Here is a 72,089-nt window from a genome sequence, read left to right as displayed (position 1 = left end):
TTTTTTTCTACAGGCCTTCCACCAACCCAGAAACACACTCTGGTACCGAAGTGTAGCAGAACTAGTCATTGTGCAGAGGTTGTGCTACGTTGAGAAACATGTATACATTTTAAGACCATCTTTATTTCGCAAATAAACATAAAAAATTCGCAGTCCAAGGGGGTGTGAAACTAGTTCCAATTATACACACAACTATTGCATAACGAAACCACCCTCTTTACCTAAACGTTAGTAGTAAAGCTATTCATTAAAAATTTCAAATCTCAACAGCCACTTATAAGATTATACGAGCCAAAGTTTCAGTAAATACTCATAAATCAATGTAACGTTTATCCCACTGCGCCAAAGCATGGTCAATCTCCAGCTTCAGTTAGTACTTCAATGACACGTAGGATGCATACCATAAGCAGGTCGGAGTCTCCGTGCGGTTCTAGGCGCTTCAGTCTGGAACCGCGTGACCGCTACGGTCGCAGGTTCGATTCATGCCTAATGGTAAGACAGAGATTTGGGAACCAGGTTTTAAATTGTAAGACATTTCCAGGGGCAGATGTGGACTCTGACCACAATCTATTGGTTATGAACTGTAGATTAAAACTGAAGAAACTGCAAAAAGGTGGGAATTTAAGGAGATGGGACCTGGATAAACTGACTAAACCAGAGGTTGTACAGAGTTTCAGGGAGAGCATAAGGGAACAATTGACAGGAATGGGGGAAAGAAATACAGTAGAATAAGAATGGGTAGCTCTGAGAGATGAAGTAGTGAAGGCAGCAGAGGATCAAGTAGGTGAAAAGACAAGGGCTAGTAGAAATCCTTGCGTAACAGAAGAAATATTGAATTTAATAGATGAAAGGATAAAATATAAAAACGTAGTAAATGAAGCAGGCAAAAGGGAATACAAACGTCTCAAAAATGAGATCGACAAGAAGTGCAAAATGGCTAAGCAGGGATGGCTAGAGGACAAATGTAAGGATGTAGAAGCTTATCTCACTAGGGGTAAGATAGATACTGCCTACAGGAAAATTAAAGAGACCTTTGGAGAAAAGAGAGCCACTTGTATGAATATCAAGAGCTCAGATGGAAACCCAATTCTAAGCAAAGAAGGGAAAGCAGAAAGATGGGAGGAGTATATAGAGGGTCTAAACAAGGGCGATGTATTTGAGGGCAATATTATGGAAATGGAAGAGGATGTAGATGAAGATGAAATGGGAGATACGATACTGCGTGAAGAGTTTGACAGAGCACTGAAAGACCTGAGTCGAAACAAGGCCCCGGGAGTAGACAACATGCCATTGGAACTACTGACGGCCTTGGGACAGCCAGTCCTGACAAAACTCTACCATCTGGTGAGCAAGATGTATGAGACAGGCGAAATACCCTCAGACTTCAAGAAGAATATAATAATTCCAATCCCAAAGAAAGCAGGTGTTGACAGATGTGAAAATTACCGAACTATCAGTTTAATAAGTCACAGCTGCAAAATACTAACGCGAATTCTTTAAAGACGAATGGAAAAACTGGTAGAAGCCGACCTCGGGGAAGATCAGTTTGGATTGCGTAATAAATATGGGAACACGTGAGGCAATACTGACCCTACGACTTATCTTAGAAAATAGATTAAGGAAAGGCAAACCTACATTTCTAGCATTTGTAGACTTAGAGAAAGCTTTTGACAGTGTTGACTGGAATACTATCTTTCAAATTCTGAAGGTGGCAGGGGTAAAATACAGGGAGCGAAAGGCTATTTACAATTTGTACAGAAACCAGATGGCAGTTATAAGAGTCGATGGGCATGAAAGGGAAGCAGCGGTTGGGAAGGGAGTGAGACAGGGTTGTAGCCTGTCGCCGATGTTTTTCAATCTGTATATTGAGCATGCAAGTCCAGGGAGAAGAAATAAAAACTTTGAGGTTCGCCGATGACATTGTAATTCTGTCAGAGACAGCAAAGGACCTGGAAGAGCAGTTGAACGGAATGGATAGTGTCTTGAAAGGAGGGTATGAGATGAACATCAACAAAAGCAAAACGAGGATAATGAATGTAGTGTAATTAAGTCGGGTGATGCTGAGGGAATTAGATTAGGAAATGTGACGCTTAAAGTAGTAAAGGAGTTTTGCTATTTGGGAAGCAAAATAACTGATGATGGTCGAAGTAGAGAGGATACAAAATGTAGACTGGCAATGGCAAGGAAAGCGTTTCTGAAGAAGAGAAATTTGTTAACATCGAGTATAGATTTAAGCGTCAGGAAGTCGTTTCAGAAAGTATTTGTATGGAGTGTAGCCATGTATGGAAGTGAAACATGGACGATAAATAGTTTGGACAAGAAAAATAGAAGCTTTTGAAATGTGGTGCTACAGAACAATGCTGAAGATTAGATGGGTAGATCACATAACTAACGAGGAGGTATTGAATAGAATTGGGGAGAAGAGGAGTTTGTGGCACAACTTACAAGAAGAAGGGACCGGTTGGTAGGACATGTTCTGAGGCATCAAGGGATCACAAATTTAGCATTGGAGGGCAGCGTGGAGGGTAAAAATCGTAGAGGGAGGCCAAGAGATGAATAGACAATGCAGATTCAGAAGGATGTAGGTCACAGTAAGTACTGGGAGATGAAGAAGCTTGCACAGGATAGAGTTGCATGGAGAGCTGCATCAAACCAGTCTCAGGACTAAAGACAACAACAACAACAATTCTCAAGTAAACTGTCAGTTAACTAGAAACCAACACAAGATTTAACCAAATAGCACAAATGCTGGTCGAACGCCAGCTTCACTTACTGTTTAAGTTGAGCCGTGGCGCTCGTTACTGGCGCGCCAGTCTCTTGGATGTCCATTATCGATCCTTCGATGTTTCTTATCTTTGCTTGCCTTGTTGTTTTCCGCATTCGCGGGGCGAGTGGCAGTTGACGTTTGCTCGGGCTACCTGCTGAGACACCGCGAGGTACGATTGAGGAAGCATCCACGTATGTGTGGAGTTGGTTGTACGCGGTCTGCCGGTTCAGCATGGAGGATATGTGCTGGGTGCCTGCCTGTATGCTCTCCTGATTTTGCTCGCCGTGCCTTGCGACTGCCTAGCTTGGGTTGCTGCCTGGAGTATCCTACACGAGCCACACCGGACGTCCAGCAGAAGTTAAGCAGCCTCGTGTTTCTTTAAAGAAAAGGGGCAAATGTATAAGACTTTTGTAACCAATTTTGGTGGCCTCTTAAGTGCGGCCTTAGCATTTACACTGCCTATGGGGAGAGCTAATTCTTTTAAATTTAATAGTTGGGGTTCCCTGTCCTTTATAATCTTTTGGGGGTTTTATTTGAAATTTCTCTTTGGGGTTCCTTCCTTATGCTTGGTTAAATGTTTACTTGTGTAGTGGGAGGTGACTCCTTTTTAAAACTTGGAGAAGGTGTTTGACGTTACTGCCGCCTCCGGCATTTGTCTTTTCAGTTAAGTGTTGTCATCCCTTCGAGCGACTTGGTGTCACTCCTCGTTAATTAATGCTGGTTTATGTGTACTTAATTTTGAATTGGCCATTTGAATTAATATTTTGGAGCGCAGTATAGCTCTAAGGCAACCTCACTGTATATCACCTTGTGCCCCGGTCTAGTACCTCAATTTTCAGTGGCACGAGTTAGCTACACTAGCGGTTTTACTGATGTGCTCCCTTCAAAATCTTGTCTTGTATAAGTTTGCCCCATGTGTGTCTGGGAACACAGAGATGAGCTTTAGTGTGACTTCAGTGCTAGTCAGTTAATGGAATCTTCATTTTGACTTGGCTTCCACTGAAGATTTGCTCTGTTATTCATTTAATTACTGTAAGTTTGTTTATTTAATGGGGAGAAAGACATTTAATGACTGTAGTTGCTGGGTGTTGCTAATTCGTTCCAAATGGCCTACTACTTATTCAACGGCAAGGCTGTTGATCAGTTGGTTACTGTGAGTACAAATTGACGCTATTTATTTGTTGCCGAAATTGTTAAAGTGTCTGTGTCGTGATTCAATCACTAGCTACGTGTTTGAGCTAAATTGATATAAACCTTACATTGCCTCGTTAAAATTTGTTGCCAGCAGAAACCCATAAGAGAACTAAGTTTTGTCACTGCTTATGTTAACCTTTACTGGGAGCAATATTTCATGTAGTTAAATTTTATCTTAAAATGTGTATTTCTCTGATGTAATAAACGAGTGATAAAAGAAAAAAAGCAAAGGGGCCTGATCCTTTCTATTGTGTCCGGTTTGTAACACGTATCATAAGTAAATCAGAAATTTGTGGTAAGCTTCTATGGGGCCAAACTGCTGAGGTCATCAGTCCCTAAGCCTACACACTGCTTAACCTAACTTAAACTGACTTACGCTAAGGACAACACACACACCCACGCCCGAGGGAGGACACTGTTTAAGTGGCACTTATCGTATGTAGCAAAATTATAAAGTAAAGTGCAATCAACTAGAACCAGCCGAAGATTTAATTAACCTCCAGCTGCAGTTATTAATTGAACAACGCTCTAGTCTCACAACACTAGCAACTGGCGCTTCACGCAGCTACTGGTTAGACCCTCATTTCGAAAATAAGTGGGCACGGCGACAAGGTACACAATAAACCACAAATTTATGCAGGCACACACACTGTGCATGTGCCCTTCTGCCGCAAAAAAAAAAAAAAAAAAAAAAAAAAAAAAAAAAAAAATGCTAGTCTCTGCACGCGAGGGGCAAGATCGGCGACCATGTGCCGTAGTACAGCGAGGGCATGACTTCACGCTTAGCGCCGGACATGACAGAGGTTCACGTGAATGCTGCGGCTACAGCCGGCCGGGCCGCTGTTTACAAGCTGGCTGCGACGCCTGTTTGTCTTGTCTGTCTGCAGAACAAACAGGCATTACGTCAAAACTGCCTGTTGCACTTTCACAGCAATCTTCATAGTCAAAAATCTGCACAACTTGGTGCAAGGAAGGGTCTGGGTATTTAAGTATCCGTTCCCGAATTCTAGAGCCGGCAACATTATTTGTGATGGCATTACAAATCACTGCATCATTTTAGTAATTGCCACAGTCATATTTGAATATGTATGTTGTTGTTGTGGTCTTCAGTCCTGAGACTGATTTGATGCAGCTCTCCATGCTACTCTATCCCGTGCAAGGTTCTTCATCTCCCAGTACCTACTGCAGCCTACATCCTTCTGAATCTGCTTAGTGTATTCATCTCTTGGCCTCCCTCTACGATTTTTGCCCTCCACGCTGCCCTCCAATACTAAATTGGTGATCCCTTGATGCCTCAGAACATGTCCTACCAACCGATCCCTTCTTCTGGTCAAGTTGTGCCACAAACTTCTCTTCTCCCCAATCCTCAAATGGTTCAAATGGCTCTGAGCTCTATGGGACTTAACATCTATGGTCATCAGTCCCCTAGAACTTAGAAGTACTTAAACCTAACTAACCTAAGGACAGCACACAACACCCAGCCATCACGAGGCAGAGAAAATCCCTGACCCCGCCGGGAATCGAACCCGGGAACCCGGGCGTGGGAAGCGAGAACGCTACCGCACGACCACGAGATGCGGGCTCTCCCCAATCCTATTCAATACTTCCTCATTAGTTATGTGATCTAGCCATCTAATCTTCAGCATTCTTCTGTAGCACCACATTTCGAAAGCTTCTATTCTCTTCTTGTCCAAACTATTTATCGTCCATGTTTCACTTCCATACATGGCTACACTCCATACAAATACTTTCAGAAACGACTTCCTGACACTTAAATCTATACTCGATGTTAACAAATTTCTCTTCTTCAGAAACGCTTTCCTTGCCATTGCCAGTCTACATTTTATATCCTCTCTTCTTCGACCATCATCAGCTGTTTTGCTCCCCAAATAGCAAAACTCCTTTACTACTTTAAGTGTCTCATTTCCTAATCTAATTCCCTCAGCACCACCCGACTTAATTCTACCACATTCCATTATCCTCGTTTTGATTTTGTTGATGTTCATCTTATATACTCCTCACAAGACACTGCAAGAGACTGTGTTGAATCTACACTGACTATTAAGTACTTGCAGATCAGTCAACCACTGACTGTATGTCCGTTCTTATTGCTTGCGCAACCGAAAGAATTTGTAACGGACAGCCGCCACTTGTACCCTGTCCTCATAATACTTTGTAAACGCCTATAATATTTCCTCATACGTTACGTGTTCTGGGCGCAAAGTAGGAAAGAGTTTGGCTCACAATCTGTAAAGTCACTCCTGTCGTGGCCAAGGAACAAGAACGTTTGTCAGCGGGTTGTGTATAACGCGCTGCGATGCGCGTGTTGAACTGTACGAGGTATTCATTGCCGCCTGCCTTCGTATCGTCAGGTTCACGAAAGGCGCCACAGACGCATGCGGTGTGGGCGGCGGCGTTGCAGTTAGCTCCGGCGTCATTTCCGAAGACATCTGGGCCTTCGTGAGTCGATTCATCACTTCATGCAGTTGCACCATTTGTCGACTCTGAAACTGAATCGCCTGAGTTAGATCAACGGGACGTGACGCAGCACGCGACTGCGGCACGGTAGCCATTCTGAACTAAGCAGTGCACATAGCCACGTAACGCAGTACAAAGCAGCACAGAAAAAACTGAGATGCAAAAGCAGAAACCTCGGATCCTAGGACATAAAAAGCACGAGCAAAGCAAACACAGGAGGCACAGCATACAAACCCACAACAGATATAAGCAACCAAAAAGACGACAGTAAAGTAAGAAGTCAGTGAGACTTGAACGCTACCACACGTGGGATCGAAAACATCTCGTCGCTAGGTTTGCTGCGTACTACATCGCAGACAACGGTACGCAGATGTGGGCCACTGAGCGGAGCAGTAGCTGTCGTCTTGGGAAGCCGGATACGAGCAGAAGTGATTAGCAAGCACGTAAGTGCGGTAAACAGAAGTTTTACTTACCTTGTAGCTTTCTCCGGACGTTGCGAAGATACTTTACAAAATGACAAATACACTTCAGGCCATTAAAATTGCTACACCACGAAGATGACGTGCTACAGACGCGAAATTTAACAGACAGGAAGAAGATGTTGTGATATGCAGATGATTAGCTTTTCAGAGCATTCAAACAAGGTTGGCGCCGGTGGCGAAACCAACAACGTGCTGACATGAGGAAAGTTTCCAACCGATTTCTCATACACAAACAGCAGTTGACTGGCGTTGCCTGGTGAAACGTTGTCATGATGCCTCGTGTAACGAGGCGAAATACGTACCATCACGTTTCCGACTTTGATAAAGGTCCGATTGTAGCCCAACGCGATTGCTATTTACCGTATCGCGACATTGCTGCTCGCGTTGGTCGAGATCCAATGACTGTTACCAGAATATGGAATCGGTGGGTTCGGAAGGGTAATACGGAACGCCGTGCTGGATCCCAATGGCCTCGTATCACTAGCAGTCGAGATGACAGGCATCTTATCCGCATGGCTGTAAAGGATCGTGCAGCCACATCTCGATCCCTGAGTCAACAGATGGGACGTTTGCAAGACAGCAATCATCTGCACGAACAGTTCGACGACGTTTGCAGCAGCATCGACTATCAGCTCGGTGACCGTGGCTGCGGTTACCCTTCACGCTGCATCACAGACAGGAGTGTCAGGGATGGTGTACTCAACGACGAACCTGGGTGCACGAATGGCAAAACGTCATTTTTTCGGGTGACTCCAGGTTCTGTTTACAGCATCATGATGGTCGCGTCCGTGTTTGGCGGCATCGCGGTGAACGCACATTGGAAGCGTGTATTCGTCATCGCCATACTGGTGTATCACCCGGCGTCATGGTATGGGGTGTCGTTGGTTACACGTCTCGGTCACCTCTTGTTCGCATTTACGGCACCTTGAACAGTGGACGTTACATTTCAGATGTGTTACGACCCGTGGCTCTACCCTTCATTCGATCCCTGCAAAACCCTACATTTCAGCAGGATAATGCACGACCGCATGTTGCAGGTCTTGTACGGGCGTTTCTGGATGCAGAAAATGTTCGACTGCTGCCCTGGCCAGCACATTCTCCCGATCTCTGACCAATTGAAAACGTCTGGTCAATGGTGGCCGAGCAACTGGCTCGTCACAATACGCCAGTCACTACTCTTGATGAACTGTGGTATCGTGTTGAAGCTGCATGGGCAGCTGTACCTGTACACGCCATCCAAGCTCTGTTTGGCTCAATGCCCAGGCGTATCAAGGCCGTTATTGCGGCCAGAGGTGGTTGTTCTGGGTACTGATTTCTCAGGATCTATGCATCCAAATTGCGTGAAAATGTAATCACATGTCAGTTCTAGTATAATATATTTGTCCAATGAATACCCGTTTATCATCTGCATTTCTTCTTGGTGTATCAATTGTAATGGCCAGTAGTGTAGAAATAAAGTCCAGTTATTACAAGAAGGAAACTTAACAGTTTTGTGCAGTGTTACGCTTCTGTTACTAATGCACGAGCGAAATATCGAAGGCTGACCAAGATTCAAGACTGTCAAAGACTGCGGTTGAGACTGGGACATTTAGCTGCTGCCGACCATCCTAACCTACAGCGACAGCACAGCACGCTCAGAGTCTGAGCCGCTGAAGGTGTACCTCAGCGGGTGCACATCACTGGATCCACCGAGTCCCGATGCTGCGGCTATCGACATCTGTCTGAAACGCACGTTTCCGTTGCCAACTGTGAGACGCCCGTGGGGGTGGTATCGATCTATCATACCACAGAGAAGAGTGCAAAAGGGAAATTTACCTTTGCTTCTCACGTAATGTCAAAATGACACTGAGTCACTAATATTGCCAATAACCTCACAATCTTGGGTAAAATGGAGAAACGTATCCGCAAGTATATTTTTGAGGAAAATTCGACATGACACTCAGGTGCACCACAATAAGAGCGATATTTTTAGTGAACAAAAAGCCTGAAAAACAGTTTTCTTGGATGCCTTTCAGAATGTGCATTGCTAAACCAAAACAATATGAGCACTGCCCACCGCGACTATGGATGGCACCTGGTGGCGTTGGGGGGAACGTGACAGGGTAAGAAAAGTATGCAGGGGGAGCAGACACGGACAGGGGAAGATATGGCTTCAGATGGGGAAATACATTGAAATAAGCGACTTTGACAAAGGTCGGATTATTATTACGCAGAGCCTGTGAACGAATATCTCAAAAACGGTGAAGCTGGTGGAATGTTCACGTGCTACTGTCGTGAGCATCTACGGAAAGACGAAGGAGGACAGTGAAACTACCACTAAGCGCTAAATGATTGGACGTCAACGACTCTTCACAGAATGTGTGGTTCGGAGGCTTGTCTGCTCTGTAAAGTAGGAAGACGGTGATCTGTGGCATCCCTGCCAAAAGAGCACAACGCTGGTGCACGCACATGTGTTTCAGAGCACACCGTTCATGGTACATTGTTGAACGTGGAGTTCTGCAACAGACCACCCCTACGTGTCCAAATACTGACCCAGCTACATCATCAGTTACGACTGCAGTGGGCATGGAACCATCGGGATTCGACCGTCGACCAATGGAAACGTGTGGGCTCTTTAGGTGAATCACGTTTTCGCTACACTAGGTCTGTTCCAACAACGCCGTCATCGAAGTGAATGGCGGCTCGAAACCTTGCAACGCACCGTGGATGCAGGCTGGTGGCAGCGCTATTATGCTATGGGAGACATTCTCCTGCACTTCCGTCGGACCTGTGGTAGTACTCGGAGTCACGCTAACAGCTGCGAACCACCTGCAGCCCTTCATATAAATGTCTTCACCGACACCGATGTCATCTTTCAGCAACACAGTTGTCTGTATCTCGGAGCGAGAACCATGCTACAGTGCTTTCAGGAGCATTATTGTGAACTCACGCTGATGTACCGGCGACCAAATACGTCTGATGGAAATCCTATAGAACCCATCTTGGTAGCTAGAGGGCACCATCACCGTGTTCACAAATCAGATGCCCGTTATTTACGCGAATTACGAAACCTGTGCGTAGACGTCTAATGCTACACACCTCCACAAAACCAATCAACAAACTGTCGAATTCCTGATACACAGAATCAGTGATGTATTTAGTTTCAGAGAAGGACAAACAAGCTGTGAAGCAGACGCTCGTAACGTTTTGGCTCATCATCATCAGCGTATTACGAGCATAATGAAATTAACATTGATGCAGTTACGTCTCGTTACACGGCACATCAAGGTCATCTATTGTAAACAACAGAATATGCTCAGTTCCTTATCGCTACATGCCATATTAACGTCATTTTGCAGGCAGAGATATCCTTTGCTGATTCTGTTTGTTTACTATCGTTGGTTACCAGATCTACTCTTCGTTCATCGTAGGTTATCGGAGCGTCGTCTGCTACGCTTTCTTGTTTTGTAACAATATTGTTACGTATCTTTTCATTATACATCACTGTCAATCATTTAATTGCAGTTTGTTAAATATTTTATTTTACTTTTAAAGCATTTCATCAGGTTTTATCTCATCACTTGTCTCTGCCTGATTGCCTACCTGTCTCCTAGAGGCCCTGCTTGTTACTTTCCTCTTCCCTATTTAAGTTCCACTCCTAGCACGCCTCAGCAGTCATCCAGGGCCCTCTCTGGACGCCTGACATATAAGTGCAAGAGACACATGCCGATTTTGTAGGTTGGAAAAAGACTTCTCATAATATTTCTGTTATTAGACTGTTTTTGTCATGTTTGTTGACAAGCCGTCTTTCAACATTATTTAATCCACATGGTCCTCAGCTCGTGGTCTCGCGATAGCGTTCTCGGTTCCCGAGCTCGTGGTCCCGGGTTCGATTCCCCAGTGGGGTCAGGGATTTTCCCCTGCCCCGAGATGACTGGATGTTGTTATGTCATCTTCAGCATCCATCATTTATCCCCATTACGGTCGGAGGAAGGCAATGGCAAACCACCTCCACCTCCACTAGGACCCTGCCTACTACGGCGGTGCGGGTCTCCCGCATTGTCCCCTACGCTCTGTCACGGCCTATGGGACTTCATCATCATACATTCACATAACATACAATCAATTTAATAGTAGACGAGTTCAAACGGCATTGTGTTAGTTTATTGCTTTTACGAGACGTGTGGACGAATTGTTTTGAACTTTGTATATTTGAATTGTTGCAGATGATGCTTCTGTTGTACTTCGCTGTTTGATACTATGTAGATACCACCAGGCGGTACCCTAGTGGGCTGAAACCTGCCATGGTTTTAAATAAAAAGGAAAGTGCAACTGGTGTTGCGGACGTTCTAAAAAAAATGGCGAGCTACGAGCACGTGCAGAAAAGTAACGCCTCTTAATTTTTTTATTCTGTTATCAATATCGGGCGAGATATTAATGTCATGAACGTCACCTCGGTCGACTTTCCCGCTTCCCTGCCGCAAAAGGGCTCCGAATTGTAGCGTGTGACGTGGCATTATGTACTGTTACTCTGTCTTTGCGTGAGAGACTCTCAAAAAACGGAAAGAACGATTTCGAAGAGCTCGTCCGCACATGGAGAGTTCCCTGTTCTCCAACATAACAATGTCAGACCACACACGAGCGTTCCGACACCTGCAACAATATGACACCTTGGGTGCACTTTTAACGATCAGCACCCATACAGTCCCTCCTTGGCCCCATCCGATTTTAATCTACTTCCAAACCTTGTTTGTTTTCTTTTATTTGGCCTCTAGAGTTTTCCAGAATTTAATCAACACCTTCGAGGGCTTGACTTTGATGGCGATGAACGGTGCAAGCAGAGACGAGATTGTTGACTCCGTCACTAAAGACAAACAAACAGTCTAAAGTGACGGTATCAACAAACCGGTCTCTCATAAGCAGAAATGTGTTCCTCACCAATTGACTATGTTGAAAAATAAATATGTATACATGAGGGACAAAGACGTAGACTGTTAACGAAATTTGTGTTATTTAAAAAGCTTTAGGAGTTTTCGCATAAAAAATTCGGAGGCATTGCATTTCAGCACTGCCTCATACAATGACACTGGCTTCAGTCGATGGCTGTGTTTGGCAGAGATAACGCCATTTTCGTGTATTTTAAGGTTCTTATGGCCAAATAAGTGCAGGGACCTTGGAAGACGCCACTGTTGCACTCTCTCCGCTGGCGACGAAAAGTGACGTCACCTCGTAACACGGGCGCGCAACTTCCGCTACGCTCACGCAACGTCCGCCGCTTAGGACGTTAGCCACTGCTGTCGACGGACACTCAACGAGCAACATAAGAAAGTTTTCTTTGCCTAAAATTATAGCAGATCTAACAAGGGAGGTACCCCACTTTTCCTCCGCAGCGGTCTTCGCTGATAACATTTTGAACCACGTTGATTTTGAGGAAAAGTGTAACTCAGAAATAAACTTGTGCATTGTTTGACAAATCACCCAGTCTCTATTGCCGGAACAGACATTACTTCCATTTAATTCTAGAATTCCAGGGGAGGAACTTAACGTTTCTTAACACTATTGCCGATAAATTTAATGGTAACAAAGAGATCCAGTACGTTTTCCTTGATGGTGAGTGTTCATCGGAGGTGAGGGTATCATCTGGAGTGCCCCAGGGAAGTGTGGTAGGTCCGCTGTTGTTTTCTATCTACATAAATGATCTTTTGGATAGGGTGGATAACAATGTGCGGCTGTTTGCTGATGATGCTGTGGTGTACGGGAAGGTGTCGTCGTTGACTGACTGTAGGAGGATACAAGATGACTTGGACAGGATTTGTGATTGGTGTAAAGAATGGCAGCTAACTCTACATGTAGATAAATGTAAATTAATGCAGATGAATAGGAAAAAAGAATCCTGGAATGTCTGAATACTCCATTAGTAGTGTAGCGCTTGACACAGTCACATCGATTAAATATTTGGGCGTAACATTGCAGAGCGATATGAAGTGGGACAAGCATGTAATGGCAGTTGTGGGGAAGGCGGATAGTCGTCTTCGGCTCATTGGTAGAATTTTGGGAAGATGTGGTTCATCTGTAAAGGATACCGCTTATAAAACACTAATAAGACCTATTCTTGAGTACTGCTCGAGCGTTTGGGATCCCTATCAGGTCGGATTGAGGGAGGACATAGAAGCAATTCAGAAGTGGGCTGCTAGATTTGTTACTGGTAGGTTTCATCATCACGCGAGTGTTACGGAAATGCTTCAGGAACTCGGGTGGGAGTCTCTAGAGGAAAGGAGGCGTTCTTTTCGTGAATCGCTACTGAGGAAATTTAGAGAACCAGCATTTGAGGCTGACTGCAGTACAATTTTAGTGCCGCCAACTTACATTTCGCGGAAAGACCACAAAGATAATATAAGAGAGATTAGGGCTCGTACAGAGGCATATAGGCAGTCATTTTTCCCTCGTTCTGTCTGGGAGTGGAACAGGGAGAGAAGATGCTAGTTGTGGTACGAGGTACCCTCCGCCACGCACCGTATGGTGGATTGCGGAGTATGTATGTAAATGTAGATGTAGACTGGATTGTCGATGCAAATATTGAACCACTGCTGTGAGTATAACGTTCTTCTGCGATGGAACAAGGTCGGTTGTAGATAAGGTGGACGGTCGACTTCAGTTTATTCCTTTCATGAGAACTGCTCGAGTGTTCGGGATACCTACCAGACCAGAGTAAAGAGAGACACTGAAGCAGTTGTTATGAAAATGCTCCATGAACTCAAGTGAGAATCGCTGAGGGAAGAAGACGTTGTTTTCGCTAAAACTATTGAGAATCGGTATGTATTTGTAGATCAGACTCCGAGCAATCCTGCTACTGACAACATGCAACTTAAGTACGGACCGCGAAGCCACGGTAAGAGAAACCAGGGCTCGCACGGAAGCATATAGTCAGTAGTTCTCCCCTCGCTCCACCTGCGAGTGGAACAGGAAAGGGGGGCCTAGCAGTGATACAGCGTGCCCTCCGCCATGCACCATAATTTATGGTGGTTAGCGTATATGTCGATGGAAATTAGCTCCGATACTGAGCTAACGGACTCATATTTTGTAAACGATGCTTTCTCTCGTCAGATGTTTCGTTCTCGATTATTTGGCGGTCATTTTCTCGCACCTTGGTTAATTTCCGTAGATTTTGTTCGGCAGTTACATGTATTGTAAGTAGGCTGTTTAGGTTTGTATGTTGGTAACCCCACGTAGTGCTCTGTGTGAAAATCGCTGACTGTGCTGTGTGCACTCTGTGGCTGGTTGGCATTGTTGGAGTATTCGCTATTGTAGTGTTCGGCAGTTGGATGGGAACAGCCAGCACCCCCTGTAAAAGAAAGCCTGTCCACGTAGTGCGTGACGTCACAATATGGCTACACATGGAGTCTAGCTAGTCTTCAACAGTTTTATGAGACAGTGCTTGTGAACAGTCGTGCGGCGCGTTTCGCTTCAGTTTACTATTATAGTGAATGGTGTTCCTGCGTTAGTGTACGTTATTTAGTTGTTTGCTTTCTGTTCACTAAACTGGTGATCTGTTTTTCTTGCCTGTGAAAATTTCGTTGCCTGCAAAATACTGTTTCGATGCTCTGCGGCGAGGAAAAAGTAACTGTGTTTAAATTTCCGGAGGAAGAAGCAACGAGGAAGAAACAGTTGTCAAGTATTCGCAGAGGTAACTTTAGTCCTTCTTCAAGTTCAAGAGTCAGTATTTGTTTTATTTGTTTCTTAAAAGAAGTTAAGTGTACTAACAAAGAATAGGCACTTACGCAGTGGGGAAGGTCAGCGACATTTTGACTAATGTATAAGATATTAACTGCATAAGTGCCGAAGAAAACAGTGTTTCGTTTTCTTGTCCTGGCAATTCTACAGTTTAGCTGGTTTAGTTTGTATGTATTCTATATTCTGCAGGTTCAAGCAGTATAGCCTAAGCAAATGGTTCAAATGGCTCTGAGCACTATGGGACTTAATATCTGTGGTCATCAGTCCCCTAGAACTTAGAACTACTTAAATGTAATTAACCTAAGGACATCACACACATCCATGCCCGAGGCAGGATTCGAACCTGCGACCGTAGCGGTCACGCGGTTCCAGACTGAAGGGCCTAGAACCGCACGGCCACAACGGCTGTCTGGCCTAAGCACATTTATACTTAAGTAGTTAAATATCTTAGTATATCTTTATACTTACTGTTTGTTGTTAGGAATAAAAGTCGGTTTATGATTAAGTACATCCACATAAGATACAGACGAGTCGATGTATTCTGGTTCTAGTATTTAGTTCTGTTTTTTCCTGCTATAAAAGTCTGCAGCAAGTTGCCTGTTCAAAAACAAGGAATGTGGTATACCCAAAAATTTAAAATTAAGTAAAAGCAGTGTCTCAGTCGCTCATTTTTAATAAATTAATGATGGGAATTTGAAGTTCAATGCAAGGAATGTTACTATTAGTGGTTATAGTAAGCTTCCGACTTTATAATGCACGAATAAATATTTTGCTTTAAAAGCATAGAAAGGAGAAATGAATGAGTACACGAACGGATCAATACGCTATCAGAAAATGCAAAGGGAGAAACTGTGAAAAAATGCAAAAAATAAAAAAAACTTGTGTATTTTACAAATTCTTACTTTCTGGGTCTTGAATTTCAGATAAATGCCAGTGGCCAACACTGCTGTCTCATAGATACACAACTAAAGTACTTGAAAATAATTGTGTGCTCATGTTTAGCCTAATAGGTAGCACATAACTGGCACTGTATTAGTTTCATTACATTGTCAGTTTTTATGTAAGTGATCAACTGATATATCGGCTAGGGAATAGCAGCTTAAATACAAAAGCAAAACAGTGTCTATCTCATAAAAAGCACTACCGTTAAGTATTTCATAGTTCTACAGGATACGCAGTCTGAGAATTACTTTGAATTATTCTGTTACTCTGTTTCACAGTTGCTACTATGGACCCACACCTGTGTGAGTTTGGTGTCTTCATGCTTTTGTGCATCCGAGGGGTTCTTTACGAATTTTCGTCGTCCGGATCCCTTAACAGTCTATTGCTGTGGCCCAACGGACTGCGAGCACCGGCACCAGACTCTGTGCGTGACGTCACTGTGCGGGCGCGCAGGCTTTCCTCTATAGGGGGTGCTGGAACAGCGCGTAGCGTTGCGCAGTTGGAGGTGAGCCGCCAGCAGTGGTGGTGTGGGGACAGAGATGCCAGAGTTTTTAGAACGGACGATATGGATGTGTGTCCGCCAGAAAGAGGAAATTTGTAAGACTGGATCTCATGAATTACTTTTGAACACTATTAAGGTAAATATATTGTTTGTTCTCTATCGAAATCTTTCATTTGCTAACTGTGCCTATCAGTAGTTAGTGCCTTCAGTAGTTAGAATCTTTTATTTAGCTGGCAGTATTGGCGCTCGCTGTTTTCCAGTATTTCGGGTAACTAAGATTTTTGTGAGGCAAGTGATTCATGAAAGGTATAGGTTATTGTTAGTCAGGGCCATTCTTTTGTAGGGATTACTGAAAGTCAGACTGCGTTGTGCTAAAAATATTGTGTGTTAGGTTAGTGATAATCAAAATAAGTAAAGAGAGAAATGTCTGAGTACGTTCAGTTTTGCTCAGCTGTTTCAAAATCAAATAACGTAGAAGTTTAGCAGCACAGTCACTCATAATTTTTCAAAGGGGACGTTTCAGTATCAATCTCTTACGTACGTAACTGAGCCGCTCAGAACGCTGTCCAGCAGTTCCATTTTAAAAACGTTCACTTACTAAACTCAGTGGATGAGTACATTGCCCAGTGGTCTCATTTGAGGGACGCTTAGGTACGTATTAAATGGAGACGGAGTCTTTTTCAGGCGTAGTTTTTCGACGTAACCTAGAATTTACGTACTCGTAGTACATTTACTTACGTACATTTACTCACGTACAATGTTACTTTCTTTCACTATGTTTCACTGCCTGCCTGTTCTTACCTATTTCATGTCGTACCTTTTTCATTTGTAGTGTTTCTAGCAGACGAATAGGCCGTGATGTCAGCAACTCTTGTAGGCCTTACCACTATACTCAAAAGTATATGAAAGCTTACAAAAAAATGAAAAATTTGAAAAAAAATTATTTTAGAAAAAATTTAAACCTGACTTTAAAAATGGCGTCAAATCAATAAGTAGCAAATAATAATTGTTCTCTAAAATGAAAAAAACAACTTTTTTAAAAAAATTCTACATCATTACTCGCTTAGCGCCCATTACTTCGATCGCGTAGACTTCATGGCCTATAGAGATTTTTTTGTTCTTATTTAATCGAATTTTTATTTTGTTCACTAACTGCAATCCCTTCTAAGCTTTTCGCGCCAATTAAGGCCGTATAAGGATTGTCTTTTCCGAATGCTATAAAGCGATTATGGTAGCTGGAGTCCAAGTTTTGTTAAGCACGCTTTTTGTGTTCTTGTGGAGACATTTCCATAGTAACTTTCATCCTCTAACAAATACTTCTTTATGTCTAACCAAGAAGTGGAATACCAGTTTTCATAAATTTTAAAACGTTTCATCCCCTATTGCACTCACTTAGAGGTTGCATTTCCAGAAACACTGAAACACTTTTTTTTCTTTTTAACTTCTAACCGAGAAGTCAAATACTAATGTTCATGGATGTAGCTTTAAAAATAGTTTAGTAGTTCTTTAACAGTGATATATTTTCTAAAAAGGCTTCCACTCACTATTTCACTTCCATAGCGTTAAATTTCCAAAAGTGCAGAAACGAGTATTTCTTTATTTCTGGCCAAGAAGCGAAATAGGGGCTACCAATTTTCGTAGGCATAGCTTCAAAATTGCCTTAATAACGGTATTTTTTGAAAAAGCCCTTCATCCTATAGCTACTCTATAATATATGTGTCTTTCACTATGCGCTAATGTGAAGACTGCCTTCTCATGCACTCATTGTAATGACTGTTAAAACCACCATCACATAAAGTCATTTCCAACATGTTATATCGACGGAGGACGTTGGTCTTCATCTTTAGCGATCTTTGACATCTCTGTAGACTGCCGCATCAGAATAGGACGCCGCTTCCACGGCAAGTCTCAATGTACCTCCGCTAGCGCCGTCTCACTATCGATATAGCAACTTTTGGTGCATCTTTTACAGAATTGCCGTTAGAGGGCAGCGTACTTTTAGCTGATCTTAAATCTTTAACCCTTATCTCATGACGAATAACGAGACTTATGTGATGTTACGATACAATATAACTAAATTCAATTTCTAGTTATCTCCAACATGTTATATCGACAGAGGCCGTTGGTTCTCGCCTATTGTAATCTCTGACAACACTATAGTCTGCCACATCGGAATAGGACGCCGTTTCCACGGCAACAAAAATGGTTCAAATGGCTCTGAGCACTATGGGACTTAACTTCTGAGGTCATCAGTTCCCTAGAACTTAGAACTACTTAAACCTAACTAAGCTAAGGACATCACACACATCCATGCCCGAGGCAGGATTCGAACCTGCGACCGTAGCGGTCACGCGGTTCCAAACTGAAGCGCCTAGAACCGCACGGCCACACCGTCCGGCTCCGCGGCAACCCTCAATGTATCTTTGCAAGTAGCATCTCCCTGCCGATTTAACAACCTTTGGCGCATCTTCGCAGAATAGACGTTAGAAGGCTGCATACTTTTAGCTGATCTTAAACCAAGTAACCTTTATAGTTTATATTTTATGACGAATAATTATTCATAATGATGTTACGATGTAATTTAACTATAACGCACTTTTTAATCTACTTCTTACCTAATCATAGACGTCTTTGTGATTGGCTAGCAATGATGCCACACTCAGGACGGTGGGCGTGTCCAAGCCTATTTAATAGCCCTTCTCTCCGTGTCCGATCAGCAGTCATTCCAGCGTCGAGGGTCGCCGCAACTTGCGCCACGGAGTCCATCCACCGTTCTGGGTATATTTGTTTGTTAGTTCTTCATTTTGTTATATACTTACTATTATAACGATCCCTCTATCTGCTAATATGTATTTTTAGAGTCTGAAGATGGTTCTTAAATAGAATCGATACCGGTCACTCCTATAAAAATAAAATCTTGTGATCAAGTCTGTTTTTAATCTTTATATACGAGGCTTCAGCTCTTGTGAAGCAGAGTGTATGGTGGACCGGTATCAGAATTAAGTGTTCTTAGTTGCTACATCTTGTCCCGAAATTCATTACCGAACTCAACTTCTCAGAGATACAATCCACTATTCGCGCCTGTAGCAGCGACCTCTTAAGTAAAGAAAGTGTTGCAATAACTGAATTCGAGAGATGGAAGAAGAAATGGGAAAATGTTGATCAGAGTGACAAGCCAAAGAACGCAGTCGAAATATTAGGGACTTACTCGGAGACTTTCTTCCCATAAATTCGATCACTGCCTCACGTATTTGCGGTCCTTCCTTTATCAGCCTACAGTTGTGAGTCAAGTTTTAGCTGTTTTCGAAGACTGAAAACTCACTTGCGTTGGACAATGAAAGAAGAGAGGGTGAATGGACTGGTACACTGTCCATTAACAGGCATATTAATATGAACCGCGACATTATAACTGACATTTTCGCCCGACCCTCTCGACGACCTAACTTTACTTTGTACCCTTCTGTTAGTTTCTTTCAATTTTCCGAGATATTTGCTTTTCTACTGCGGACTATCTGAAACTGACTTCAGTAACACTGCTGAGCTGTTAAACTTTTATGAATCGTTCAAAGCATAAGAAAACGGCAAATCAATTCCTGTCCGCCTTTCTGATCTTTTAAAAGGTTTAATTGAATCCGTATTTATATTATGATATAAAATGTCATTCAAGGAGAAATTGGTTTTCCGATTTGCCTTCTCTCCCCTCCCTGACCTCCGAGAGATCCGTGTCTAGTGAAGCACAGCAGTGTTCAAACCAACCTTCGGGTTAAGGACTTCTTTATACTTACTAATCTTTAACTCTACCGACTAAATTTCAGGGGTTGTTCAGAGGTACCTCGAGTCTCTGGCGACTCGTTACAGAGCAAAAACATAGGTGTGACTTATTCGGTTTGTTAACACATTAACTTAGTTTCTGGTAATACATTCGCAACGCATCGTTGTGCCGCTACTTCCGTGCTGTCAGTGTACCTGTGGATGAGATGCGTGTCGTCCAGCTCCTCAACAGTAAGCCTATCCATTCTGCTTCAGCCTTGCCGGGAAAACCAACCACACACACACAACCCAGAGGCAGTGAATGCAAGCACGAGGGGCCAAGTGTAAAAATAGTCATTACTGTTAACAGCAAGAACCGTGACTCAACAGAAGAAGAAGTGTTTCCAAACAGAACGCACAAGGCATAACGCGCCCACACTCGCCCTTTTTCTGTACAGGGCGGACACGAAATTGAATGGGGAAAGAAATCAAACTAAATGCTGTTGAACTAAGGAAACAAAAAGTGCAAAGGCAGCGAAAACATAAATATTAAGTTAGAAAGTGACGAAGGTATTAGTATTTCTAGGTTATGATATACTTCTAAGAAGACTATTTCTTGAGGAATGCGTTTCTGTGAACACTGACTTCATACCCCACTGAAGCTGGATGTCTGTTGGCTAAGACTCTGTAGTGTTTCCTTCCTGTAGATTTCAGACGACTTTTTTTATGGTGTCAGCGTTATTGTAGGCCGGTTACAAACTGCATCTGAAAATTATTTGGCGATAGCCGGCGACCTGACAGCACTAGCGCGCGCGTGAGCGAGGGAGAGAGAGAGAGAGAGAGAGAGAGAGAGAGAGAGAGTGTGTGCGTCCTGCACACTTGGTTGATAAGCTAAATACACGTTGCTCTGTATCCTCTGTATCCACGTGTGCAAACGAACGTCTGGCAACTAAGTCGGGGGCTCAGATTGTTTACAATGCTCCTGACAATCCAAATCAGCGTTGTAAGCGGGGAGTAATGTATCTCCAACGCCGCAAGCCCTTGCCTCGTGTGAAACTGCTTGCAAGGATGACACGTGGCTCCGGAACGTGGGACATTTTTCTGTCAGCTTTGGTATCAGAGGAAAATGGTGTTCATTCGACAATTTTAGCAAGTGTTATGTAGTTACAGCAAACATTGTTCGTCAAGACTCAGTCTTTCTTCCCAGCCGTCGGCATGTTTTAGATGCCAGTTTTAGTCACTACAGTTTAACGTCTTTCAAGCGAGTAGGGCGACGCCAAAAATGGATACATGAGGTGTCCGAAATGACGTGGATAGTATGTTTCATAGTTAACTTCACCTGGAATCTGGTGGCAGACCACACACGAAACATTTTCTCGACAGTGTTTGAGACATTTACTCACGACGCTGTCAGTGGATAAGCAGCCCATCCGTATTTGCCCCATAAGTAGTGCGAGATTGTTACCTTCTGGATACAAACATGTGTACCGCCTAAGTGTCTGCACTGGAAACAGCGATCTAGCCAGGTTGGTTCCCTTCACGCTCGCAGAGGCGACCCCCTACTTCTTAGTATAGTGGAATTGCATACTTCTTGGAAAGAGGAGTACACTGCTGCATCACATATCAGTGTTTAAGGTGTCACTTCGCCGAACTAGCTGGGAACCAAGTAAATATAATGTTAACGTCTGCTGGCACCGACAAATTTCAATCTGGTTAGAAGGAAACGAAAATGAAAATGTACCTTTCCGCTAGACATACGCTTCATTTAAAATATTTCCACTTTTTTTACGAAAAGCTGCTTCGTGAACAGTGACATGTATACTACTACACTTCATTTAAACTTATTCCGTAGAAAAAGATGCATCTTTTCATTAAATATGATGTTGCTTAGCTATACTTAAGTGTAAAATAATAGTCATACCGCATAAGACTCCCTGCTCTGTGCACAGCTACATGAATTCCTTGTTTCGGTACCCTAAACTTTTTCTCGTCCTATCGAGGGCTCACGATATCCTTTCTACGCACATACTGGATTCTGACATCAGGGGCAGTCTGTTCTACAAACTCCTTCTCCCTCTCCATTGTTCGAATTTTCCCTGTCTACTGCTCACTCACCTACCCCCATGAACCGTGGACCTAGCCATTGGTGGGGAGGCTTGAGTGCCTCAGCGATACAGATGGCCGTACCGTAGGTGCAACCACAACGGAGGGGTACCTGTTGAGAGGCCAGACAAACCTGTGGTTCCAGAAGACGGGCAGCAGCCTTTTCAGTAGTTGCAGGGGCAGCAGTGTGGATGATTGACTGATCTGGCCTTTCAACACTAACCAAAACGGCCTTGCTGTGCTGGTACTATGAACGGCTGAAAGCAAGGGGAAACTACAGCCGTAATTTTTCCCGAGGGCATGCAGCTTTACTGTATGGTTAAATGATGATGGCGTCTTCTTGGGTAAAATATTCCGGAAGTAAAATAGTCCCCCATTCGGATCTCCGGGCGGGGACTACTCAGGAGAAAGAAAACTGGCGTTCTACGGATCGGAGCATGGAATGTCAGATCCCTTAATCGGGCAGGTAGGTTAGAAAATTTAAAAAGGGAAATGGATAGGTTAAAGTTAGATATAGTGGGAATTAGTGAAGTTCGGTGGCAGGAGGAACAAGCCTTTTGCTCAGGTGAATACAGAGTTATAAATACAAAATCAAATAGGGGTAATGCAGGAGTAGGTTTAATAATGAATAAAAAAATAGGAGTGCAGGTTAACTACTACAAACAGCATAGTGAACGCATTATTGTGGCCAAGATAGACACGAAGCCCTTGCCTACTACGGTAGTTCAAGTTTATATGCCAACTAGCTCTGCAGATGACGAAGAAATTGAAGAAATATATGATGAAATAAAAGAAATTATTCAGTTACTGAAGGGAGACGAAAATTTAATAGTCATGGGTGACTGGAATTCGAGAGTAGGAAAAGGGAGAGAAGGAAACATAGTGGGTGAATATGGATTGGGGGAGAGAAATGAAAGAGGAAACCGTCTGGTAGAATTTTGCACAGAGCATAACTTAATCATAGCTAACACTTGGTTCAAGAATCATAAAACAAGGTTGTACACATGGAAGAAGCATGGAGATACTGACAGGTTTCAGATGGATTATAAAATGGTAAGACAGAGATTTAGGAACTAGGTTAAAACTGTAAGACATTTCCAGGGGCAGATGTGGACTCTGACCACAATCTATTGGTTGTGAACTGTAGATTAAAACTGAAGAAACTGCAAAAAGGTGGGAATTTAAGGAGATGGGACCTGGATAAACTGAAAGAACCAGAGGTTGTACAGAGTTTCAGGGAGAGCATAAGGGAACAATTGACAGGAATGGGGGAAAGAAATACAGTAGAAGAATGGGTAGCTTTGAGGGATGGAGTAGTGAAGGCAGCAGAGGATCAAGTAGGTAAAAAGACGAGGGCTAGTAGAAATCCTTGGGTAACAGAAGAAATATTGAATTTAATTGATGAAAGGAGAAAATATAAAAATGCAGTAAATGAAGCAGGCAAAAAGGAATATAAACGTCTCAAAAATGAGATCGATAGGAAGTGCAAAGTGGCTAAGCAGGGATGGATAGAGGACAAATGTAAGGATGTAGAGGCTTATCTCATTAGAGGTAAGATAGATACTGCCTACAGGAAAATTAAATAGACCTTTGGAGAAAAGAGAACCACTTATATGAATATCAGGAGCTCGGATGGAAACACAGTTCTAAGCAAAGAAGGGAAAGCAGAAAGGTGAAAGGAGTATATAGAAGGTCTATACAAGGGCGATGTACTTGAGGACAATATTATGGAAATGGAAGAGGATGTAGATGAAGATGAAATGGGAGATACGATACTGGGTGAAGAGTTTGACAAAGCACTGAAAGACCTGAGTCGAAACAAGGTCCCGGGAGTAGACAACATTCCATTAGAACTACTGACAGCCTTGGGAGAGCCAGTCCTGACAAAACTCCACCATCTGGTGAGCAAGATCTATGAGACAGGCGAAATACCCTCAGACTTCAATAAGAATATAATAATTGCAATCCCAAAGAAAGCAGGTGTTGACAGATGTGAAAATTACCGAACAATCAGTTTAATAAATCACAGCTGCAAAATACTAACGCGAATTCTTTACAGACGAATGGAAAAACTAGTAGAAGCCGACCTCGGGGAAGATCAGTTTGGATTGCGTAGAAATATGGGAACACGTGAGGCCATACTGACTCTACGACTTATCTTAGAACCTAGATGAAGGAAAGGCAAACCTACGTTTCTAGCATTTGTAGACTTAGAGAAAGCTTTCGGCAATGTTGATGGAATACTCTCTTTCAAATTCTAAAGATGGCAGGGGTAAAATACAGGGATCGAAAGGCTATTTACAATTTGTACAGAAACCAGATGGCAGTTATAAGAGTCGAGGGACATGAAAGGGAAGCAGTGGTTGGGAAGGGAGTGAGACAGGGTTGTAGCCTATCCCCGATGTTATTCAATCTGTATATTGAGCGAGCAGTAAAGGAAACAAAAGAAAAATTCAGAGTAGGTATTATAATCCATGGAGAAGAAATAAAAACTATGAGATTCGCCGATGACATTGTAATTCTGTCAGAGACAGCAAAGGACTTGGAAGAGCAGTTGAACGGAATGGACAGTGTCTTGAAAGGAGGGTATAAGATGAACATCAACAAAAGCAAAACGAGGATAATGGAATGTAGTCGAGTTAAGTCGGGTGATGCTGAGGGAATTAGATTAGGAAATGAGACACTTAAAGTAGTAAAGGAGTTTTGCTTTTGGGGAGCAAAATAACTGATAATGGTCGAAGTAGAGAGGATATAAAATGTAGACTGACAATGGCAAGGAAAGCGTTTCAGAAGAAGAGAAATTTGTTAACATCGAGTATAGATTTAAGTGTCAGGAAGTCGTTTCTGAAAGTATTTGTATGGAGTGTAGCCATGTATGGAAGTGAAACATGGCCGATAACTAGTTTGGACAAGAAGAGAATAGAAGCTTTCGAAATGTGGTGCTACAGAAGAATGCTGAAGATTAGATGGGTTGATCACATAACTAATGATGAAGTATTGAATAGAATTGGGGAGAAGAGGAGTATGTGGCACAACTTGAGAAAAAGAAGGGACCGGTTAGTAGGACATGTTCTGAGGCATCAAGGGATCACAAATTTAGCATTGGAGGGCAGCGTGGAGGGTAAAAATCGTAGAGGGAGACCAAGAGATGAATACACTAAGCAGATTCAGATGGAGGTGGGTTGCAATAAGTACTGGGAGATGAAGAAGCTTGCACAGGATAGGGTAGCATGGAGAGCTGCATCAAACCAGTCTCAGGACTGAAGACCACAACAACAACAACAACAACAACATTTTTGGGTATGAAAAGTGCTTATTAACGTGTTATTGAAAACCATATCACGTATAGCGCCCACATACTCTAATGGGCACTGTGTTGGTCAGTAAGTAACCAGTTTTTGTTAGACAGTGTTGTCTCTTATCAAAGTGGACAGCTAGTAAACGTTACAGAGTTCTTTTTCCACTTTTATACACGATGAACGTCAGGGAAAACACAAGAAGGGCTTCAGTCACGAAGGGTGCAGGCTGAACACAGGAAGAATGTAGATACACGAACCGTCGGTAAAACAGTTGTAAATTGGTGTAGCTGTGTTGGGAAAGTACCAGAGCTCCAAGCACTAATAGAAAGCACTGATGCTCAAATCGTAAGCAGTCTCTGAAAGCTGGCTAAAGCCGGATATAAGTTCATCCGAAATTTTTGCGAACAACCTAACGGTGTTCCGAAAAGATAGGCTAAACACGGTTGGCGGTGGCGTGTTTGCTGCTGTTAGAAGAAGTTTATCTTGTCGCGAAATTGAAGTAGATAGTTCTAGTGATTTAGTATGGACAGAGGTCTTTGCTGGCAACCGAAATAAAATAATAATTGGATCCTTTTACCGACCTCCCAATTCAGATGATACAGTTGCTGAAACGTTCAATGAAAACTTGAGTTTGATTTCAAACACGTACCCCACTCATGCAGTAATAGTTCGTGGGGACTTTAATTTAACCTGAATATGTTGGCGAAAATACATGTTTACTCCCGGAGCTACGCTTAAAACACCATCCGAAATTGTGCTAAACGCATTCTCTGAAAATTATTTCGAGCAGTTAGTTCATGAATCCGCGCGAATAAGAAACGGTTGTGAAAACACACTTATCCTCCTAATAACAAATAATCCTGAGTTAATAATGAGCATCAAAATGGATACAGGGAATAGTGAACACCGGGTTGTCGTAGCGAGACTGAATATTGCAATCCCCCAAATCCTCCAAAAATAAACGAAAAATGTACCTATTGAAAAAAGCAGATAAAAATTCACTTGACGGCTTCCTGAGAGACAATCCCCACGCCTTCCTAATTAATAATATAAGTGTAGACCAGATGTGGCTTGAATTCAAAGAAATACTATCGGCAGCAATTGGGAGATTTCTACCAAATAAATTAACAAACGATGGAGCTGATCCTCCTTGGTACCCAAAAAGGGTCAGAACACTGTTGCAGAAAAAACGAAAAAACATGCCAAATTTAAACAGACGCAAAATCCCCCACATTGGCGATCTTTTACGGAAGCTCGAAATTTAGTGCGGACATCAATGCGAGATGCTTATAACAGTTCCACAACGAAACTTTGTCTCGAAACCTGGCAGAAAATCCAAAGGGATTCTGGTCGTATTTGAAGTATGTTAGCGGCAAGAAACAAGCAATGCCTTCTCTGCACGACAGCAATGGAGGTACTATCGAAGACAGTGCTGCCAAAGCAGAGTTACTAAACACCGCCTTCCGAAATGCCTTCAGAAAAGAAGACGAAGTAAATATTCCAGAATTCGAATCAAGAACAGCTGCCAACATGAGTAATGTAGAAGTAAATATCCTCGGAGTAGTGAACCAACTCAAATCGCTTAATAAAAGCAAGTCTTCTGGTCCAGACTCTATACCAATTAGGTTCCTTTCGGAGTATGCTGATGCATTAGCTCCATACTTAACAATCATATACAACCGTTCGCTCGACGAAAGATCCGTACCCAAAGACCGGAAAGTTTCACAGGTCTCACCAATATTCAAGAAAGGTAGTAGGAGTAATCCACTGAATTACAGGACCATATCGTTAACGTCTAATGGAGCAGGATTTTGGAACCTATATTGTGTTCGAACATTATGAATTACCTCGAAGAAAACGGTCTATTGACACAGTCAACATGGGTTTAGAAAACATCGTTCCTGTGAAACACAACTAGCTCTTTATTCACATGATGTGTTGACAAGGGATTTCAGATCGAGTCCGTATTTCTTGGTTCCCAGAAAGCTTTTGACACGATACCACACAAGCGGCTTCTAGTGAAACTGCACGCTTATGGAATATCGTCTCAGTTATGTGACTGGATTTGTGACTTCCCGCATTTGGAAATTTGTGTAATTTCTATGGGACCAAACTGCTGAGGTCATCGGTCCCTAGGCTTACACACCACTTAATATAACTTAAACTAACACGCTAATGACAACACACACGCCCATACCCGAGGGAAGACTCGAACCTCCGACGGGGGGAGCCGTGCGAACCGTGACAAGGCGCCTGAGACCGCTCGGCTACCCCACGCAGCGTCACATCCCGTCGGAGAGGTCACAGTTCGTAGTAACTGATGGAAAGTCAACGAGTGAAACAGAACTGATTTCTGGCGTTCCCCAAGGTAGTGTTATAGGCTCTTTGCTGTTCATTATCTATATAAACTATTTGGGAGACAATCGGAGCAGCCGTCTTCGGTTTTTGCAGATGACGCTGTCGTTTATCGACTAATAAAGTCGTCAGAAGATCAAAACAAACTGCAAAACGATTTAGGAAAGATATCTGAATATTGCGAAAATCGGCAGTTGACCCTAAATAGCGAAAAGTGTGAGGGCATCCACATGAGTGCTAAAAGGAATTCGTTAAACTTCGGTTACACGATAAATCAATCAAATCTAAAGGCCGTAAATTCAACTAAATACCTAGGAATTACAGTTACGAACAACGTAAATTGGAAGGAACACATAGAAAGTGTTGTGGGGAAGGCTAACCAAAGACTGCGTTTTATTGGCAGGACACTTAGAAAATGTAACAGATCTACTAAGGAGACTGCCTACACTATGCTTGTCCGTCCTATTTTAGAATATTGCTGCGCTGTGTGATACGGGCAGCACTTTTTGTACTATCGCGAAATATGGGAGAGAGTGTCACTAAAATGATACAGGATTTGGGCTGGACATCATTAGAAGAAAGGCGTTTTTCGTTACGATGGAATCATCATCATCATCATCATTTAAGACTGATTATGCCTATCAGCGTTCAGTCTGGAGCATAGTCCCCCTTACAAAATTCCTCCATGATCCCCTATTCAGTGCTAACATTGGTGCCTCTTCTGATGCTAAACCTATTACTTCAAAATCATTCTTAATCGAATCCAGGTACCTTCTCCTTGGTCTGCCCCAACTCCTCCTACCCTCTACTGCTGAACCCATGAGTCTCTTGGGTAATCTTGCTTCTCCCATGCGTGTAACATGACCCCACCATCTAAGCCTGTTCGCCCTGACTGCTGCATCTATAGAGTTCATTCCCAGTTTTTCTTTGATTTCCTCATTGTGGACACTCTCCTGCCATTGTTCCCATCTACTAGTACCTGCAATCATCCTAGCTACTTTCATATCCGTAACCTCAACCTTGTTGATAAGGTAACCTGAATCCACCCAGCTTTCACTCCCATACAGCAAACTTGGTCGAAAGATTGAGCGGTGCACAGATAACTTAGTCTTGGTACTGACTTCCTTCTTGCAGAAGAGAGTAGATCGTAGCTGAGCGCTCACTGCATTAGCTTTGCTACACCTCGCCTCCAGTTCTTTCACTATGTTACCATCCTGTGAGAATATGCATCCTAAGTACTTGAAACCGTCCACCTGTTCTAACTTTGTTCCTCCTATTTGGCACTCAATCCGTTTATATTTCTTTCCCACTGACATTACTTTCGTTTTGGAGATGCTAATCTTCATACCATAGTCCTTACATTTCTGATCTAGCTCTGAAATATTACTCTGCAAACTTTCAATCGAATCTGCCATCGCAACTAAGTCATCCGCATATGCGAGACTGCTTATTTTGTGTCCACATATCTTAATCTCACCCAGCCAGTCTATTGTTTTCAACATATGATCCATAAAGAATATTAACAACAGTGGAGACAGGTTGCAGCCTTGTCTTACCCCTGAAACTACTCTGAACCATGAACTCAATTTACCGTCAACTCTAACTGCTGCCTGACTATCCATATAAAGACCTTTAATTGCTTGCAAAAGTTTGCCTCCTATTCCATAATCTCGTAGAACAGACAATAACTTACTCCTAGGAACCCGGTCATATGCCTTTTCTAGATCTATAAAGCATAGATACAATTCCCTGTTTCACTCATAACACTTCTCCATTATTTGCCGTAAGCTAAAGATCTGGTCCTGACAACCTCTAAGAGGCCTAAACCCACACTGATTTTCATCTAATTGGTCCTCAACTAATACTCGCACTTTCCTTTCAACAATACCTGAGAAGATTTTACCCACAACGCTGATTAAAGAGATACCTCTGTAGTTGTTACAATCTTTTCTGTTTCCATGTTTAAAGATTGGTATGATTACTGCTTTTGTCCAGTCTGATGGAACCTGTCCCGACTCCCAGGCCATTTCGATCATCCTGTGTAGCCATTTAAGACCTGACATTCCACTGTATTTGATGAGTTCCATCTTAATTTCATCCACCCCAGCTGCTTTATTGCACTGCAATCAATTGACGATTTTCTCCACTTCCTCAAATGTGATCCTATTTCCATCATCATTCCTATCCCGTTCTACCTCGAAATCTGAAACATTACTGATCGTATTTTCACCTACATTGAGCAACTCTTCAAAATATTCCCTCCATCTGCCCAAGGCATAGACAGGATTCACCAGCAGTTTCCTGACCTGTCCAAAATACTTGTCATTTCCTTCTTACCTCCCTTTCGAAGACTGCTAATTACACTCCAGAATGGTTTTCCAGCAGCTTGACCCATAGTCTCCAACCTGTTTCCAACGTCTTCCCAAGATTTCTTCTTGGATGCTGCAATTATCTGTTTGGCTTTGTATCTTTCTTCAACATAACTCTCTCTGTCTACCTGAGTTCTAGTGTGTAGCCATTTTTGATACACCTTCTTTTTCCTTTTACAGGCTGCCTTAAATGTGTCATTCCACCAAGCTGCTTGCTTCATCCTACTTTTGCACACTACTGTTCCAAGACGTTCTTTAGCCACTTCTAGTACTGTGTCCCTGTACCTTGTCCATTCGTTTTCGAATGACTGTAATTGACTACATTCAACTAACTGGTACCTTTCTGAGATCGCTGATATGTACTTGTGCCTGATTTCCCTATCCTGAAGTTTCTCCACTCTTATCCTCCTACATATGGACCTGACCTCCTGCACTTTCGGCCTCACAATCCCAATTTCACTGCAGATTAAATAATGACCAGTGTCATCAAAGAATCCCCTGAATACACGTGTGTCCCTCACAGCCTTGCGATGGAATCTTCTCACGAAATTCTAATCACCAGTTTTCTCCTCCGAATGCGAAAACATTTTGTTGACACTGACCTACATAGGGAGAAACGATCACCAAGATAAAATAAGGGAAATCAGAGCTCGTACGGAAAGATACAGGTGTTCGTTCTTTCCGCGCGCTATACAAGATTGGAATAATATAAAATTGTTTTAATGTGTTTATTGGCTCGTTGAACTGGCTTTTCGGTCGAGCTCAACCACATGTATTCAGCGTCCCTTACAAGAGGCATAGTTATCTGAATAATACTGCAGGAAAAGTTTTGTGGTATGTCAACTTCTCAGCGATGATTTCCGAATTGCGTGTGGCTTTGGCTCAAATAATAAACATTCAAGAAGCAGGTACGATTTCTTTATTACATTCTTGGTGTTGAGTTCCTACACATAAGTGGCAATTAACGTGTTACTAGAACGTCTATCCTTCTTCAACGAAAAACGTTTCACCCTTGTTCTGCCTATCTCCCACATATGTCACTGATTCGATGACACTGACAGGCGGTGCCTCTGTACTTAATTTCCATTAGCGAACTGCGAACTGAAAATGAAACAGTTGCTCATGTGATACTACAAAACATATGATAAGCTTCTTTGGTTCGTTGCGTGATACACAAAAGCTCGAACTCTTCTCGTGATTGCTTTATGAATTAGGCGCACTGTTGCGCGCAGTAATTTGGTGACACAAGTGTGATTATTCATGTCAGCACCACTGAGATATATTATCTGTTTCTTGTTCTGGACAAAAATTTAGTCATTCTTAGGGGACAAGACGACAATACTCGTTCTGTGTATGTCCGCCTTTAGCCCAGTGAAGTTTTGTAGGCTCTTTGCTGTTTCTAATCTCTATGAATGAGTTAGGAGACAACCTGAGCAGCCATCTTAGATTGTTTGCAGAGGATACTGTTATTTTCCGTCTAATAAAGTCATCAGAATATAGAAAACACACGCAAAGTGATTTAGATAAGATGTAGTGGAAAGGGTGAGGTCATCCACATCTGTACTAAAACGAATCAGAAGTTTCGGTTGAACGATGAACCACACAAATCTAAAAGCTGTCAATTCAGCTAAATATCTAGGAATTACACTCACGAATAATTTAAACTGGAACGATCACATAGATAATGTTGTGGGAAGGAGGGCCAAAGACTGAGTTTCATTGGCAGACACGTAGAAAATGTAACAGATCCACAAAAGAGACTGCTTACACTACAGTTTCCCGTCCTCTCCTAGAATACTGGTGTATGCTATGGGCTTGACAGAGTACATCGGAGAAAGGCAGCTCCTTTTGTATTATAGTGAAATAGAGAAGAGAGTGTCATGGATTTGATACGGGGTTTTAGCTGACAATAATTAAAACAAAGGCATTTTTCGTTGCAGTGAGATCTTTTCACAAAACTTCAGTCTCCACTTTTCTCCTCCGAATGCGAAAATATCTTATTGACATCTACCTACACAGGAAAAAATAATCACTGTAATAAAAGAAGAGAAATCAGAGCTCGCAGGGAAAGACTGAAATGTTCGTTTTTCCAAGATGGAGACTGAGTTGGAGAAAAAAAGTGAGGGGCAAAACACGAAATGCAGTTAGGTGCGTACAAATTAATGGTGAAGTGATGTACGAAATGGTGCTGCACTAAACGTCAAAGTACATAGTTCTGCAAAGGAACATAAAATTGGACCATAATTACCAGTGCCTAACGGAGAAAGAAACCAGAAGCGTACTAGCGTGCGGCATTTCCAAATGTAGGCAGAAAACCAAGCGGGAATTACCGTAAGCAAAAACCAACAATTTGCTAATGAACTGTTATTCAATCTGGAAAACAAATCAGATTGTTGATATTTTTAATTAAAGATCAGTGATGACGTTTTACTTTGGTAAAGCGAAACGGGTCTCGTGAAAAAATCACACATTTTCTTGTAGCCGTAACGAAGGAATAAAAATATTCGCAGAAACTGTAAAGCAACTACTGACAATATGGTCACACAAATGAAGAGATTCCGGGGTTAAAGTTTCGCACATTTCACTCGTTTCCTAAATCGTTCTAAACTGTTTCTGTGAATTGAGGCAGAGCGATTTAGTGAATCAATCGAGATGCAGTAGGGTGCGTGGGTGTTAGTTGTGCCAGAAACGCATGCGACCGTATGAGCACAGCTGTTGTCATCTTGGAAGACTGGAATGCCAACAGCATGCTCGTCTAGAAGATGTAAAAGACAGGCCAACACTTGGTCATCGAGAAAGTTGAAATAAACTCACGAGCACGGTACTGAAATGAATGGGCGTAAATCATGGCACGAAAAGCGCCCCACAAAAGGACCAGAGAATCTTCTCTGGCCTGAAATAAAACCTCCACACACTGTGGATTAAATGCGTCGTTTGGCAGCCGTACAAGTAGTGAAGAACAACATAAAAAAGTGACCCTTAAGTGGTGTCCCAGCTACAGAATTACTTTGGTCAGCAGCACTGCTCAGGGCAAAAAATGTGCGATGGGCATTCTACCGCTCTGACCACTTCACACCGCCTTCCCCTTCTGGTCGCTTATTCTGACGCATTGTGATTTCAGAGCTTTTTCGAGTGGAATTTCGGTTTAATGTAACTCTCTAATTTTGTCAATTACTGTCTCTTTCCCCACATTCAGTATGAATATTGTCGTCATTTTCAAATGACTTTACACTCTATAAATATTTTGACGATGTTTTAATGAAGACCTGCCATATTCTTAGTCTACTGTCAGAGCAAGATTCACCTTAATTCTTTCGTAACAACGTTTATTTCATTTCTACGAACTGGGTTAAACAAATTTTGCAGGTTTTGACCTTTTCTGGAATTAGTGGTACACTTTTCTATTATTTCATACGGTATTTCTCTTCATAGCTAACACATGGTTCAAGAATCATAAAAGAAGGTTGTACACGTGGAAGAATTCTGGAAATATTAGAAGGTATGAGATAGATTATATAATGGTAAGACAGAGATTTAGGAACCAGGTATTAAATTGTAAGACATTTCCAGGGGCAGTGTGGACTCTGACCACAATCTATTGGTTATGAGCTGTAGATTAGATCTGAAGAAACTGCAAAAAGGTGGGAATTTAAGGAGATGGGATCTGGACAAACTGATTAAAACAGAGGTTGTACAGAGTTTCAGGGAGAGCATAAGGGAACAATTGACAGGAATGGGGGAAAGAAATACAGTAGAAGAAGAATGGGTACCTCTGAGGGATGAAGTAGTGAAGGCAGCAGAGGATCAAGTAAGTAAAAAGACGAGGGCTAGTAGAAATCCTTGGGTAACAGAAGAAATATTGAATTTAATTGATGAAAGGAGAAAATATAAATATGCAGTAAATGAAACAGGCAAAAAGGGATACGAGCGACTCAAAAATGAGATCGACAGGAAGTTCAAAATGGCTAAGCAGGGATGGCTAGAGGACAGATGTAAGGATGTAGAGGCTTATCTCACTAGGGGTAAGATAGATACTCCCTACAGGAAAATTAAAGAGACCTTTGGAGAAAAGACAACCACTTGCATGAATATCAAGAGCTCAGATGGAAACCCAGTTCTAAGCAAAGAAGGGAAAGCAGAAAGGTGGAAGGAGTATATAGAGGGTCTATACAAGGGCTACGTACTTGAGGACAATATTCTGGAAATGGAAGAGGATGTAGATGAAGATGAAATGGGAGATATGATACTGCGTGAAGAGTTTGACGGAGCGCTGAAGGACCTGAGTCGAAACAAGGCCCCGGGAGTAGACAACATTCCATGAGAACTACTGACGGCCTTGGGAGGGCCAGTCCTGACAAAACTCTACCATCTGGTGAGCAAGATATATGAGACAGGTGAAATACCCTCAGACTTCAAGAAGAATATAATAATTCGAATCCCAAAGAAAGCAGGTGTTGACAGACGTGAAAATTACCGAACTATCAGTTTAATAAATCACAGCTGCAAAATACTAACGCGAATTCTTTACAGACGAATGGAAAAACTAGTAGAAGCCGACCTCGGGGAAGATCAGGTTGGATTCCGTAGAAATATTGGAACACGTGAGGCAATACCGACCTTACGACTTACCTTAGAAGAAAGATTAAGGAAAGGAAAACCTACGTTTCTAGCATTTGTAGACTTAGAGAAAGCTTTTGACAATGTTGACTGGAATACTCTCTTTCAAATTCTAAAGATGGCAGGGGTAAAATACAGGGAGCGAAAGGTTATTTACAATTTGTACAGAAACCAGATGGCAGTTATAAGAGTCGAGGGACATGAAAGGGAAGCAGTGGTTGGGTAGGGAGTGAGACAGGGTTGTAGCCTATCCCCGATGTTATTATGTATATTGAGCAAGCAGTAAAGGAAACAAAAGAAAAATTCGGAGTAGGTATTAAAATCCATGGAGAAGAAATAAAAACATTGAGGTTCGCCGATGACATTGTAATTCTGTCAGAGACAGCAAAGGACTTGGAAGAGCAGTTGAACGGAATGGACAGTGTCTTGAAAGGAGGATATAAGATGAACATCAACAAAAGCAAAGCGAGGATAATGGAATGTAGTCGAATTAAGTCGGGTGATGCTGAGGGAATTAGATTAGGAAATGAGACACTTAAAGTAGTAAAGGAGTTTTGCTATTTGGGAAGCAAAATAACTGATGATGATGGTCGAAGTAGGGAGGATATAGAATGGAGACTGGCAATGGCAAGAAAAGCGTTTCTGAAGAAGAGAAATTTGTTAACATCGAGCATAGATTTAAGTGTCAGGAAGTCGTTTCTGAAAGTATTTGTATGGAGTGTAGCCATGTATGGAAGTGAAACATGGCCGATAACTAGTTTGGACAAGAAGAGAATAGAAGCTTTCGAAATGTGGTGCTACAGAAGAATGCTGAAGATTAGATGGGTTGATCACATAACTAATGAGAAGGTATTGAATAGAAATGGGGAGAAGAGGAGTTTGTGGCACAACTTGACAAGAAGGAGAGACAGTTTGGTAGGACATGTTCTGAGGCATCAAGGGATCACAAAGTTAGCATTGGAGGGCAGTGTGGAGGGTAAAAATCGTAGAGGGAGACCAAGAGATGAATACACTAAGCAGACTTAGAAGGACGTAGGTTGCAGTAAGCACAGGGAGATGAAGAAGCTTGCACAGGATAGAGTAGCATGGAGAGCTGCATCAAAGCAGTCTCAGGACTGAAGACCACAACAACAACATTTCTCTTCTACCTTCTATATCTCACGCTCTAAGCAGAAATAAGTCATAAATTAATTTATATTGTAAATTGCTCACATATGAAGCGCAAATACAGGGTGGGGGAAATAAAGGCGGCCCGGCCGAGTGGATACGATTGGACGTGAATGTCTTCAGATGACCACACCCCGTGAAGCGCGCACCACGTGTACGCCCGCCACGTCATTCACATTGGCTTGGAGCATAGCGCGGAGCGTAATTGTGAGTGGAGCAGTGTAAAGGTGAAGATGAAACTCACAGTGGAGCGGCGGGTGTTCGTTGTAAAGGCGTCGGAATGCTTTAGAGTCCTACCAAATCAACCCGCTCCTGTCGCAAGAGAGTGACATATCACGTCGATCAAGCGGACGAATGCTCCACATGGACCTGCACGCGCATCCCTACCGAGTGTCTGTTGTTTATACATTAAAACCAGCAGATGCTCCACAGAGCCTTCCGTTTTGTGAGTGGCTGTTCACTGAGATAACAATGAATGGTTTCAACATAGATCTGCTCTTTACGTCTGATGTTACCTGCTTTCACCTGGGCAGTTGCGTCAACTCACAGAATCACACGTAGTGGGCAGCGGAGAATCCGCATGACTTCTAGGAAACACCACTGCACGATCAGAAGGCTGGGGTTTGGTGTGCAGTGTCTGCACGCCGCGTTATTCGCCCCATCTTCACTCATTAGACTCTGACTTCAGCGCTTTGCATTGCCGACGTTTTAAAACAATTTGTGACAGCATAGACGGAAGAGGAAAATACTTACAGCTATTTCCAACAGCATGGAGCAACTGCCCACATTGCCGACCAGACCTTGAAACACATTTACACAATCTGCACGCCAGACAGAGGTGCTAGCAGAGGTGAGTCTGCTTGCGAGCGTAGCAGGCCACTGTTACGTAGTACACTCCTGGAAATTGAAATAAGAACACCGTGAATTCATTGTCCCAGGAAGAGGAAACTTTATTGACACATTCCTGGGGTCAGATACATCACATGATCACACTGACAGAACCACAGGCACATAGACACAGGCAACAGAGCATGCACAATGTCGGCACTAGTACAGTGTATATCCACCTTTCGCAGCAATGCAGGCTGCTATTCTCATATGGAGACGATCGTAGAGATGCTGGATGTAGTCCTGTGGAACGGCTTGCCATGCCATTTCCACCTGGCGCCTCAGTTGGACCAGCGTTCGTGCTGGACGTGCAGACCGCGTGAGACGACGCTTCATCCAGTCCCAAACATGCTCAATGGGGGACAGATCCGGAGATCTTGCTGGCCAGGGTAGTTGACTTACACCTTCTAGAGCACGTTGGGTGGCACGGGATACGTGCGGACGTGCATTGTCCTGTTGGAACAGCAAGTTCCCTTGCCGGTCTAGGAATGGTAGAACGATGGGTTCGATGACGGTTTGGATGTACCGTGCACTATTCAGTGTCCCCTCGACGATCACCAGTGGTGTACGGCCAGTGTAGGAGATCGCTCCCCACACCATGATGCCGGGTGTTGGCCCTGTGTGCCTCGGTCGTATGCAGTCCTGATTGTGGCGCTCACCTGTACGGCGCCAAACACGCATACGACCATCATTGGCACCAAGGCAGAAGCGACTCTCATCGCTGAAGACGACACGTCTCCATTCGTCCCTCCATTCACGCCTGTCGCGACACCACTGGAGGCGGGCTGCACGATGTTGGGGCGTGAGCGGAAGACGGCCTAACGGTGTGCGGGACCGTAGCCCAGCTTCATGGAGACGGTTGCGAATGGTCCTCGCCGATACCCCAGGAGCAACAGTGTCCCTAATTTGCTGGGAAGTGGCGGTGCGGTCCCCTACGGCACTGCGTAGGATCCTACGGTCTTGGCGTGCATCCGTGCGTCGCTGCGGTCCGGTCCCAGGTCTACGGGCACGTGCACCTTCCGCCGACCACTGGCGACAACATCGATGTACTGTGGAGACCTCACGCCCCACGTGTTGAGCAATTCGGCGGTACGTCCACCCGGCCTCCCGCATGCCCACTATACGCCCTCGCTCAAAGTCCGTCAACTGCACATACGGTTCATGTCCACGCTGTCGCGGCATGCTACCAGTGTTAAAGACTGCGATGGAGCTCCGTATGCCACGGCAAACTGGCTGACACTGACGGCGGCGGTGCACAAATGCTGCGCAGCTAGCGCCATTCGACGGCCAACACCGCGGTTCTTGGTGTGTCCGCTGTGCCGTGCGTGTGATCATTGCTTGTACAGCCCTCTCGCAGTGTCCGGAGCAAGTATGGTGGGTCTGACACACCGGCGTCAATGTGTTCTTTTTTCCATTTCCAGGAGTGTATATAATATATATATCAGGTGAATTTTTCTTTTGTTAGAGCGTGATTCATTCTCACAGGGATATTACATTTTCTTATCACCTTTACTTACGTGCATAAGTAAATATGAAACGGGTTCTTGAAGGGCCGCTGATATTCATGTACCAACTTTAGATTTTTGACGGAATGACTAAAATATAGTTGCCGTTAACTGAATTGAATGCAATTTTGTTAATTTCCGTTTATTGATTGCAAGGCAAGGCTCGAGAGAATTTCGAATGTTTCCGTGGAGCGGCCAAGATAAAACTTACTGAACTCATGGAATCTGTATAATTCAAAAAATGAACTTTAACGTAAATTAATTATCTGTTGCTATTTAGAAAGGTTCTTAGAACGAAATCTCTCCCATTTACAGTTAGTGTTAACACTTTGAAAAATAAATTAGTACTTTGGTGCGTAATGGCCGACCAGAGGCTGCATCGGAAGATGAGCTTCCCGCAGCGCAAATTACTGAAAAAAATGCTTATTAAAAATAACTAGCCGCTGCGACCATTTGAGGTGACAACTATTACAAAGAAATTCATTTTTTGATAACAATAATTAGTTTATTTTAGCAGAATAGCGAATAACTTACATAAAATATGTGTAGCCGCTCAATGGCTGCCTTCCGTATCGCGAAACAAAACAGTGTGTGAGTACCACAAAATACGTCCTTCCTCCTCGGCCGTACAATCGCGTCTCTTTCCGATCCTTTTTTATTTTCATAGACATGTTTTAAATAAAGATGCTGTTTGTAAATTATCGCTGCATATCAGTTGTTTCAAGAATATTAATTGTATCTTTTATACTAATTATGTTCATAAAATATTAAAGTGTTTACAAATAATTTTTAGTTCACCCTTAACACTTCACAATATTTTTCACTGTTTGCAACCGATAAAAATGTCAATATTTATGTGACGTACCGTCACACCATCCAGGTCACCTGATCACTCAGTGTGCGATTGTTTTGTGGGGGGAGCCTGAAGTCTAAGATATATCGCAACAACTGTCCTAAAAGTGCAGCAGAACATTTCGGGTGAGATTGCAGCAGTTCCAGCAGCCCAACTTCGTTCTGCCTTCAGCAACTTGCTGATCAGGGCCCAAAAGTGCCAAGAGAGGTGAACGGCGGTAACTTTCAACACGTGCTGTAGTCAGGTTAGCACTGCATATCCTTTCCTCTGCTGTGTTTCTTTGTACGCTGGAACTCCGTTCTCTGGGTCACTTTTATTTGCCCCACCCTGTCCTACTGTGTTGGGAACGCCAGTATTGCCGAAGAGCAAATGAACTCGTTACAGCACGTTTTTACATTAGTATCTTTCGCAAAAAGTTGTTATTCAAGTTTTGATTACCGTTGACAACCTGCGCATGTCGTCGCGACGTGGAAGCTTTCACCTTATGGCTTCCGGATGACGTGAAAATCTTTGTAGCGACCGGCTCAGCGCCGTTGGCCGCAAACGCGAAGACACAATCGCTGCGTCCGTTTCATTCGCATCAAACAGACAAGGGAGCCCATACTCGGGGGCAAGGGGGACCGTAGCTTCTCCCTTCCCCTACCCTAGCTCTCAGGAAAAGAAAAAAAAATATGGTGTCATCAGGTGTTTTCATTTCAAGAAAATGATATGGAAGTCGAAATTGCAACCTTTTTATGGGTACTTACAAGTCGCAATTCGTCTTCCAAAATATTAAAAGTACTCCATAGCCCCAGTCTAAGCCACTCTCCCCTTCCAGTCTATCGTGTGGGCGCCCTTGAAAACAGAACAATTTCAGTTTCACTGAGAGTAAAACATATACTCTGAAATAAATACGAGGGTTGTTGCGAAAGTAACGCCTCCTACTTTTTTTGTGGTGACTTAGGATGTCCACTAGCAGAGGATCGTTCCAAAATGGAGTCTGATGTGGACGCGTATATAAAACAGCGATGTGTGATTGAATTCCGCTCTGGTGAAGAAACTGCGCCGATTGGAATCCATCGACGCTTGATAAAGGTGTACGGAGAAGATACAACAGACGTGAGCAATGTGAGGCGATGTGTGCGGCATTTTCAGGGTAGTGAAAAGCAACGGCCCGGTCGATCCTGCACAGATCGCAGCCAAGAGCGTCTCGATCAACTCATCCGTGCTGATCGGCGGACAACGACCAGAGAATTGTGTGCAAGGCAGAATGTCAGCTGTAATGCCTTGGAAACCATGTGGGAACATCTGGATTATCGCAAAGTCTGTGCGAGATGGGTACCGCGGATGCTTACAGAATAACAAAAAACTCATCGAATGAAAATGAAAATTTGTCGGGACCTGCTGGGCCAATGTGAAGCTGAATGTGATTTTTCTGAACAGTATCATCACCGGAGAAAAGACGTGGTGTCACCCCTACGAAGCGGAACCCAGTAGTCTATCCATTGAGTGGTGACATGCGAATTCTCGGTCAAGGAAGAAATTTAAGACACAGTTGTGTGCAGGCAAAGTGATGTGTACAGTGTTCCGAGATAGCCAAGGTGTGGTTCTTTTGGATGTCCTGGAGGCTGCAGAAACTGTCAATTGGCCGGCCGCTGTGGCCGAGTGGTTCTAGGCGCTTCAGTCCGGAGCCGCGCTGCTGCTACGGTTGCACGTTCGAATTCTGCCTCGGCCATGGATGTGTGTGATGTAAGGTTTAAGTAGTTCTAAGTCTAGGGGACTGATGACCAACTTTCACCTGCAACACGATAACGCCAGGTCCCACACTAGTTCTGCAACCACGCAATTCACTGCAAAATTCGGCTGGCCTGTCTTAACCACATGCACCGTACAGCCCCGATTTAGCGCCTTCAGACTTCGATTTCTCTGGGCCTCTGAAAGATGGACTACGTGGCGAACATTTTCGAGACTTGGATGCTGCCGTTGACCAAGCTCTAAGAGAAAATGTTAGCCTCAGCTGGTTCCGATTTCTACAAGCGCGGCATGCAGGCTCCGGTTCATCGTTGGCAAAAATGCATGACGAATGTTGGTGACTACGTGGAAAAATGACAGTCTGTAGCTGAAATACTGCTCTATTTAACTGTGGTGTTGTGATTTGTGTATCTCCTGTAGTTTCCATGAATAAAAGCAGGAGGCATTACTTTCGGAACGACTATCGTATTTCAAATTACTACATAGTGTCAATCGCAAATATTCTTTAAAATTAATACCTACGTATCATCACAAGGCTGTGAAAGATCGACAACACGTGGCAGTTGTTTTATTCCGCACAAAAGGATTAGAGATCGTAACATCTTAAAGGCGAATAGCGAAAGCAACGGAAAGCAAAAACAGCAAAAATGTCCATAATATGCAACGTCCTTACACTCTGCATCGTTTTTCAGTTTTTGTAGTACCCATGTTCCGCAGACAGGAATAATTTTATTTAAAAATAAATGAAGAGGGAAGCAAATTTTGAAAGACATGGCCACGAACATCATACGTGGAATACTTTCAGAAACAGTGCTAAGACGGAAGGAAATCTTGTGATGTAAAAGAACAGTGTCCGTTTGTTTGTATGTCCGTTTGTGTGTTTGCGATTGACACAAATCTACAGCTTTATTCCGCTCTTGATGAAATTTTGCACATTTTACCTTCAAGACAAGACGAAGATTACTATCTACATAAGATTTTGTAATCTGACATGAAACATATGTGTATATAATATACAAAGGGGATTACCAAAAACCTCTAAAAGCTCTTGGCCGATTTGCTTCAGATTCATACACAATCCCCTAATGAAAATTTGGGCGGACAGAGGCTATAAATATTTTTAACGAATATATCGCGGTGAACTGACTACAATGCCTATCGCGAGAATAAATTACAGCGGCATTGCCCATCTTGGAGGAAGTACCAGTAGACGTCACTAGATCGCGCGAAGGGCGAAAGCACGAGAATTTGACAGAAACATAAATGCATAATTTATGATTAATTGTTATGACTAAACTTTCGGATTGAAATTGGTGTATCTTTGCAAAAGTCGGAACCGGAAGTTCAGAACCTGATTTTTATCAATGCCGCGGGTGAGGACGTTCTCATTCGTTGCATTCTGTTGACGCCCAGTGATCAGTTGCGCCCTTTAGTTTAAAGCGATTGCAGTTTCCCATACCGCTTGCATTTATTATGAGTGTCAACAAGTGGGCTGCAGATTCCTCGACTTGCGCCATAGGGTGGTGGGGTTTCGGGTTCCGCTGGATAGGTCAGGAGTGCACTACACACAGCAGGCGGCTACACGGGTATCAGGGAATGTGTGGCGTGGACTCGGCGGTTTTTTAGGTTAGATGGCCATGGCTTCGCCCCAACAACCATGGACTTTGCCATTGGTGGGGAGGCTTGCGTGCCTCAGTGATACAGATAGCCGTACCGCAGGTGCAACCACAACGGAGGGGTATCTGCTAAGAGGGCAGACAGACGTGTGGTTCCTGAAGTGGGGCAGCAGCCTTTTCAGTAGTTGCAGGGGCAACAGTCTGGATGATTGACTGATCTGGCCTTGTAACGCTAACCAAAACGGCCTTGCTGTGCTGGTACTGCGAACGGCTGAAAGCAAGGGGAAACTACGGCCGTAATTTTTCCCGACGGCATGCAGCTTTACTGTATGATTAAATGATGATGGCGTCTTCTTGGGTAAAATATTCCGGAAGTAAAATAGTCCCCCATTCGGATCTCCGGGCGGGGACTACTCAGGAGAAAGAAAACTGGCATTCTACGGATCGGAGCATGGAATGTCAGATCCCTTAATCGGGCAGGTAGGTTAGAAAATTTAAAAAGGGAAATGGATAGGTTAAAGTTAGATATAGTGGGAATTAGTGAACTTCGGTGGTAGGAGGAGCACGACTTCTGGTCAGGTGACTACAGGGTTATAAACACAAAATCAAGTAGGGGTAATGCCGGAGTCGGCTTAATAAGGAATAAAAAAAATAGGTGTGCGGGTAAGCTACTACAAACAGCATAGTGAACGCATAATTGTGGCCAAGATAGACACGAAGCCCACGCCTACTACACTAGTACAAGTTTATATGCCAACTAGCTCTGCAGATGACAAAGAAATTGAAGAAATGTATGATGAAATAAAAGAAATTATTCAGATAGTGAAGGGAGACGCAAATTTAATAGTATTGGTGACTGGAATTCGGTAGTAGGAAAAGGGAGAGAAGGAGACTAGTAGGTGAATATGGATTGGGGGAGAGAAATGAAAGAGGAAGCCGCCTGATAGAATTTTGCACAGAGCACAATTTAATCATAACTAACACTTGGTTCAAGAATCATAAAAGAAGGTTGTATACAAGGAAGAATCCTAGAGATACTGACAGATTTCAGATAGATTACGTAATGGTAAGACAGAGATTTTGGAACCACGTTTTAAATTGTAAGACATTTCCTGGGGCAGATGTGAACTCTGATCACAATCTATTGGTTATGAACTGTAGATTAACTGTAGAAACTGCAAAAAGGTGGGAATTTAAGGAGATGGGACCTGGATAAACTGAAAGAACCAGAGGTTGTACAGAGTTTCAGGGAGAGCATAAGGGAACAATTGACAGGAATGGGGGAAAGAAATACAGTAGAAGAAGAATGGGTAGCTTTGAGAGATGAAGTAGTGAAGGCAGCAGAGGACCTAGTAGGTAAAAAGACGAGGGCTAGTAGAAATCCTTGGGTAACAAGAGAAATACTGAATTTAATTGATGAAAGAAGAAAATATAAAAATGCAGTAAATGAAGCAGGCAAAAAGGAATACAAATGTCTCAAAAACGAGATCGACAGAAAGTGCAAAATGGCTAAGGAGGGATGGCTAGAGGACAAATGTAAGGATGTAGTGGCTTATCTCATGGGGGGTGAGATAGATACTGCCTACAGGAAAATTAAATAGACCTTTGGAGAAAAGAAAACCACTTGTACGAATATCAAGAGCTCAGATGGAAACCCAGTTCTAAGCAAAGAAGGGAAAGCAGAAAGGTGGAGGGAGTATATAGAGGGCCTATACAAGGGCAATGTACTTGAGGACAATATTATGGAAAAGGAAGAGGATGTAGATGAAGATGAAATGTGAGATACGATACTGCGTGAAGAGTTTGACAGAGCACTGAAAGACCTGAGTCGAAACAAGGCCCTGGGAGTAGACAACATTCCATTAGAACTACTGATGGCCTTGGGAGAGCCAGTACTGATAAAACTCTACCATCTGGTTGGTTGGTTGGTTGGTTATTTGGGGAAGGAGACCAGACAGCGTGGTCATCGGTCTCATCGGATTAGGGAAGGATGGGGAAGGAAGTCGGCCGTGCCCTTTCAGAGGAACCATCCCGGCATTTGCCTGGAGTGATTTAGGGAAATCACGGAAAACCTAAATCAGGATGACCGGACGCGGGATTGAACCGTCGTCCTCCCGAATGCGAGTCCAGTGTCTACTACCATCTGGTGAGCAAGATGTATGAGGCAGGCAAAATACCCTCAGACTTCAAGAAGAATATAATAATTCCGATCCCAAAGAAAGCAGGTGCTGACATATGTGAAAATTACCGAACAATCAGTTTAATAAGTCACGGATGCAAAATACTAACGCGTATTCTCTACAGACGAATGGAAAAACTGGTAGAAGCTGACCTTGGGGAAGATCAGTTTGGATTCAGTAGAAATATTGGAACACGTGAGGCAATACTGACCCCACGATTTATCTTAGAAGCTAGATTAAGGAAAGGCAAACCTACGTTTCTAGCATTTGTAGACTTAGAGAAAGCTTTTGACAATGTTGACTGGAATACTCTCTTTCAAATTCTAAAAGTGGCAGGGGTAAAATACAGGGAGCGAAAGGCTATTTACAATATGTACAGAAACCAGATGGCAGTTATAAGAATCGAGGGGCACGAAAGGGAAGCAGTGGTTGGGAAGGGAGTAAGACAGGGTTGTAGCCTCTCCCCGATGTTATTCAATCTGTATATTGCTCAAGCAGTAAAGGAAACATAAGAGAAATTCGGAGTAGGTATTAAAATCCATGGAGAAGAAATAAAAGCTTTTAGGTTGGCCGATGACATTGTAATTCTGTCAGAGACAGCAAAGGACTTGGAAGAGCAGTTGAATGGAATGGACAGTGTCTTGAAAGGAGGGTATAAGATGAACATCAACAAAAGCAAAACATGGATAATGGATTGTAGTCGAATTAAGTCGGGTGATGCTGAGGGAATTAGATTAGGAAATGAGACACTTAAAGTAGTAAAGGAGTTTTGCTATTTGGGGAGCAAAATAACTGATGATGATGGTCGAAGTAGAGACGATATCAAATGTAGACTGGCAATGGCGAGAAAAGCGTTTTTGAAGAAGAGAAATTTGTTAACATCGAGTATAGATTTAAGTGTCAGGAAGTCGTTTCTGAAAGTATTTGTATGGGGCGTAGCCATGTATGGAAGTGAAGCAAGGCCGATAACTAGTTTGGACAAGAAGAGAATAGAAGCTTTCGAAATGTGGTGCTACAGAAGAATGCTGAAGATTAGATGGGTAGATCACATAACTAATGAGGAGGGATTGAATAGGATTGGGGAGAAGAGAACTTTGTGGCACAACTTAACTAGAAGAAGGAATAGGTTGGTAGGACATGTTCTGAGGCATCAAGGGATCATCAATTTAATATTGGAGGGCAGCGTGGAGGGTAAAAACGTAGAGGGAGACCAAGAGATGAATACGCTAAACAGATTCAGAAGGATGGAGGTTGCAGTAGGTCCTGGGAGATGAAGAAGCTTGCACAGGATAGAGTGGCATGGAGAGCTGCATCAAACCAGTCTCAGGACTGAAGACCACAACAACATGGCCTCGGGCAAGTACAGAAAGGGCAACAGCCTCAAAGGGTGCGGAGCAAAGTCAGGACATGCAGGGACCAAGCAGCAATCGGTACTGTAATTGTAAACTGTCGAAGCTGCGTTGGTAAAGTACCAGAACTTCGAGCGCTGATAGAAAGAACCGAAGCTGAAATCGTTATAGGTACGGAAAGCTGGCTGAAGCCAGATATAAATTCTGCCGAAATTTTTACAAAAGCAAAGGCGGTGTTAAGAAAGGATAGATTGGATGCAACCGGTAGTGGCGTGTTTGTCGCTGTTAGTAGTAGTTTATCCTGTAGTGAAGTAGAAGTGGATAGTTCCTGTGAATTATTATGGGTGGTTACACTCAACAACCGAGCTAGGTTAATAATTGGCTCCTTTTACCGACCTCCCGTCTCAGCATCATTAGTGGCAGAACAACTGAGAGAAAATCTGGAATACATTTCACATAAATTTCCTCAGCATGTTGTAGTCTTAGGTGGAGATTTCAATTTACCAGATATAGACTTGTGGTTCATGGTGTGGGTTCCTGTAGTCATGTCCTAGTTCATGAACCACGGGCAACGTATGAGTGGCCAAGTAAGTGGTCCCGACAGTCGGGATACAAGTTACTTTGGAATAAGGCTGGGCATCTCGGACATATTCTGAGTCGTGGTCATCTTTGTGCTCATATAGCAAAGACTACAAAACCCACCGGTTAGTCCCTCAACTGTTAGGGGTAAAACCCAATGGGACTCGGGGCAAGTAAGGCTAGCAACCTGCTTCCCTGGTACTTTAAATATGATGCTGGCCACAATCAGAGCAAAATGCCTCGGACCTTTGGAGGTGACGGAGTCCCACCTCTAACTGACAAACCAGGGACTCTTAAGATACGACTTGGCAAACAAATGGTAATGAGATGGGGAGCTATTAATATCAATGGGGGCTACTCTGGGAAGAAGGTAGAGCTGGCAGAGGCTGCAAGTAAGACGGGGCTGGACGTTTTAGCTGTTAGTGACATTCGGGTAAGAGGTGAGAAAGAAGTGGGAGAATACAAGGTCTACCTGTCAGGAGTCAAAGCAGGAATAGCACAATGGGGTGTAGGGCTTTACATCAGGAAAGAAATGGAACCCAGTGTAGTTGCAATAAGGTACGTAAACGAACGACTGATGTGGATAGATTTGACAGCGTCTAGCAAGAAAATTAGGATTGTGTCAGTATATTCGCATTGTGAAGGGGCAGATCAAGATAAGATGGATAGTTTTTATGAGGCACTCAGTGATGTAGTTGCTAGAGTAAAGGACAAGGACAGTGTTCTGCTCATGGTTGATTTTAACGCCAGGATTGGAAATCGAACAGAAGGGTATGAAAAGGTTATATGTAAATTTGGAGATGATATGGAGGCCAACAGGAACGGGAAACAACTCTTGGATTTCTGTGCCAGTATGGGCTTAGTAATCACAAACTCTTTTTTTAAACATAAGACCATTCACCGGTATACTTGGGAAGGCAGGGGAACCAGATCTGTCATTGACTATATAATAACAGATCAGGAATTCAGGAAGGCTGTGAGGGACACACGTGTATTCAGGGGATTCTTTGATGACACTGATCATTATTTAATCTGCAGTGAAATTGGGATTGTGAGGCCGAAAGTGCAGGAGGTCAGGTCCATATGTAGGAGGATAAGAGTGGAGAATCTTCAGGATAGGGAAATCAGGCACAAGTACATAACAGCGATCTCAGAAAGGTACCATTTAGTTGAATGTAGTCAATTACAGTCATTCGAAAAGGAATGGACAAGGTACAGGGACACAGTACTAGAAGTGGCTAAAGAATGTCTTGGAACAGTAGTGTGTAGAAGTAGGATGAAGCAAACAGCTTGGTGGAATGACACAGTCAAGGCAGCCTGTAAAAGGATAAAGAAGGCGTATCAAAAATGGCTACATACTAGAACTCAGGTAGACAGAGAAAGTTATGTTGAAGAAAGAAACAAAGCCAAACAGATAATTGCAGCATCCAAGAAGAAATCTTGGGAAGACGTTGGAAACAGGTTGGAGACTATGGGTCAAGCTGCTGGAAAACCATTCTGGAGTGTAATTAGCAGTCTTCGAAAGGGAGGTGAGAAGGAAATGACAAGTATTTTGGACAGGTCAGGAAAACTGCTGGTGAATCTTGTGGATGCCTTGGGCAGATGGAAGGAATATTTTGAAGAGTTGCTCAATGTAGGTGAAAATACGATCAGTAATATTTCAGATTTCGAGGTAGAATGGAATAGGAATGATGATGGAAATAGGATCACATTTGAGGAAGTGGAGAAAATGGTCAATAGACTGCAGTGCAGTAAAGCAGCTGGGGTGGATGAAATTAAGTCGGAACTCATCAAATACAGTGGAATGTCAGGTCTTAAATGGCTACACAAGATAATTGAAATGGCCTGGGAGTCGGGACAGGTTCCATCAGACTGGACAAAAGCAGTAATCACACCAATCTTTAAACATGGAAACAGAAAAGATTGTAACAACTACAGAGGTATCTCTTTAATCAGCGTTGTGGGTAAAATCTTCTCAGGTATTGTTGAAAGGAAAGTGCGAGTATTAGTTGAGGACCAATTGGATGAAAATCAGTTTGGGTTTAGGCCTCTTAGAGGTTGTCAGGACCAGATCTTTAGCTTACGGCAAATAATGGAGAAGTGTTATGAGTGGAACAGTGAATTGTATCTATGATTTATAGGTCTAGAAAAGGCATATGACCGGGTTCCTAGGAGAAAGTTATTGTCTGTTCTACGAGATTATGGAATAGGAGGCAAACTTTTGCAAGCAATTAAAGGTCTTTACATGGATAGTCAGGCAGCAGTTAGAGTTGACGGTAAATTGAGTTCATGGTTCAGAGTAGTTTCAGGGGTAAGACAAGGCTGCAACCTGTCTCCACTGTTGTTCATATTATTTATGGATCATATGTAGAAAACAATAGACTGGCTGGGTGAGATTAAGATATGTGAACACAAAATAAGCAGTCTTGCATATGCGGATGACTTAGTTGTGATGGCAGATTCGATTGAAAGTTTGCAAAGTAATATTTCAGAGCTAGATCAGAAATGTAAGGACTATGGTATGGATATTAGCATCTCCAAAACGAAAGTAATTACCTCGAGCAATTAAACAGAGAATCGACTCGTGGAGATAACATCTTGGACCTACTGATAACAAACAGACCCGAACTTTTCGACTCGGTAAGCGCAGAACAGATAATCAGTGATCATAAGGCATCCCTGAATATGGAAGTAAATAGGAATATACAAAAAGGGGAGATTTCAGACTACCTAACAGATCAAAACGAAAATTTCTGTTCCGACACTGACAATGTTGAGTGTTTATGGAAAAAGTTCAAGGCAATCGTAAAATGCGTTTTAGACAGGTGAAACGTCCCCTTAGAAAAATTAAACATGACTGTGCTTAAACTGACACACAATATTTTTAGCGCAACGCAATCTGACTTTCAAAAATCCCTGCAAGAGAATGGCCCTGACTAACATTAACCTATACCTTTCACAAATCACTTACCTCACAAAAATCTTCATTACTCGAACTACTGCAATACAGCGAGCGCCACTACTGCCAGCTAAATGAAAGATTCAAACTACGGAAGGCACTAACTACTGATAGGCATAGTTAGCAAATGAAAGATTTTAATAGAGAACAAACAATGTATTTACCTTAATAGTGTTGAAAAGTCATAATATATATTTAGTAGTTCATGACATCCAGTCTTACAAATTTCAAAACTCCGCCATTTCTCTCCCCACATCCACCACTGCTGGCGGCTCACCTCCAACTGCGCAACGCTACGCGCTGTTCACATCCAGCTGCCGCTGCCCAACACTACAATGGCAGACAACAATGCAAACTAGCCACAGATTGCACACAGCACAGCCAGTGATTTTCATTCAGAGCGCTATGTAACGTTGCCAATAAAAAAACATAAACAACCTACTTACACAGGTACGTGCCGAGTAAAACTGTGAGGGACGGGAAAAACTACCGTGGTTCAACAACAACGTTAGGAAACTACTGCAAAAGCAAAGAGAGCTTCATTGCAAATTTAAACGCAGCCAAAACCTCTCAGACAAACAGAAGCTAAACGATGTCAAAGTTAGCGTAAGGAGGGCTGTGCGTGAAGCGTTCAGTGAATTCTAAAGTAAAATTCTATGTACCGACTTGACAGAAAATCCTAGGAAGTTCTGGTCTTACGTTAAATCAGTAAGTGGCTCGAAACAGCATATCCAGACACTCTGGGATGATGATGGCATTGAAACAGAGGATGACACGCGTAAAGCTGAAATTCTAAACACCTTTTTCCAAAGCTGTTTCACAGAGGAAGACCGCACAGCAGTTCCTTCTCTAAGTCCTCGCATGAACGAAAAAATGGCTGACATCGAAATAAGTTCAAAAATGGCTCTGAGCAGTATGGGACTTAACTTCTGAGGTCATCAGTCCCCTAGAATTTAGAACTACTTAAACCTAACTAAGCTAAGGACATCACACACATCCATGCCCGAGGCAGGATTCGAACCTGCGACCGTAGCGGTCGCGCGGTTCCAGACTGTAGCGCCTACAACCGCTCGACCACTCCGGCCGGCGAAATAAGTGTCCAAGGAATTGAAAAGCAACTGAAATCACTCAACGGAGGAAAGTCCACTGGACCTGACGGGATACCGATTCGATTCTACAAAGAGTACGAGAAAGAACTTGACCCCCTTCTAACAGCCGTGTACCGCAAATCTTTAGAGGAACGGAAGGTTCAAAATGATTGGAAAAGAGCACAGGTGGTTCCAGTTTTCATGAAGGATCGTCGAGCAGATGCGCAAAACTATAGGCCTATATCTCTGACATCGATCTGTTGTAGAATGTTAGAACATGTTTTTTGCTCGAGTATCATGTCATTTCTGGAAACCCAGAATCTACTCTTTAGGAATCAACATGGATTCCGGAAGCAGTGATCGTGTGGGACCCAACTCGCTTTATTTGTTCCTGAGACCCAGACAATATTGGATACAGGCTCCCAGGTAGATGCCATTTTCCTTGACTTCCGGAAGGCGTTCGATACAGTTCCGAACTGTCGCCTGATAAACAAAGTAAGAGACTACGGAATATCAGACCAGCTGTGTGGCTGGATTGAAGAGTTTGTAGCAAACAGAACACAGCATGTTGTTCTCAATGGAAAGACGTTACGGTAACCTCTGGCGTGCCACAGGGGAGTGTTATGGGACCATTGCTTCTCACAATACATATAAATGACCTAGTAGATAGTGTAGGAAGTTCCATACGGCTTTTCGCGGATGATGCTGTAGTATACAGAGAAGTTGCAGCATTACAAAATTGCAGCGAAGTGCAGGAAGAGCTGCAGCGGATAGGCACTTGGTGCAGGGAGTGGCCGGCCGCGATGGTCTCGCGGTTCTAGGCGCGCAGTCCGGAACCGTGCGACTGCTACGGTCGCAGGTTCGAATCCTGCCTCGGGCATGGATGTGTGTGATGTCCTTAGGTTAGTTAGGTTTAAGTAGTTCTAAGTTCTAGGGGACTGATGACCACAGCAGTTGAGTCCCATAGTGCTCAGAGCCATTTGAACCATTTGCAGGGAGTGGGAACTGACCCTTAACATAGACAAAACGGAGTTCGAGTCTCGGTCGGGCACACAGTTTTAATCTGCCAGGAAGTTTCATATCAGCGCAAACTCCGCTGCAGAGTGAAAATCTCATTCTGGAAATGTAATGTATTCCGAATGCATAGAAAGATGGATCCTTTATTGTATGATGATATGATAGTAGAACGAACACTGGTATCAGTTACTTCTGTAAAATATCTGGGAGTATGCGTACGGAACGATTTGAAGTGAAATTATGATATAAAATTAATTGTTGGTGAGGTGGGTGCCAGGTTGAGATTCATTGGGAGAATCCTTAGAAAATGTAGTCGATCAACAAAGGAGGTGGCTTATAAAACGCTTGTTCGACCTATACTTGAGTATTGCTCATCAGTGTGGGATCCGTACCAGGTCGAGTTGACGAAGGAGATAGAGAAGATCCAAAGAAGAGCGGCACGTTTCGTCACAGGGTTATTTGGTAAGCGTGATAGCGTTACGGAGATGTTTAGCAAACTCAAGTGGAAGACTCTGCAAGAGAGGCGCTCTGCATCGCGGTGTAGCTTTCTGTCCAGGTTTCGAGAGGGTGCGTTTCTGGATGAGGTATCGAATATATTGCTTCCCCCTACTTATACCTCCCGAGGAGATCACGAATGTAGAATTAGAGAGATTGAAGCGCGCACGGAGGCTTTCCGGCAGTCGTTCTTCCCGCGAACCAAACGCGACTGGAACAGGAAGGGGAGGTAATGACAGTGGCACGTTAAGAGCCCTCCGCCACACACCGTTGGGTGGCTTGCGGAGTATAATTGTAGATTTAGAAGACTCAGGGCCAATGACTTTGTTTGCAGACGTTACGTTCCGAGCAACGCAGATAACAAAAAAAATGTTCAAACGTGTGTGATTTCCTAAGGGACCAAACTGCTGAGGTCATCGGTCCCTAGACATACGCACTACTTAAAGTAACTTATGCTCAGAACAACACACACACATACACACCCATGCCCGAGGGAGGACTTTAACCTCCGGCGGGAGGGGCCGTGCAGTTCGTGACATGGTGCCTCAAACCGCGCAGCCATTCCGCCCGGCAGCTAACTGAAAATAAGCTTCAATTGTCTTATCCACGAAAATATTCCAGCGACCAGAACGCAGCGAAAATATCAGAACAGTATCCGTACATAAACAGATAAAACTAAGAAATTTCATTTCAGAAACAGAAGTTGCAGGCACGCGAATATTAGAAGACAATATTATGCGCAAAATTGAAGAAGGCAGTAATGTCAAATAGAGACGGAGAGGGGGCAAGCCGCTTCAAGAAACCGGAGAACCGTGAAACGATAACAGCTGAAGTGAGCGCACGATCAAACCGGTTGAAGCGCTGTCTGTGCCGAGACATAAAATCGGACACGATCCAGTTTCTCGATTATCAGGCCGGCAACCGATAAGACGCGATAAGTACGCTACAGTAACAGATTAGCTCAGCACTTTTCTGATGCAATACGGCCTGCCTCACTCAGCTGGAGGTCGGAGAGGAGGAAAATCAGCACCTGATATGTCAGTTGTTTTTCAGCAGCTTTTCACGTTTATGTAGAGTCGTTTCTCGTAGGTCGCACACCTGATTCTGTCAGGCTAATAACACTGCGACTAATTTCCGCATACTGTGGACTAAGTGTGTCAATTAGTCAGCTAGTTCATGTTGTTGATAAGAAACTGGTTATAGACTGACCAGTCATATTAATGTGATCACCTGCCAGAAGCCTGAATAACCACCTGTTTCAGCGGAGACTCCTGCGAGACATGAAGGAAGAGAGTCAATCAGATTGTGAAAGGTACCGAGAGGGGTGCGGGGCCACATAGACTCCACTGTCGTGGCCAGCTGTCGGTTGAGGCCCCATAGTTCGAATAGCCCCAGCGAGGTGACCCCACAGATTCTCGATTGGGTTTAAATCCGGAAAGTCTGGTAGCCAAGGCAGTTCAGTAAACTCGTGCTAATGATCTTCAAACCACACACACACATTGCGAGCTGTGAGACATGTTGCATTGTCCTGCTGGTAGAAGCCATCATGACAAGGAAAAAGCAAACAGCATGTGGGGGTGGTCATGATCCCCAAGGGTAGATGCATGCTTGTGTTGATCGACTGTGCCTTCCAGAATGACGAGATCACCCGGGGGGAATACCAAGAAACCATTCCACGGACCATAAAACTCTCTCCTCAGGTTAGAATCCTTCCGACATCCGCTGCACGGTGTTTACTTTCAGGCCTTTCACGCCGTACGCGCCAATAGTCATGTGTCAGATGGAGCATAAAATGTGATTCATCTGAAAAGGTCACCTATCGCCATTTATTCGACGTCCAGTTGTGGAACTGCTGCGCAATCTGCAGCCTTCTTCGCCGAGGGCAGCAGTCAGCATGGGTGTATGGGCCAGCCGCTTGCTACAGAGGGCCCTACGCAGCAACGTTCGCTGAACGGTCTCTGAGGAGACGCCATTGGCAGCCTCTTGACTCATCAGAGCAGTCAGTTGTTAAAACACTTGCACATCTATTCGCCCGCACACACCCCCGCAGCTGTCGTTCGTCCCTGTCATCGATGGCCCTTCATGCAGTGCAGTTGCCTCGACGCCGGGTTTGGATAGAGCCATTTCGCCACGCACTGTATATTTTAACTACAGAATGTACGCGACCAGTTTACAAACAGCCGTTTCTGAAATGCTTCCACCCTTTCCCCGAAAGCCAACGATCAAGCTCTTTCGCACGTCAGATAAATCGCTTCCTCTATTGTTATCTTGATTATCCCCTTCTCAACATAGTTAACGCCAGTAACGTTATAACTAAATTTCTTGTGAACTAGGATCTCGACTCCTCCATGTGCTCGTTTATCAGCACCACAGTAGAATAGTGTGTTACTTCTTCTTAGGACAGAACCTTTCGCTTTCCTTTTTACGTCAGTCACTGCACATAAGCTTATTTTATGCCCTTCATTTTCCGTAATAATTTCGTGCTCTTTATTATTCCATGATGCTATATTCCATATGGACAGTCTTAAATACGTTATTTTACGATTCTTTTCGTTTTCTGAGGCAAAGTCGTGATGATTTTATCGTCCTGTGCCGAGGCCCATTATTATTATTATTATTTCTGCGAGCAGCCTCAGAATTCTTTTTTTTTCGCCAGGTCGAATGCTAACTTTACCTAGGACCGCCAAATCCAGAGGACCAGGGTTTTGTTCTTTGAGGTCTCCTTCCACTAGGCGGACTGCCTTCACTACTACTCTCAGAGCCCAGTCTTCCCTGAAGGTAGATAGAAAAATGGAAGATACCCTCACGCCTCAAAACCTAATAACCGGTCGGTGTGTTATATGTTTATACTGGCGATGATGCACATGTGCCGAATAATGAGGATAACTGACAAAGGTCACTTCACCGATTTAATAAAACAGCTAAGCAATATAACATGGAAACGTCATCTAAAAAAGCGTGGTAATGTAAAAGCACCTGTTAGAAATAGATGCTGTTCAATTCAACAAGAGATGAGCTTTAATTATCCAGGAACCGTTATCAAAAGCTATAAAGACTTTACCACGGAAGTGAAGACTCATTTGACAAAGGCAGGTTGCCGGATGTCTCCAAAATACTGTCTGCGAAAAGAGTTTATGACAACTGAGGAGAAAATAAGAGTATATGAAACACTGGTGCGTGATATCTGGACATGTGCTGTAGAAACTAGAGCGGAAACAAAAAAGGTTAAAGAGGAGTTAATGGAGGTGCAAATGAAGGTTCTATAAGACTGAGACAAAGTGTAACAAATAGGACAAAAAAACAAATGTGTCGATAAGGGAACAATTTGGCGTACAAAATATAAATAAGTGGGTGAAGACAAAAAAATTGGAGGTCTCATGTGGAAAGGATGGACCTCACAAGACTAGTTAAAATGTGTAAACACAGACTACCGCAAGGGAAACGACTAAGCGGACGACCACTGCATTACTCTACGGAGATCACCCAAGAGATGGGATAGCAGTTGCTGCAGTACATCCACGGAATGAGGTAGATGAACAGCGGCAACCATAGTCAGGGGAAGAAGGTGGTGAAGAAAATAAATCGCTCCGTTTCCGACAGCGTCTGTACTGCTTTGTGCGTGCTCCCAGTGCTGTTGCTGCCAACAGCCGTCTGTGGTCGTAATTTCACCTTGAAGTCGAACGTAGGCGGTGGTCACATTAATGTGATACGGACAGAAGTGACACAGATATTGCGAAATCTAACTTTAACTGCAGTGCAATGTCAGAATTAAGATATTTGCCGGTATCATCTCTTCTGGTGACTTGTCTCCACATCAAGTGATACATTCCCGAGACGTTTAATGTTATGTTGCTTGAAAACGGAGCTACTTTCACGATCAGAAATACTGCTCAACGCAAGGGGATGTAAATTAGCTAGTGAATATATGCTACATCTTTTAATCCATGTGCAAGTGTTGGGCCAGCGTTCCATTTAGCTGAAAACTATGCATTCCAGAAAGAAAAGTAATCATAATTACGTATCGTACACATGCACGTTCTTCTTGAAGCGTTAGTTGTGAACATCTAAAAAGCAGTAATAACAATCCAGCGAAACACTCAATTTACGACGCGATTTGATAACGTTTCCTAGTTAGAAACTTTCAAAACGAGTACCATAACAGTAAACGTCTTTCGTATCCTCTACTAAACATTACTCTCTTTCTTAAGGATGTGGAATGCACAGCTGTGGAATTTGTTAATCTTCGTGCGGAAATAAAGCGTGATAGATACCGTTCACGTGACCGACGAACTGGTGCAATGCATTTTCATTCTAAGGCCGAATCAGGAAGCTATCGTCAAAGTACCGTAGGAAGCAAGACGGACGTGACGTCGGAGGGTCTAGGGCTCTCTCCTCAAAGTGCTCGATGAAGAAGTTAGCGACGGCTGGAGACAGTGGGGATCCCATCGCTGTCCCGTCTGTCATGTCGTAATATTCGTCACGGTACAAGAAGTACGTAATCTCCCTCCAGACGGAAGGATTGGAATGCTAACCTACCGTTCTTGGATGTTTTACCTGAGCGGAAGGCAGGGGGGTTGTCTTAGTCACTCAGTTTACAGAAAACCAACGCACAGTGACCACGTGTTTGAACACAAACCTGAGCACGACAGTACGCAGTGAAGAGATTATTTCTACGAATTGCAGCACTTCAGATTCGTGTTACAGGTAGTGGGAAGTTGCAAACTCTGTCAGATGCACTGAAAGCCAATGCCTCGTGAAAATGCTGAAGAGACCAACCGCTTCCAGTCTTGCCATACAGTGGGGCATCGAGCATCGAGAAAGGACATGTGCTGCTGGGACATGGACGGAGACCAGCGTTCCGGCCCACCCGCAAGATACGGGACATGCTGCGCCCCATTAAAGATGACACGGGTCTTCGAATGTCCAGAGTGTCCACTGCAGCGGGACAGTTTGTGTATGCGTCGATCAATTCGCCCTGTGGCTGTGTGCTAAGCTGAACACACGCGACGTGTTAAGCAAAGGGAGCTTGAAAAATCTGCCGTACCAGAGAAATTCCTGGAAAACAGTTTTAGAAGACGAAATACCCAGCAGGGCTTGGGGGCGGGCTTTGATAATCGAACGATGCTCGACGCTAGGGAGGCGGGAGCGACCGTCTGATCTCGTCACAGGCCCCTCGCGCTGCTTCGGCCCTCTCTGGAAAGTTCCAGGCACGGCTATGGCCTCTGTACGAGCGGAATGAGGTGCCGTCCCCGGCAGTCAGTGTTCTTTTAACTCCTGATGACGACGATGAAGACAGGCGTCGGAAGTCCGAAAGAACAGGCACCACATGTACAAACAGTTAAGGCGAGAGAGCTGACGATGTCTTCAGTGCAGGTGCACACCACGGTCGAACTCTCACAGGAGTCGGCGGAATGCCTTAAGTAATGAGGGTAATGGGCAAGAGCCACGACATTAGTGGTGTGTGGCTAAGTTGAGAATTTGGGTCTGCCGGGAGGTGTCGTAGAAAGTTCGTGCAGTTGCAGTGTCTCTGTGTCCAGATGACAGAGGCCAGAGGAACAGCCTAGCAAGTAGGAGGCCCCGTCCTGCACAAGCGCTCAGCTCTCCCCGTTGATTTCAATCACTGCCCGCTTACAGCCAATGTCTGAAATTCCTTTGTGGCTTAATTTATAATGGCTGCTGAATCAAAATGGAACAGTTAATGGGGGGTAGGACGTCAAACGGGCCAACTTGGAGCAGAAGAGGCACCACAGGACATTTTAATTTCCACTCTCTATAATTTTACAAATAAATTCATAAAACTTTGTCAGCATGACCAGGAAGGATTCGGGATTCACACTCATAGCAGTGGAAGTTCAAAAACATAACACAATAAATTTTTTTACATGTGAAATTTCACAATTTTTTCGCTTACTATTCGCTGCATCTTTTCAGGTGTGTATTCGACCCTGAAGTCATTTTGTATGAATGACAGTGAGCGGCCGCATCGAACTGTGCAGGTGGGGGAGCCCTAGTAACGAGAGCAGATGCGGCGAATGGAGTGGCCTGCCAGTTGCCCCGCCTTAAATCCCGCCGAACACATGTGTGGTATGTGCTGAGAGGACGTACACAGAGGCGAGTAAAGTCACTGGATAGCGATATGCACATATACAGGTGGCGGTAGTGTCTCGTACACAAGGTATAAAAGGTCAGTGGATTGGCGGAGCTGTCATTTGTAGTCAGGCGATTCACGTGATAAAGTTTCCGAGGTCATTATGGCCCCAAGACGAGAATTAACAGACTCTGAACACGGAATGGTGGTTGGAGCTAGATGAATGGGACATCGTTTGGGAATTTTTTTTTTCACTTGCCGCCCTGATTTTACGACGCACCACCTAATTGCTTAAGGTGGGTCTTTACTGACCACTTGGCCGCTGCGATCGGTATACGGGCGCTGGTGTGGATTGGCTGAACCTCCACACCAGTTCCCGCATCCGGTCGCATCGTTGCCCGTGTCCCGCCACGTGGGGGCGGGTCATAGTTGATCGTGTTTTGTTTTAGTCTCTTTTATTTTGTTTTCTTTTACTTGGTTATCTTTCTTTGTTATTTATCTTTCTTTTCTTTTCTTTTCTTAATGGCAGCTTTCCCAAACCGTTTAACAAAAATGTACATGAAGTTTAAATTTTGAAAAAGAAATACAAAAATGTAGTTTAGAATGAAGAAGAGGAAAGAAGATAGGAAAGGAAGAAGTTTATAATCCCTCCACCCTGTGAAGCCATTGATCCTCAGTCTCCGATGTTTTGCTTACCTTTAACTAAGAAGATCTATGCTAAGCTATAATTTCTATGCTAATTGCTAAAACTGTTACTAAGGTAATTACGCTATTGACAGGTTTAAAGTGCCGTGCTTGCCTGTGGGAACTGCGACGGTGCGCCGACACTGTTTACATCTAGTCATGATGAGCTTTAGTTATGTGTCATCTACTGTGATATCTGTACATTACGTTCGGACTAATGCATTTCTCTCGGTCTTCATTTTGTCTCGGCTTTCATCCCCCACACTATGGCGTCTATGTAGGTGCTGCATCTAGGTTTGTCGTCTGTACGGTCTCTCGCGGCTGTACTCTTTATGGCATTCATCTGAGATTTTTTCTGACAGCAAGTTTAGTTCGTCCCATAATTCTGGTATTCTGATTGCATCGTATATGTGTCGTTCAGTTTGTAAGTGTTGCATTCGTGGTGTGTTCCCGTGTTGTCGTTAGAGAATTCAGTATTTCGAGATCCGCAGTGTCAATAGCCTGCAGACAATACCACACTTCAGACACATTACCTCTCGCTACAGACAAGACAGTGGCCGACGCCCTTCACTTAACGGCCGAGAGTACTGGCGTTTGCATAAAGCTGTCAGGGCTAAAACACAAGCAAAACTGTGTAAAATAATCGCAGAAATCAATGTAGGACGTGTGGCGGACGTATCAGGACAGTGCGGCGAAATTTGACGTTAATGAGCTCCGGCGGAAGACGGCCGACCCGAGACCCGCTGGTAACAGCATCTGCATCGCCTCTCCTGGGTTCCTGTTCATAATGGTTCGACCCAGACGAGTGGAAAACCGTCGCCTGGTCAGTTGAGTCCCGATTACAGCTGCTAAGAGCCGGTGCTAGGGTCTGAATGAGGCGCGGATCCCACGAAGTTATAGACACGAGTTGTCAATAAGGCACTGTGCAAGCTGGTGATCGCCCCCCCCCCCCCCAATTTTGTGGTCTGTGTTTACATGGAACGGACAAGCCCTCTAGTCCAAACGAACCAGTAATTGACTGGAAGTGGTTATGGTCGTCCACATACTAGTCATGTTGTTCTGTCTGCGGTACTGAGAAATAAAAAGTTAAAATCCGTGAACGTGTAATAAGTCAAAAAGGAAAGATACACGTAAGGCCATCAGTTTATAAAGCACCAAATCGCACGGACTCACTTCTGACAGAGAGCACGCTTACATCTACATAATATTAAGTATTACAGAAATTATTCCTATTAATTACATATGAAAGTCACACAACTTTTTAGACAACGCGAAGGTGAAAGAAATGGATGCAGCACGACGCGAACCCTCTACCAGTCCACACACTGCCCTGCAAAATGGCGCCCCTACTAATTACGCTACACTGAAACTGTGCAGCCTTATTTTGCAGCCTTTTAAAGGCTTAAATCGCTGATATGTTATTAACTGACCTCTAATTATAACTAATCCTAACACCTAACCAGTTTTTCATGAAACTTCGATGTGCAGTTCCCTTGAAACCGCTTGCTTTCATAAATACGAGTTATAACAAGAATAACTAAATGTGAAAATACTTTAACCTGCAATCTGACATTTGCCGTCATTTTATTACAACAAATCGTTCCAATAACGATTCGTACTCGACACATTCAACGTTCTAAATTGACAAACCACAATAACTCCAAAAATAAACTTCACACGAAAAAACGGGTAATATCCAAAGCTGATTATTTTCGAAGGAGATATCTGCTGGTGCTAAAATTAGCCCGCCACCCCAGCCCCCTTAGGGTGGGGCGGGAGGCAACTTTAAAATTTCAAATGGAAAACCCCATTTTTTATTGCAGAATCAGATTCCACATAACAAACTGCGTAAATTTTATCGTAACCATTTGTTTCGATCCTTGGTAGTTGGCGCTGTAATTCAAGGAAACCCATGTTCTCATTTTTGCGTGGAAAATGGTTACGGATAAATAAAAAATACTTATTTACTTCGTAAATTTTCATTCGCTAAACTAAAACTCTCCATCTCTCCCCATAGGGTGGGGATTGAGGGAGCGGAATTAGAGTTTCACACATATTGTTGTTGTTGTCGTCTTCAGTCCTGAGACTGCTTTGATAAAGCTCTCCATGCTACCCTATCCTGTGCAAGCTTCTTCATCTCCCAGTACCTACTGCAACCTACACCCTTCTGAATCTGTTCAGTGTAATCATCTCCTGGTCTCCCTCTACGATTTTTACCCTCCACGATGCCCTCCAGTACTAAATTGGTGATCCCTTGATGCCTCAGAACATGTCTTACCAACCTGTCCCTTCTTCTAGTCAAGTTGTGCCACATACACTTCTTCTCCCCAATTCTGTTCAGTACCTCCTCAATAGTTATGTGATCTGCCCATCTAATCTTCAGCATTCTTCTGTAGCACCACATTTCGAAAGCTTCTATTCTCATCTTGTCCGAACTATTTATCGTCCATGTTTCACTTCCACACCTGGCCACACTCCATACAAATACTTTCAGATACAACTTCCACACATTTAAATCTATACTCGATGTTAACAAATTTCTCTTCATCAGAAGCGCTTTCCTTGCCATTGCCAATCTACTTTTTATATCCTCCCTACGTCGACCATCATCAGATATTTTGCTCCCCAAATAGCAAAACTCCTTTACTGCTTTAAGTGTCTCATTTCCTAATCTAATTCCCTCAGCATAACCCGACTTAATTCGACTACATTCCATTATCCTCGTTTTGCTTTTGTTGATGTTCATCTTATACCCTCCTTTCAACACACTGTCCATCCCGTTCAACTGCTCTTCCAAGTCCTTTGCTATCTCCGACAGAATTACAATGTCATCTATGAACCTCAAGGTTTTTTTTTCTTCTCCATGTTTCCTTTACTGCTTGCTCAATACACGGATTGAATAACATCGGGGATAGGCTACAACCCTGTCTCACTACCTTCCCAACCACTGCTTCCCTTTCATGCCTCTCGACCCTTATAACAGACATCTGGTTTCTGTACAAATTGCAAATAGCCCTTCGCTCCCTGTATTTTACCCCTGCCACCTTCAGAATTTGAAAGAGAGTATTCCAGTCAACATTGTCAAAAGCTTTCTCTAAGTCTACAAATGCTAGAAACGTAGGTTTGCCTTTTCTTAATCTAGCTTCTAAGATAAGTCGTAGGGTCAGTACGTGTTCCAGCATTTCTACGGAATCCAAATTGATCTTCCCCGAGGTCGGCTACTACCAGTTTTTCCATTCGTCTGTAAAGAATTCGCGTTAGTATTTTGCAGCTGTGACTTATTAAACTGATTGTTCGGTAACTTTCACATCTGTCAACACCTGCTTTCTTTGGGATTGGAATTATTATATTCTTCTTGAAGTCTGAGGGTATTTTGCCTGCCTCATACATCTTGCTCACCAGATGGTAGAGTTTTGTCAGGACTGGCTCTCCCAAGGCCGTCAGTAGTTCTAATGGTATGTTGTCTACGCCTGGGGCCTTGTTTCGACTTAGGTCTTTCAGTGTCTGTCAAACTCTTCACGCAGTATCATATCTCCCATTTCATCTTCATCTACATCCTCTTCCATTTCCATAATATTGTCCTCAAGTACATCGCCCTTGTATAGACCCTCTATATACTCCTTCCACCTTTCTGCTTTCCCTTCTTTGCTTAGAACTGGGTTTCCATCTGAGCTCTTGATATTCATACAAGTGGTTCTCTTTTCTCCAAAGGTCTCTTTAATTTTCCTGTAGGCAATATGTATCTTACCCCTAGCGAGATAAGCCTCTACATCCTTATATTTGTCCTCTAGTCATCCCGGCTTAGCCATTTTGCACGTCCTGTCGATCTCATTTTTGAGACGTTTGTATTCCTTTTTGCCTGCTTCATTTACTGCATTTTTGTATTTTCTCCTTTCATCAATTAAATTCATTATCTCTTCGGTTACCCAAGGATTTCTACTAGCCCTCGTCTTTTTACCTACTTGATCCTCTGCTGCCTTCACTATTTCATCCCTCAAAGCTACCCATTCTTCTGCTACTGCACTTCTTTCCCCCATTCCTGTGAATTGTTCCCTTATGCTCTCCCTGAAACTCTGTACATCCTCTGGTTCTTTCAGTTTATCCAGGTTCCATCTCCTTAATTTCCCATCATTTTGCAGTTTCTTCAGTTTTAATCTACAGTTTCACAAATGTTGACCCAAATATTAATTTTTTCCGCAGATTCAGATACTTTTGTTTGTTTCGTCGTCATAAGGCCACACAACTTTTAATTATCAATTAAATCATCTGACTAGCTAACTAGCTAACCAAACATCCTACTTACTAACGAGTGAACCCATTAACTAACAGAGTAAACAATGTAAAAGACTAACCCACTCGCTAACTAAAGATGAACGTATTCCCGTTCAAAATTCGGTGGTCCTGAAAAGGAACGATTGGTTTCGTTTTATTGTTGATTATTTGGAAATACTTGCACGTAAATGAATTTCTGGGTGCTTGTTTCCAGTGAGTCCTCTCGCGTCTCACTTTCGGCCTGCTTGTTGTCCGTAAATCCATTGCATCTCACCGTTTTATGAAATCAAATGTTCAAAGTGATGACCTGCAACTTCGATGCATTTATTGATTCGTGCTGTAAATCCCTGCACACATCTTGATAACATGTCTGGTGTAATTGCAGCGCAAGCATCTCTTATTCTTTGCATCATGTTTTCGCGAGTGGTAGGAGTTTCCTGATAAACGATATCTTTTAGATAAACCCATAAGAAAAAATCTGGCGAGGTAAGGTCAGGCGATCTGGCTGGCCAAATCACAGGACCTACCCTGCCGATCCAGCGACCATGGTAAAGTCGATCGTGAACATCGCGCGCTACTAGCGAATAATGCGCTGGGCAACCATCATGTTGAAACCACATGTTTTGTCGAAGTTCAATGCTCATGTCTTCAAGTAGATCTGGCAGTTCATTTTCAAGTAGGTTTCGATATTTGTTGCCAATCAAATTATTGTCGATAAAATATGGACCGATCAGTTTATCGTCAATTATACCATACGAAACATTAACTGACCAAGGTCGCTGATGGTTGACTTCTCGAATCCAGTGTGGGATCTGTTCACACCAGTAATGCATGTTATGGCGATTAACTTCGCCGTGGTTTGTGAATGTTGCCTATTCGGAGAATAGTACTCTGTCAAAAAAGTTTTGATTTGTTGGCATCCACCCGGTCCTTGCAGCTCCACGATTTTTACCTCACTATTTATGGTCGTGCTATGCCCCTCACTCCTACCCTGAAATACCTTGGCGTCACCCTCGACCATCACCTCACCTAGACTTCCCACAACACAAAGCCCACAATAGACTCCTCCTCCTGAAACTGGTGTCCATCCAGACATGGGGACAGCATCCTTCCACCATCCTTCACAGCTACAAATCCTTAATTCGTCTTAGGCTTTGTGTCACTTGGATTTCCGCCCCTTCCAGGTTTTATAAAGGCCTCCAAATCCGTGAACGCTATGCACTCTGCCTCAGCTTCTCTATCCACCTCCCCTACTCCACATGGACCCTCTACGACCTCATCTCCTTCCCACATCTTCTCCTTTTCCTCAAACACATCTGCACACTGTTCATTGTCCGCCAACACGATCCCCCCACCCCCTGGTGTATTCTATGCTTACTACCCCAAGCCTTTGGCCTCACCTTTACCGTTCTGTCCCACCCTCTCTCCATCTCCACACCCTCCATCTCGTTTCCACCACAATTTCCAGCACCTTTCCCTCCCAGATGATGAGCTTCACCCTGATCTCTTCCTCTCCACCTTCCCCCTCCTACTCCTCAGGTCTCCCTCTCCCCTCCTCTTGTGTTCCCCTGAGCGTTTTTCCTCGCTCCTACATCCCCCTCCCCTTCCCGTGCCCACTTCTGTGTCTCTGCGCTCCCTCCAGACACACCTTCCCTCTCCATCTCCCACCCCGCCTGTCACCTGCTCCTTGGTGTGCCCCCTAGAACCCCTATTTTCTTGTCTCCCCACCCCCTCCAACCCACCTCCCCTGGTGCACCTTCCTCTCCATTCTCTCAGGCCTCTTCTCCCTCGGCAGGTTCCTCCAAGCAGTTTTTATTCTTGTGTGTGCTCCATCACTTACAGTATAATTTTAAGTATCCCTGTTTTGGTGTGTTTTTATACTATGACCAACTTTTAACTTGTGCAAGTGATTCCAGTGAATTTTCTGTGCTCCTTGACTCACCAACTGTGCTCTTTTAACTTTATGTCAACTTTTTAACTGTCCCACAATGAACGTCCCCATGTCAGTGTATATTTTAACTCCCATTGTCAACATTTATTATTTATTACGTAGTCTTTTTTCGCTTTTTTATGAATAGTTTCCTCTTTTTATTTCACTGTAATGTCACTCAGCCGAAGAGTGGCGCATTGTGTCGCTGACAGCCCTCCCCTGCCCATATGGGGCTGGGGAATGAAATCACAACAAAGAAATGAAAAGAAAAGGAAGAGTGCTATAGTGGGTTGCTGACCTAATATTTTTATTAACCAGCCTTATGTTCCTCTCAATACACTAAACAGATTCAGAAGGATGTAGGTTGCAGTAGGTACTGGGAGATGAAGAAGCTTGCACAGGATAGAGTAGCATGGAGAGCTGCATCAAACCAGTCTCAGGACTGAAGACCACAACAACAGCATTGTTCCTCTCAGCAGCAGCTATTCACTAGTAGATTGGCAGGAGGCTACCCCACTTTGCTTCAGTGATACCTTGCTGTCCTATTATTACCACCACCCATCCTTCCCATATAGGACTATCGGCTAGACTAATAGCGAAAATATCCACTCCACATCTAGCAGTTATTGACGAAATTTTGATGTTGTCTCTATCCTACCACACAATAGGTCCTTCCTCTTCCTCCTTCTGAATCAAGTGGAGAGGACCAACTTAGGAATTCCATAGTGCTTTAAAAACCCAATCTCGACATAAAATTCCCGATTCTTTCAGCGATGTCCGACATCTAGCCATGATAAAAACAACAACGACTACTACTACTATTGATTGGATTATGGTTTAAGTTTGTCTTGTTTAGTGATTCTCAGTACGTCACAGTGGACTCTGTCTTGCAGGGGAATTTGTTGTTGTTACCTCTATCCAATCACGCAGTAGGCCCTTCATCCCCCTTCCAGTGTAGCAGAGGGAACCAATTTACGAATTCTATAGCGCTTTAAAAATCCAGTTGCAATGTGAAATTCCTGATTGATCAATTTATTGTTTCCAGCAGTTGTATTGCAAGCACACACCTGTCCAACCACTACCACAATTTGTTTATGGATATGGGATGCGTCTGCACTGAAATTTTCAGCTACCTCCTGCGTAATGGACTTCCTACCGAACGACCTAACTGTGCCAGTACCCACCAATAGGAGAGAAGGGGACGGAAAGAAATCCGATAGGTGCAAGAGTAAGGTTTGAAAATGAGGCAGTTGCAAGATCAAATCCCACCTAATATACTAGTCCTAGTATCCACAAATACGATGCAAGGAAAAAACTTTCCACACTCAATTTAATTAGTCAATCAATCTGACAAAGTGAGGGAAAATTTCCAAGACATCCACATTTGGGGGTTTACCAGGTAAACACTGCTTTATTTGCAGTTCGTTCCGACCACGACCGAGTGCGCGTGCAGGCCCGGCAGTGGCATGTGACAGGACGTGGCCACTCGAGGGAGGGAGAGCGCGTGTTTTGACAGGACTTTCTCCGGCATCAGTATCAAGGAGTCGCCCCCATCTGATGCTTTGTTTGGGGATCAGCACGACTTTGGCATCTGCGTCAAATGAGGAGGCCGGTGGTACGGCAGCCGACATCACAGTCGTCACGGGGCCTACGTGTGCGGCAATATGTGAAGCAGTCAGCTTGCTAGTGGCAGATAGCACATGCTTCAAGATCAAAAGTTTTCAAGAGTTTAATTATGTGTGGTGAGTTATGTTGATAGTATTCCTTACACAACTGGAATAAAACAAAGCGATCGATTTAATTAATTCTTTTTTATGTATTTTACAACACCTACATCAAACTCTGAAAATTCCCAGAAGGGGAGGGATTAATTAATTTATCAATTGAATTAATTAATCAAATTGATATAGTAGAAGGGGCCTATTTGAATAACTCAGGCCTGAAAGTGCACTTGTATTGGCGAGGGGAATGGGAGAGGGTTGCAGGTTTCCTGAGGGGTGGGGGAGGGAGAGGGTAGCGAATGGGTGCGGCTTTTACAGATGGACGGATTGTATCAACCACAGGGGGTCATAATCCACTTAGCAGAACACTAAGCTGAGGTAGCACATCAATCAGCTGCTACTATGTAATTAAATTGGATATCGATTTGATATCAGAAATGGTGTACAACAGTAGATTAAGGATCAGTCACTCAAAGGAGAACAAGAGGTTAAGGGCTGACATGGAGCAGAATGCTAATGTATGCTTGTCCCAGATGTAGGCAACCCACACTAACAAAACGCCCTGATCCTCTGTTTGCCCCACTACTCTCGCTTTCTCCTTGTGATGTAGGGAAAGTTTTTGCTTCCTTTTGGTTCTACTTTATGTGGCCCATTGCCGAAATATCGCAGAACATTTCTGTGTTTCACGTGACGAAATAGCTCCTAAACGTGAAAAGCAGGAAATGACATCGCAAGGCCTGTAGAGCGCCACCTTAGCTAACTCGTCCCATGTGACGACGTCTTAAGGTCGCTAATGTTATGAGACGGCTCTGCGGCCTTCAACACAAACATCTTGCCGTTCTTGCATCGTACATATGCTTCGCTCGATATTGCAGAAAATAGAGACGCACTCTACGACTTTTTTTTCGACTCCCCTCTCGTAGAAGTATAAGAACAATGGTCGCAAGCAGCGTGTCAGTTCTACGGTCGCTTCTCAGAAGCATAGGTAAGTGGACAAAAAACGATTTCACGAGGCAGGCCTGGCTTGCTGCGCGAAGGATCAGTGGGCAAAGCTGGTAGGGAAGGATACAAAGTTAATCCAGCTAGGCTGTAGAAATTCAGCTCGAATCTCGACAAAGATGTAAAGTCCTCTCACGGTACGACCGAGGTTAGGAGAAGGTGGAGGAGGCCAGCGGTGTGTGTCGGAAACGAGCGCTCACTACTCAGCTTCCTGCCATTACCAGACCTGAGGCATCGAATTACTGTCCTACCATAGAAGCTATTTGCTCTGACAGAAGGTGATAGCACAACTCAACATAGTAAGTGTCCACTATGGATTGAATTAAACGTGCATACTTCGATGAAGGACTCAAAAATTTAAAAAAAATGTCACAATAATATCTGGCAACAATGTCTAGATACGAGTTAGTTGTTACAGGGCCGGGAAACAACGCGCGGTCAATGAAAAAACACTAAACCTGAGACGTGGATACTTAATGGAATTAAGGAAAACGTGGAAGGGAGGACCCACCAACATAACTTTCTTTTCGCACAACCTGTTTATTTAACAATGTAGAATCATAAATTTTGCTTTTTGTTGTTACAAAATGAACAAATTTGTGAAATTAATAAGCTTTTGCAAGAGAAATCAAAACAACAAACAACATGACAATAATTACAAGACGACCGGACCTGCAGCCCACCCGTTATAGGGTGAAACAGCGGTGTTTACTACCGCACTGGACACAGTTTGTCTCATTAAATGCCCTTCTGCAACACACGAAAACTATGTAAGCACCATTGATGACAAGAGTGTTTCAGTTACTCAGATGACGTACTTTTAATTTGAAAGCTGTATGTCGAAAGGTTCGGGGTTACGATGCGCACCTGCGCTTAAAGATTAAACAGATTAGGAAGCAATTACGACAATGATAAGGGTTACTTCAAAGCAAGTAACCTCTTAATTTCACTCAACAACCAAGGTGCTACTCGATCCCAACCAGTCCCTTCTGAAAATTTTATTTTGAGCAAAGCCCTGGTGGCAGCTGGCTGTTAATATTTTCAAAGTTGGCCTGATTGTCAGTTATTAATACTGCGCTGAAGAAACATCTTGAAACATTTGTAAACACCTATTACAAGAGAACTCACTCGGCGGAACCATAAGATCCAGCTAAAATACACCAAGAATGAGCCGTTCTTTCAAAGACAGCATCGCACAGCTTAGTACAAGAAGTTGTTCAGATTATAACTAATGCAAATACAGTAAAGGATTTGAACCGGTTAACATCTAAATCTAACGACTCCTCTTTGTTTAAGGGCAACTTAACAACTTATTACAGTTGTTCCGACTGTATTTACAAACAGGAGCTGATTCATAAATGGTTCAAATGGCTCTGAGCACTATGGCACTTAACATCCATGGTCATCAGTCCCCTAGAACTTAGAACTACTTAAACCTAACTAACCTAAGGACATCACACAACACCCAGTCATCACGAGGCAGAAAAAATCCCTGACCCCGCCGGGAATCGAACCCGAGAACCCGGGCTCGGGAAGCGAGAACGCTACCGCACGACCACGAGCTGCGGACCAGGAGCTGATTCATTAGAACTTTAATGATCTGGTATAAACCAGAAAGGAAAGGCAATACAATATCGGAACAAATTTTCAAACAACAACTACTGTCTAGTACAATACTACGGCCTATATTTACAACCAAAGAGGCGACCGAGCAAAAGTCTGAGGGTCGGGTACAAACCAGAAAATAATAAGGAGGGCAAGCAGACAATGAAACAAACCACCACGAGGATTACAGAATGCTACTCCCCTTTATCAGCAGGCAGCTCCACGTATCCACGGTGCGTCGTGGTGGTTACTGAGTGGTGGCGATGGAAGCCAGGTAGGAGGGGGCAGCCAGGCCGCGAGCGGTCGTCCACACGAGTGTTGCCAACCAGCCGACGGGATGTCGGCCTGCTGCTTGTAGTCGGTATCTTTACGCTGCGCAGGCCCTCCTTGCGCAGCTCGTGGCTTCGGCCGCTCGGACCTCGTGACCGCCTCTTGTCGCGACGCTACCGCCAACTTATAGAGCTCGGTAATCTGTTGTACCATATTTGACCACTAATGCATGGACTATGGTCTGTTGTTTTTAATTTTGTTCTTTGTCTGTAGTAGCAGTCTTTATTTCTTGTATTATAGGCATGCATATATATATATATTTATATATATATATATATTTACACAACTATATATATATATATATATATATATATATATATATATATATAGTTGTGTAAAATCCGAATATTTGTAATAGGTACGATGTAACACCCAATATTGTGCCTTATTATGTACAATGGTACATTTGTATCATGTATATGTAATCACATATGTATATATGACTGTACTAAACTTGTAAAAAAATGCTATGACGTTTGCAAAAGACACCAGTTGGTGTCCCCATGCAAAAAAAAAAAAAAAAAAAAGAAAAAAAAAATTAGATTCATAAATAATTAAGCCCATAAAGATCAATAAACAAACTTTGAGGGAAAATTGTTTATAAAATTCAATAGAAAGTTCATGACGTATAGAACGGCCTATATAATATTTTGGGTGGCATCACACGTATTATAGACTAGTTGAGTTATACTATACACGTAACTTGCAATAGTTTTCATTGGTTGCAAATTATTATTAACATTTATCGCCCATAATTAATTATTTTGAGCAGCGCAATGTGTAGATCGCTATAGATTACGTCTAAAAACGGTGCTATATGCCGTTCTATGTTAAAACTTTCCAGCACAGGTGTCAACAAACAAATTTGCGCTAAGTGGCGAAATCTTGCAAAAACTAAAACTTGATTTACGGGCAGAATAATCCTAGAAATTAATGTAACATAGTAAATAAGATGTACTCTTTAGCGCGGTTCCGATGGTGTACTTATTTCTGTCGAGGGATGTATGTATCAAAATTCGTAACCTTAACTGGTGAGACTTGTACTTAAATAACCAGGGGGTGTGACATCCGAGCCTATATAAGCGAGCGGCCATCTTGGCCAGGGGTCAGTCGTTGGTCACTCTTTTTGGAGGGTGGGTGGCGAGCGAGCCCACTAGGGGGTGGCCCACGTGGTCGTTTGAGAATTCTTTTGCGCCCCGATTTATTTCGAGAAAGAGTATTGTTTAGTACTGCAAGTGTGCAAGCATATATTTTGTGAATAGGAAGTGATACGATTATTTGTGTGAGTACGATTTACGAGGTATACATCGCCGTAAGTGAACATGTGGCGAACTGTGATTTCGCTCCAAAACTGTTAGAACAAAGAGGACACTGGAACTTGTGGTTCTGTTCGAATTACTTGAACAATTTTCGTTTATAACAGCCTACATTACTGCTATTGGGGTCTCGGAGTCAAATTATTATTAAAGTAAAACTGTAAATCGTCTCACCAGTGCTAATTTCCTTGTGTGAAGGAAAAGAACAACACCAATAAATAGTGATTGAACTGTATCCCGAAAAACTGATTTTAGTATAATAATCGCCCAATTCTTGTTCCCTAGCATAAACTGTACTTATGTCTGAGTGAATAATTAATTCAAAAACTATAACAAATGCGCGGGTGTGGAAGTGTACTAATGCACCAAGTGTGGAAATCATCCCCTGAGACTTACGTGAGAACCAAAATTTGCAATAACATCTTTAACCAACATTTGCATATGCACATTTGTGTGAACTCTCTGCAACCGCGCTTCTTCTTTATTAACCGCCCCATCGTAAAGCAAAGACCTTCTAAGGACGCAATCACAGATACCAACTCTTCCTGATAGATATTGGCAATGGGCCCGCAAGAGGAATAATCAATACTGCCCTTGGGCTAGTAGCGCCAGACACAACAGTCTACTAACTTAATGACGCCACGACTCAACATCCATAAGTAAGCGGACGACATGCACAAAATGAAGAACTAATTAAGAATGACAAAGAGAGATACTATCTACTGGTGGTATATGGTAATAGGATGTTGTGGATACCTTAGCACGGTTCTAGGCGCTACAGTCTGGAACCGCGCGACCCCTACGGTCGCAGGTTCGAATCCTGCCTCGGGCATGGATGTGTGTGATGTCCTTAGGTTAGTTAGGTATAAGTAGTTCTAAGTTCTAGGGGACTGATGACCTCCGATGTTAAGTCCCATAGTGCTCAGAGCCATTTGAACCATTTGATACCTTAGCGGAAGCACGGATATGTTCGTGGTCCAGATGCGATTGTAATTACGACTTGTCATCCCAATTCCCGATTATCTGGTTGTTACATTTAGCAAGCAACAACATCATTAAGTTTGGCTAATGGAGTACATAAAATATTGTTTTCTACTGTATGGCATGACATTGATTCGCACGACGTCTGAATGTGAAACTATATCGTAC

Source organism: Schistocerca americana, chromosome 2 (assembly GCF_021461395.2).
Source record: "Schistocerca americana isolate TAMUIC-IGC-003095 chromosome 2, iqSchAmer2.1, whole genome shotgun sequence".
In the NCBI taxonomy this organism is placed as follows: domain Eukaryota; kingdom Metazoa; phylum Arthropoda; class Insecta; order Orthoptera; family Acrididae; genus Schistocerca; species Schistocerca americana.
This window is presented reverse-complemented; position numbering follows the sequence as displayed.